Source organism: Lupinus angustifolius, chromosome LG18 (genome assembly GCF_001865875.1).
Source record: "Lupinus angustifolius cultivar Tanjil chromosome LG18, LupAngTanjil_v1.0, whole genome shotgun sequence".
Taxonomy (NCBI): Eukaryota; Viridiplantae; Streptophyta; class Magnoliopsida; order Fabales; family Fabaceae; genus Lupinus; species Lupinus angustifolius.
In genome coordinates, this window is record NC_032026.1 from 1,703,882 (window position 1) to 1,775,970 (window position 72,089).

The 72,089-nt window shown below is 31.8% G+C and overlaps 5 protein-coding genes and 1 long non-coding RNA gene across 7 annotated transcripts; all 6 read left to right on the forward strand.

Annotated features, from left to right (window-relative positions):
* On the forward strand, positions 7,093 to 10,538 carry LOC109332307. Its single transcript, XM_019567253.1, has 4 exons — positions 7,093 to 7,435; positions 8,853 to 9,011; positions 9,129 to 9,237; positions 10,310 to 10,538. The coding sequence occupies exons 1-4, from the start codon at positions 7,109 to 7,111 to the stop codon at positions 10,516 to 10,518; spliced, it is 804 nt and encodes a 267-aa protein (XP_019422798.1). The 5' UTR covers positions 7,093 to 7,108; the 3' UTR covers positions 10,519 to 10,538.
* LOC109332308 lies at positions 11,304 to 13,047 on the forward strand. Its single transcript, XR_002105888.1, has 3 exons — positions 11,304 to 11,705; positions 12,386 to 12,601; positions 12,774 to 13,047. It is a non-coding gene; the product is annotated as an uncharacterized LOC109332308 (long non-coding RNA).
* Positions 23,170 to 27,041, forward strand: LOC109333416 (serine/threonine-protein phosphatase PP1-like). Its single transcript, XM_019568896.1, has 4 exons — positions 23,170 to 23,590; positions 24,761 to 25,320; positions 25,790 to 26,002; positions 26,763 to 27,041. The coding sequence occupies exons 1-4, from the start codon at positions 23,413 to 23,415 to the stop codon at positions 26,775 to 26,777; spliced, it is 966 nt and encodes a 321-aa protein (XP_019424441.1). The 5' UTR covers positions 23,170 to 23,412; the 3' UTR covers positions 26,778 to 27,041.
* Positions 29,908 to 39,777, forward strand: LOC109333037. 2 transcript variants are annotated; one of them, XM_019568271.1, is made up of 9 exons: positions 29,915 to 30,162; positions 30,430 to 33,039; positions 33,122 to 33,225; positions 34,181 to 34,250; positions 35,190 to 35,972; positions 36,612 to 36,814; positions 37,579 to 37,702; positions 38,260 to 38,466; positions 38,943 to 39,777. In XM_019568271.1, exons 1-9 carry the CDS (start codon positions 30,025 to 30,027, stop codon positions 39,078 to 39,080), a joined length of 4,377 nt encoding a protein of 1,458 aa, XP_019423816.1. In that variant the 5' UTR covers positions 29,915 to 30,024; the 3' UTR covers positions 39,081 to 39,777. The 2 variants fall into 2 exon arrangements, 1 of the variants encoding a protein (XP_019423816.1); XR_002105967.1 differs by lacking the exons at positions 38,260 to 38,466; positions 38,943 to 39,777 and having other exon boundaries at positions 29,908 to 30,162; positions 36,596 to 36,814; positions 37,579 to 37,690.
* Positions 61,462 to 64,552, forward strand: LOC109332274 (1-aminocyclopropane-1-carboxylate synthase-like). Its single transcript, XM_019567202.1, has 4 exons — positions 61,462 to 61,797; positions 61,912 to 62,043; positions 62,218 to 62,378; positions 63,299 to 64,552. The coding sequence occupies exons 1-4, from the start codon at positions 61,627 to 61,629 to the stop codon at positions 64,287 to 64,289; spliced, it is 1,455 nt and encodes a 484-aa protein (XP_019422747.1). The 5' UTR covers positions 61,462 to 61,626; the 3' UTR covers positions 64,290 to 64,552.
* On the forward strand, positions 69,542 to 70,048 carry LOC109332460 (uncharacterized mitochondrial protein AtMg00240-like). Its single transcript, XM_019567441.1, has 2 exons — positions 69,542 to 69,693; positions 69,754 to 70,048. The coding sequence occupies exons 1-2, from the start codon at positions 69,542 to 69,544 to the stop codon at positions 70,046 to 70,048; spliced, it is 447 nt and encodes a 148-aa protein (XP_019422986.1).

A 72,089-nucleotide genomic window follows, 5' to 3' on the forward strand; every position in this document is an offset into this window, starting at 1 on the left:
TCAAATATTGAAATTTTATATATTTTATTTTGAAGATTTAAAATATATATTTTGTATTGAATGCATTTTATATTGTATTTTTATTGGGTGTACTATAATTAGAATTTTTTATTTTATTATAACTAGCGTGTTGACATGCACTGTCGTGCCTGTCAACCCGCTTTCCTATCGTTTATAATGTATAGTTTGTATTTTATAAATTCAAATATAATTTTTTGCGCTAAATTTATGGTTGAATTTATTCAATTGGTCTAATATTCAATTTTTAAATACACTTTTAAAATAAGAAGATAATAAAGATAAAATAAGAAAATAATATTATATGGTTTTTTTGGTAGAAATAAAAAGATATTGAGGGCAAAATAGGAAAACAAAAATTACACCATGATGGATGGTTATTTTGTGTTTTCCCTTTATTAATAGTATAGATGTTTAACTTATGGGAGAGAATGTTAATACGTTAGTGGTAGTTATATATGATTATATAGTTTATTTTATAGAAATTAAAAAGTGTTAAGGGCAAAATAGGGAAGTAAAATTACACATTGGTAGTAGTTGTTTCAAGTTTTGACTTTATATATAACTAGTGTGTACAGGCACTTCGTGCCTGCCGGTGAATATTGTGTGATACTACATATTCAATTTTTATATATTTCATTTTTTTGAATTAAAATGTATTTGTTGTGTTTGGTGTACTTTATATTATATTTTTTTGTGTGTTTATGATAATGTTTAATTTAAGGTGAGATATGTGGTTAATTAATGTATTGGTGGTAGTTGTTTAGGATTATATAGTTTTTTGTAAAAATTAAATAATATTAAGGGCAATATAGGAAATGAAAATTACATCATGAATGAAGTTATTTCAAGTTTTGACTTTATATATAGTATAGATATAGATATGGGTTATATATAGTATAAATATACTTTATTATTATTACATAATAAATTACACACATTTGACTATGATAAATAATTTGATCATATAAATATCATAATACTCACATAACAATTATTTTTACATATTGATTATTACAAATTATAAAAATATATAATTAAAATTAAAAATACATTGGGTACCGCAAATACACACTACGCGCACTCGGATACCCATAAATATTGCAAGTTTGGACACGAAAAATACTACTCGCGCCCGCCCACATCCAGTGCCATTCCTAATTGGCACGGAGTGCCGACCACCATACTAGTTAATTATAAACTTATAACTTAATCAAGTAACCATCAAAGCTTTGATTTAGGAATATAAAATCTTACTAACTAGTCAAATATTCAAATATAATATGATTGATTATATCATTTATTTTTATTTTTATTATTTATAGTTTAAAATTAATGATGATGAAATATGAATGTAATGGTAGATACATTTTTTCACTGACTCAAAAATTACTTTGAATGAGGACATGTGGCACGAAAAGGTGCATTGGTGTCTCAAAGTCACACGTGTAATTCAACTACTAAAATAATAAAAAATATGATGAACACGTAGGATATGGGACCACAATACTAAAATCTCGTTTTAATATATTCAATTTTTCTACCAAATCTAAATAAACTTGGCTCTTCAGGATTGTTTAGTGTGGCGGTGGTGCACACAAATTATTATTTTTGGGGACATGTTTCAGATTTAAGATAAGATAATTACAATGGAGCAACGGATGTTAGTTTAAGTGGTACATGCTTGATTGATTCCCCTTAAGTAAAGTTTTTGGTTTAAGTCTTGTGGATGAAAAAATATCAGCTGGTAGAGTTAGCTTCATGTACACGTACAACTCAGATAAGATTGCCTTTAGTGTAAGTATACTCGTGGGAAACTAAAAAAAGATAATTACAATGGGTGGGCTATAGCGACAGAGAATATTCTAGTAATTGGTTTCATGGGTTGCATGTTTTGGTTGATTAGTTGTGAACAGCAGAATCTTAGTGGCGAGTATGTGGGATTGGGTTTGAGTCAGTCTTAGTTAAACATATATGGTTGGTTTAATGAATTAGTCTAAATCAATATTTGTTATTTATGTGTGATAGTTGAATTGTATACAAAGTAACAAAACCTTGTAGAAATAGTTAATTCATATAAGTAATACATGTTGGGAGAATTAATAGTGTACTATCAAAGAGACTAATTCATTAAGCATAAAGTAAAGTAATGTCATTAGTTATATAAAAAAATAATAACACCATTTTGATTCCAAGAAATTTGTGCATTTGATTCCATCTAATATAATCTCATTTTTTTAAGTTTTTTTCCAATTGATTATATTAGTTATTTAGGACAATTCAATGCAAATGATTTACTTTCATATTTCATACATTATTTTATAGAGATGAGTTCTATTTACTCTTAAAAGCTTAATTATTCATTCTATAAAAATCATCATATGATTAAAGTTTATTAAACTATTATTCTATTTCTTAATGATATTCTAATTAAAAATTAGTCTAACCCACATTTAAGGTTAGAGTGTAAAATGGTATAAAATATTTAATATAACTTATGTTTCTCATATATATATATATACAAAAAAGATCAAAATTCATACTAAGTCACCACTACCCGTGAAGGATTCAAAGATATATGTTTTCAGGTGTATGTCTGTATCGGTCTTCTTGAATCATTATCTTGTTTTTATATATCAGAAGTAAGATAGTACCTGAAATACCTGAACTAAACTATAATTTACTCTAAAATAAACAACAAGAACAACAATTTAACATCATACGGAGAAGCTCTCTTCCTGTGATTTACAGAGTCAATGAATTAGAAGAAAGAATTTATAACATCCTTTGCCAAAGAAAGCTTTCAGTGAAGAATTTCAACTAAAAACAAAGATATGCAGAATTAGTTAGGAAGGCTTACTGGAAGTGCAGAATTACATTCTCCCCAAAGTATCTAAAGGGTTGATAGGGGTTGTTAAAGTATTGTTGAGATAGTTGGTTGTTAAATATTTGGTTATTAGTTTTTTCTGGTTTTCCATATATAAATCAATGTATCTTCTTCTAATTTAATCAATGAAAAATATTATTCAAATAAGAAAGCTTTGATTCTCATTTGTGAATGGTTCCTACCATTTTAAGAGGAGTTAGTTATTAGAATTAGAATACTCTTAAATGAATCACTTAAGGAAGAATAACATGAGCAACAATATACAGGAGAGGATTAGTTGTCTCCTCTTGATGATAGGTCAACTTCTGGAGCGGCTCCTCTTTGATCAAAAGCTACATGATAGAGCTTGTACCGAAATGAACGTTGGTGGGAATAGAATACAGTCGTATACTCACTATTGAAATAACTATACCACTCTGATACCATGTAGAAGTTTAGGATGATAAAGATTGGTCAAACTCAAATATTATGATTTGATAAGGAAAATTCTAATAATCATCCTCCTAGAGGAACAATTCAATGAGTTAAACTTAATGAACCATAAAACTAAAAGTTACTCGTTTTATATTATGACCATTAATTGGTACTTGTTCAAAAATTCTTCAGTGCAATCAGGTCCCAATAAGAAGCCAGTGTCTCTTGACAATTCTTTCAAGGGATAAATTATGGTATCAGAATTAAGGTTAATTTTCGGTACCTCTTTCAAACTTATGAAACTCACGGGTTAGTATTCCCCTAATTAGTAAAACAAATTATAGTTTACATGTAATTAAATTATCTACACATTAGACATTTTAAATGTGTCAAATTAGTATTATTTTTTTTGCTTGTAGGTTTTGTAACCAAGTTTGTTCGATCAGTTTCCAATTTGTAAAGAGATTTGAGTTGTGATAATTATTGTTGAGTGTAATATTGGAGTGCAAGAATGGACACAATCACATTCAAGTAACTTACCTTTATGGGTAAGAAAGAAACAATCGTACATGACCCATCAATCATTTTTGCCAACATAACTTTTATCTATCTCATGTGCATTTCATCTTCTAGGTGGTGAGGAAAAGAAAGAACTTATCTTTAGATTAATTTAATTTTAGATCCATAAACTTAATAGTCAAGTAAGTTTTTTCTTTTCAAGATGAGCATGCCCATGAAAGAGATAAAAGATATGTTAGCAAAAATGAATGATGACTTACATAGGAGTGTTTCTTCTATACTCTTAAAACTAAATCACTTAAAGGGAATGTGTCCATTCTTGCTCCTCAATATTACACTAAACTAAGTCACAACTTGAATCTTTTTTACAAGTGGAGACTAGTCAAATAAGCTTGGTTAGCAACAAAAAAATGAATTGTTGCTATGAAACTGATCAAATGTCCATTCTTACTTAGAACAAAAAATTAAATGGACAAAATAGTAATTATACTGGGTAATTCACTTATTTCAATTTTATCATTACTATTTATTCATTGAGAAAAAACATGTATGCACTGAAAGTATATAAGTTTTATACACTGTCATTGTATTATTATCATTGATTTTTTATTATTGTTGACTTTTTAGAAAAGGTAATCCAAATGAACGGTGGATGATGAAGTGCATGTGTATAAATCTTTACACTGTCAGTGTATACATTTTACACTCTTATTCATTTATTTAAGAGTGGGATATCACAATGTGAGTATGTCTATAATACCATGTAAGAGAATGAAGAAATTGTAGAAAGAAGAAGAAAAAACCATAACTGAATGTAAGAGAAAAAGAGAAACAGAAAGTGTAACTAACTTTTGAGTTAGTTATTAATTCATTAGAATTGTTAAAGTGAAGAGAACCTCACTTGTATTTAATCTATATAATGAGCCCTTTAAGCTTAGGAAGTTGTAATGTAATAAAGGATATGCATTGAATTATCTCTGAGCTAATAAAACATGCTTACAAATAAAAAGAGAAAGGTGTAAAGAAGATACTAATTAAATTCATATAAATAATGAGATATGAAGATATTGATGTTGTCGCTAATCCCCATTATAGAAAAGGGAAAAAGCAAAAAATCACAATCAGATGAGGAATAAGCAAATTTAACAACACACTTATGATTAACTTAGAAGAACTCGCAAGAGTTGGCATTGAAATTCCAAAAACAAAAGAAAATGAAATTTTACCTTCAACTCGAAGAAGAGGAAGAAAGTAGATAAATCGAAGATGAGAAGTGATTGTGGATCCAATCCATGCAGAGGTTCTTATCTTCTTTGCGGTTGGAAATGTGAAGGGTGAGGGTGAAACCGTTAGAGTAACTAACTAAAACTGGATATAGAAAAAAAAGATAAAAAGACTAACAGTGTCAAATTTTTTTTTATTTTGTTACTAGATCAACCCATTCATTTCTCATTATTATGTATTCTTTAGAAAAAGTAATCTAAATGAAGTGAAGATAATATAATGATTATATATAATTTTTTATTCTGCCAGTACACTCAATAATATACGTTAGATCAAAAATATAAGATTTTTATTTTATATATTCCTTTGTGATGAGAGGGATCAACTTACTTCAAGAGTAAATTTAAAAAAATTACTCCAAATCTTAACCATCAATTATAGGAAAATCCAATGTTTGAATTAGTGAGCAGATCTATCCAATTAGATTTTCATATAATTGATAACTAAGATATGCATGCAGTAAGTTTTAAAAGCTTACTCTACAATTAAGTAAATCTCCTCCCTATGTTATCGACTCTTGAAATAAAAAATAATATAAAAAATAGAAGATATCTAGTATATAGATATTACACTTATATTTTACTAGAAATATTACTATCGGATATTAGTTAGTTTTTATGGTTATAGCTTTGGGTGTATAAATATAATGATTGATACAATAACAGTGTAACAAACTCATATATTGTTAGTGTATATATTTTTTCTCATGTTTTTAATTCAATTAATGGTTTGTTTAAGATTTGGACTTTGGAGGGGAATGAAAGAAAATGGAAGACTTATAAGTCATCTCAGAAGTGTATTTTACTTACAACTTTTTTGTTTTGTTTCCTCTCCTCCAAAATCCTCTCAAATAAACCGAAGAGTTTGACGCATAAGTGAAAATGTGCCATCAGTGTAACAAACTCATATAATTGAAATAAGAATCTAACCTAAAATGAGAAAAGTATACAATCATTTTTTTTTATTCTTCACATGTATCCTCGCACTTGAGAGTTAGGAATGTTCACATATATGTGAGGCTAACTCTCCGAGCAGATATTTTTTATCCACAAGACTCGAACCCAAGACTTTGCTTAAGAAAAATCAAACATGTACCACTTGAACCAACATCCGTTAGCAAAGTATAAAATCATTTAGCACTTAATAACAATATGATCTCATAAGCTCAATTATCTAATAAGTAAAAATAATCCATCACAAAAACAAAATGTAACTTACCTTCTACAATTTGGTATATCTTATTCGAGAAATAATATATAACTAAATTATTTGATATATAATGAATGCTTATTTTTATTTTATTATTCTAATTTGTTTGAACTTTGAAGTTCTTAATTTTATTCAAACTTTATATAATTAAATTAGAGGCTTAAATTTTTCTCTCACATCCATCCTACAAAATGTTATGACTAACACTAACTAGGACTCCTCACGTGTATGCTTTAGAATAGGGAAATTTGCATAAAGCCTTGTAAAATTTATGTGTTTTTGTAAGTAGTTAAATTATTTTTTCTACCCTATGTAGGTGCAAAATTTTATGTATAATCAATAATATCATCAATCATACCATTGACTTATAAGATGAATATTGTGAATGAATTTAAAATCTATGCACTGATAGTGTAAAAATTTTATATTGTTAGTGTATTATTTATCATTAATTTATAATACTTTTATTTAAAATTCAATAATAACTAATATATGAATGGTGGAGATTTGCTGTCAGTGTAAAATACACTTATACTATCAGTGTATATATTAAATCCATTGTGTATTTGTTTTTATTTTATGTTTTGAGAAAAAAGATACACACTGACAATGTAAGAATTTTTTACACTTCACTACATTATTTACTATTTATTTTCAGTCATTATTGACTTAAAAAAAAAAGTAATTTAAATGAAGAGTAAATGAATCACTGATTGAGTATAAAACATAATAATCCACAAAACTTTATACACTACACTAGATCCACACACTCTGAGAATGGCTCAAAATGAAACTCCTGAGTTCTACCAAAACGTCGTCGTAATGAGGCACGCTGAACGCATCGACAAATTCGATCCTCTTTGGGTTTCCAAAGCAACCAGACCCTGGGACCCACCGCTTATCGAACACGGCCGAGTAAGGGCCTTCACCGCCGGTCGAAACTTCCGGCACAATCTCGAGTTCCGGTTCCACCGTGTTTTCATTTCACCCTTCCTCCGCTGCATCCAGACTGCCGTCGAAGTCATCGCCGCCATCTCCGCCGCCGTGGACGAGCCTACCGCCCTCACTGGCGATGGCATTGCCATTGATCCTTCAAAACTCAAGGTTAGAACGATTATTTCAGAATATTATATTTTAATTGAAACATGAATGTAGATTTATTTATTTTTTTGAAATCTTGTTGCACATACTTGATAGTATATTACAGAAACTAAAATATAAAGAGAAGATGTGTGCATAGTTAGTGTAAGAGTTTTTTATACTATCATCGCATCGCATTATGCGCCATTTATTTTTCAATTACTACTCTTAAATAAATAAAAGTATTGCAAATGAATGCTGAATGAATGATATACTTTAAATTGGTAGCACGTAGATATTATACTCAAATATAAATGTAGTTTTTATTTAATTAAAATATGATATTATTGGAGAATATTATATTTTAATTGAAATATGAATGTAGTTTTTGTTTAATTGCTGAGATAGATGTAATGGTAATGTGTATCCTGTTTTCTTTGTAAATCAACGTTGTCTTTTATGTCACTGATTTAATTCAATTAATTCAAGTGTGTATAGTCTTAGTGGTTGCAATCATGGTTCCGGAAATTGTAAAACCTTGATGTTTCGGACAATTATGGATAAAGGTCACTCATGTGGTCATAATTACGGTCACGATATGCTTTTGGTGATCCCAAATCCTTAACGTATCGGCTTATGTAATGGCCGCGAACCAAGATTTAAAACCTTGGTGGGAGTAATTTTTAATCTCAAATTTATATCTCAGTTCTAGTAGAGAACCTTAGTCCCTGTGTTGCAGCCACCTATGCAAAAGTCATATTGCTGGTTTACTCACTACCCACCATCACCAGAAACCTCCTTAGGTCTACTAAGACTCGTGTGAGTGACCTTCAGGGCTAAATAGGCGAAGATGATGCGTCATTTTTGGAATTTAAGTGAAGATGTTTGTTGATTTATGTTAAGAATTTTTGTTTGTCTCACATTGGTAATGGTAGAAAAATTATCTATACAGGGCTTTTTGATGATTTTTATATTGTACCCATTCTGCAGACATAATAGGTTTGATTGGGTTTTCGGTGTAAGTTTTGCATGCCATCATTTCAATTTATGCCTCTCATTAAATTTCCAGACAAATTTCTATTGCTTTTGTGCTTTTGATGGTGGTTGTTTAGTGTATACCAAGGACAAGCATTAACTCTTCTTAACTGATACTCTACTCAATAATTTTGTTCTCATAGGAATCAAGTTAGTTTTACTGGATAAATAAATATAGAAATTTCTGTTTCGAAGAAGAGTTTAATAGTGTGAAAACTGCTTGTATGCATGAATTGTAACAAAAGAGGTTCACTTTTCATTTGTAGAAGTAGAATTGTAGAGTTTTATGAGTGAAAGTCTACAGTGTTATTTCATTTCTCCTCTATGAACTTATAACTCACATACATAGATAGATATATCAGCCATTAAGTTGCTAAAATTCTTTCCACCACTTCTACAAATGCAGGTCTCTGTTGAATACGGATTATGTGAAATGATGAACACGCAGGCAATCAAACTCGATGTGGTTCCGAAAGATGGAAATTGGGGTTTTGATATATCAGCCTGTGAGGCCATGCTTCCAGCTGGGACAGTGGATAATAATGTAGAAAGGGTCTATAAAGAGGTATAATGAACTTCATCTGCATTTTCAATTGCCAACTCTTGGCACTTGGGGATTATATATAATATATGCAAACAAACATTGGTGTTGATGAAAACTTCATTGCTTGGGATAAATCAGTTGCCTCAATGGGAACAACCAGTTTTGCATGCATGGGCTAGATATGAGCAAATAGTTAAAGACCTTGCAGATAAATATCCTACTGAGAACTTGTTGCTTGTCACTCATGGTAATATTCAATTTCCTTTTTTCCCATATAAATGTCCTTCTTCGTTGCTTTTCTGTTTTACTATGAATCACCCTACACCTTTCTCTATCAAGGTGTCCCGGTGTCCAACATGCTTTTGATACCGAAACTTATCCGATGACCCTCCCACAATTGTTCAAACACCTTATCGTAGGCGCCCAATTTAAAATTAACATGTATCGACTGCAACACTTAGACGATACATTTCTGGCACTTAGCTGACACCCTAAGTTGGCTTGGACGTCTCTTAGACACGTCTCAATTTTTTAATTTATCTTTTAAGAAAACTTTAAAAAATCTTGGATAAATAGGATACTAAATTGTGGGATACAGCATACAGCATGAGATGAGTTCAAATCACTTGATTTCAAAGTTGCTAACTTGATGAGTTCGAGCTAGATGTTGTCTTTTTTAATGATGATGATCAAGAGGTGGGAGAAAGGTTTTAGGTATATTAAAAATGAAAGATGGCTTATCAGTTGTTTTGTGAATTTTTGTTGTAAAGAGACAAAATGATTATTTTCTCCACCTAACTTGATTAAGGCTTGATTATTGTTATAGACAAAATCCTTACTCTATAAAGTGGTGTCTTTTAATTTTTTTGTGAGGATCATCATCATCATCATCCTTGTTCATATTTACTTTAATTTTTATATTACATCTAGTGTCGTATCCTCTAGTCCTGTATATTGGACATTCTCCTGTGCTTCAGAGCTGTTTTATAATATTGGATTGTGTTTTTCATCTACAAAGACATTCCTTACTTTAAAGGATTTGTTTGCGAGTTGGTTTTTAAGGGCAATGAAGTGTATGAAAAGGCTTTGGAGTCTTAAAATACACTTATAAGATAACTCTTAAGCTTTCCCTTTCTATTCCTTCCTATCTAAAAATCAACCCGCAAACAGATCCTAAAACTACATTTCCCCTAAATTACATGAACAATCACCAAGAGTAAATTTTTCAAGAAAGCGATCAAACCTTTTGGTCAAATGTATGGACAAGGTGCCTATTATTTGAACATGTTGGAATTCTAATTGAATTCCATCTTTTGAAGGGGAGGGTGTTAGGGCAGCTCTTTCTTCATTCGAAGATGGTGCTACAGCAACTGAAATTGATTACTGTGCATATTTAGAACTTAGGCGCCCCATTTTCAAGAAAGATAAGTCATTTATTCCAGCAAAATTTGAAGTGCTCACTCAAACTGGACAATCTGGTTTAAGCTATTTCATGCCAAGTCCTTTGAGCAATGGCAATCTGGTTTAATCTATGTATTCAAGACTGGATGTTATTGATGCTTTTTTATTCATGATAAGTTGAACATATTCTTTGCTTTTGTAGCTGCTGCATATATATATATATATATATATATATATATCTTGTAGTTAATGATATTATTTTCTTTTTTTTTGTGTAATTGAGAGGAATGCATCTTGCTTGAAACCTGTTTCTTTCTTAATCATTGAAATCATGTAAAGGTTCTTTGTTAACCATTGATTGACATTAGACAAAACATCAAGAAATATAATGCATATAAATTTATATCTTTGAATCCTGAATCAAAGGGCATTTGTTATCACTCATCCATGTTAAATAGATTTTCTTGGAAGGTGATAGGAATTAAAATATTTTTGAAGAGAAAAATTATAAGAAAAAAGGTAAAACTATAAGTTATTGAAATTTATCATGTTCATTGATTATGCTATCATGTGGTTAAATACTAATAGTAGGAGCAGAATTAGGGCAAGATGGGCTTACAAGATTAGCCCAATTGATTTAAATATTTAATCAAATAAAAAGAAAGATTTAAATATTTAAATATCATTGCCTTGATCTGCAAGAATAACCTTGTCCTCAACACAAGGATTGGGTGGCTCACCTTGAACCTGTGTTACCTCTTTGTTTTGCACAGCCCTAAACACACTTTTACTGTTGTGGAACGTGTTGAAGTCCTTTTGTGCAAGCCATCCAATGGATTAGAGAAGCCATTTTCATCTAATGGTTTTGTTTGAACTAACTTTTTTGAGTGTTCAAGCAAAGTACTTGAGAAGTCATTAGTGGAATGAACGTCATTATTCACATTCCTTTTCTCATTCTCATCTATTCTCTCTATCTCCCTTTCTTTTTCGTTGAGCAAGATACCTTGTTTCACCACTGTTGTGGGTTTTATAAGGTCACCTTTATCCACAGACATGATTTGAAGGGCCACCTCCACTGGGATGTCTTCAAAATGAGCATAAGGGTTTCCAATTTTTTTTAAAAGAGAGGCATGAAACACTGGATGTATTCTTGAGCCAACCGACAAGGAGAGTTCATAGGCCATTTGACCAATACGATTCACCACCTGAAAGGGGCCATAGAAGCGGCGAGACAACTTCTAAGAGAGACGAGTCGCCACCAAGGTCTGGCGGTACGATTGAAGTCTCAATAGCACCCACTCTCCAACGTTAAAGGTAATATCTTGTCTTTTTGCATCGGCATGAGCTTTCATTCTTTGTTGAGCATGTCTAAGGTGTTGTTTAAGGTTAGATATTAGTGTGGCTCAGTTTTGAGTAGTTGTATGTTGTGGATGGTCAAGTGAGAGCTTTGGAAAATGGTCTCAGAGTATTGGTGGAGTGCGACCATACAAAGCTTCGAAAGGGGACAGTTTGGTAGATGAATGGTGGCATGTGTTGTACCAATACTCCACAAGGGAAAGGTGGGAAAACCATTACTTTGGGTGTTGGCCAATGAAACACCAAAGATAAGTCTGCAAGCAACGATTCATGACTTTTGTATGGCCGTTAGATTGTGGATGGTAAGCCGTACTATAACATAATTGAGTCCCCATTAGTTTAAAAAATTCCCGCAAGAATGAATTGAGAAAAACCTTATCTCTTTCTGAAACTATAGTTTTTGGAACACCTTGTAACTTGCATATTTCATTTAAGAAACGATGTGCCAATGATTCGGCTGTGAATTTGGTAGGCGATGCAATGAAAGGAGCCTATTTTATTAATCTGTCCACAATCATCCAAATAATTGTGTGTCCATGTGAGAAAGGCAATTGAATGATAAAATCCATCGATATATCATCCCAAACTATGTATGGAATCTTTAAAGGTTGCATTAACCCTTGTGTTTTCTTTAGTAGGTATTTGTTGAATTGGGAAGTGGAGCAGCGATGAATGAAGGATTTGACATCCTTAGCCAGTCCCAGCCATAAACAAGAAGCGATGATGCAACTTAATGTAACTTGTAGAAATTCCTCAACTTTTCCAGAATGTGTGGAACTAGAGATGGGATAGTAGTGAAAACCATAGTCTCCTTACCATGGCATCGAGAGAGTCCATCAGTGACTCGATTCGAGGTACCCGTATGATACTTAATCTCGTACTGAAATCCGATTAATTTTGTCACCCACTTTTGTTGTTCTCGGGTGTGAAAACCTTGAGTCATTAGATGTTTAAGACTCTACTGATATGCAAATATGTTGAATTTTCTCTCAATCAAATACTGATGCCATTGTTTTACAAATTCAGTGATGGCTGCCACCGGGTGACCTTCCTGGGATAAAACTGATCTGAATGCCAGTGTCGAAGCATCTGTCTCGACTTCAAAAACTTGAGAGAATTTGGAAGACGCAACATCGGAGTAGTAGCCATAGCTTCTTTTAATGATGTGAAAGCTGATTCGGCTAATGTACCCCATGTAAAACTCTAATTGTTTAGTAAATCGTTAAGAGGAGTGGTGAGTGTGGCGTAGTTCTGAACAAACTTTTTGTAGAAGCCGGTGGGTCCTGAAAAACATGGAGTTCATGAGTGAGCGTGGCGGTAGCCAATTAACCACTGCTATAATTTTATCCATGTTCGGTTGAACACCATTTTAGTGATAATATGACCTAAGTAACTCAGCGATGAAACACCAAAAACACATTTGCATAAAATTTATTAGAAAGCAATAGGCTCAATACAGTCAATAAGTGAATAATGTGGTCTTCCAAGCAAGAACTAAAAATTAGTATATCGTCAAAGAACAATGGAACAAACTTACGTAAATGAGGCCATAAGAGTTCGTTCATTGTTGCCTGAAAGGTAGAGGGAACATTAGTGAGCCCAAACGACATCACTAGAAATTCATAGTGCCCATCAAATATGTGGAAGACAGTTTTGTGAGTGTCCATTGGGTGGACACGAATTTGATGGTAGCCCGATCTCAAATCAATCTTTGAATAAATGGATGTCACACTGAGTTTATCAAGTAATTCATCGATGGTTGGAATAGAAAAACAGTCTCGCACAGTGATGGAATTACGTGTGCGATAATCCACACAAAATTGCCAACTTCCATCCTTCTTTTTAACTAATAAAACCAGGGAAGATAAAGGGCATGTGCTGGGTGTAACAATGCCCTCATTTAACATTTCTTGTAATATTTTTTTTTACATTTCCTCCTTTTATGAATGGAGGTATCTATAAGGTTTGACACGGATGGGTGTAGAATTGGGTAATAACGGGATATTATGGTTATGTATGTGTTTAGGGGGAAAGCCTTTGGGGGGTTGAAAAACTTGGTTGAATTTGGTGAGGATATTATGTATGGAGGGTTCAATAGGGTTTTGGTTAGTAGGATTTAGGTTGTCTGTGGGAATAATGTCTAATGGTAGAAATTAGATTGTGTGGAATGAGGCTATGACATATGTGTGTATGAGTCTAGATGATTAATGGAAGGTAAAGGGTTGGAGGGTCAAGGAGGCATCCCCTTTTAGTGTAATAGTGTTGTCACCCACTATGAATGTCATGAAGGGAATAACAAAGTCAGAAATCACTAGACTTAGAGTGTGCAATCATTCAATGTCCAGCACAACGGTCACCCCCTTAATAAGTAGAAGGTAAAATGTGATATGAAATAACTAATTCTATAGTAGGATATGGGTATCCACACATAATCCATAACACTAAATGTGAGCCCCATTACTGACCATAATTGGGAATTTGGGGGTTATAGAGATGACCAACTACGAGTAATGTGTCAAGTGTGGTTGAATCACATTGTGAGAGCTTCCTGTGTCAACCAATACTATTACCGCATGTCCAACAATAGAACCAGGGAACCATAAGGTTTTGGGGATGGTTATCCTTCTAAAGCTTGTTCTAATAGTTGGAAATGGATTGGTTCTGAAGGTACAAGTGTTGGGTCCTCCTCACTAGAATTAGAGAAGTCAAGTGTCTCCAAATGAGATGTAGAAAAGTCATCCACTAGAAGTAATAAGAATTGTCGATTCTGCATTTATGACTAACATGAAATTTTTCATCAGAGTTATAACATAAACATTGAGCTCTCCTCTCTTGCATCTAAGCCACTGTGAGGCGTTTAATGGGAAGTGGGTTGGGATGTGTTTGGGGTGGAATGGTGGGTTGTTGGTTAGTTGTTGGGTAGTGAGTGGGATAAAAATGGTTAGGTTTAGAGTATGTGGGTTTGTATCATTGATTTTAGCCTCTACCAAGTTTGCAAGACCTAAGGCTTCATCAATGTGGGTGAGTCTAAGAATAGCTAATTCCCTCATAATTTCATAATTTTAGCAAGATAAGAAACAATTGATGATTACCTCAAGGGAAAGACCCCAAATTCTGTTGCAAATCTTTTCGAATTGTGTCTGGTAATCCGCAACAGATCCTGTTTGGCGGAGTTTGAACAACTATGTCTAATGGTTTTGGTAACATGAAGGGCCAAAACAGGTTTCCAAGGATCTGGTGAAGCTGTCCCAGTCTGGAATGCATGCATTGTGCATTGCCCATCTGAACCAACTTAGGGCTTCACTCTTCATATAAAAGGAAATTATGTGCATGCGTTGGTTCGGTGGGACTTGGTAAAGTTGGAAAAACTGTCCTGCCTAGAATAACCAGTATAGCGGTTCCGAGCCATCAAAAGTTGTGAGTTGCAATTTTGGGGGTCTAGGTTGTTGGGGTGGTTGTAGTGGGAGATTGAGAACTTGCCGTAGGTATTGGTTTTGGGCATTAAAGAAAGGAGGAATAAGGGTTTGTGTACATGGTAGAAGTTGAATAAGGATCTGGGTTGTGGTGGGAATTGGGGAGGTCGTGTGAGGATTAAAGTGAGGGGAGGTAGGATTAGGGTTTGGTAGAGGGTTGGAAATATTGGAGGACGAAGCAAGGTTTGGTGGGTCTGGTGTAGGGATGACAATGGGTTTGGTTGAGTTCGGGTAGTGCATTACTCAAATCTGCCCCATTGCTTCATTTTTGGACCTAGACCCGTGTTGATATCCGATGGGTTTGCTACATACGGGTCCTTGGGTACCTAGCGGATCCGTGAGTACCCACAAATTCAAAAACATTAAAAACAATTGCAAGTAATTTATATAATTGTGTGTTTACTTCCTACAATCTTATATGTTATTTAGATAATTAACAAGAGTAAAAATTATAAAACATAATTTAAAGTTTTAAATATATTTTAAATTGATTATTTCAACATTATGAAGTGAAATTGATTTAATAAGAATTGTTCAATCAATATAATATTAGATTATACATATCAATTAACAACATAACTTTACATCACTATTTAACAATGTAACATCACTATTTAACAACATATCAATCATATTTATGAATTAATATAACATTATGGATTAATAATTTATATATATTTAGGAATGAATAGCAGGTCTGGGTACGCGTGGGTCTGGGTACCTCATTACCTGGACCCAGACTCATCCAACAACATATCTTAAAATCTCGGGTCTCAATTATCCACATATCCAAAAACATGGACTCAGATCCGACCCATCGTGGGTACCCACGAATCTAGGTACCCATTGTCATCCCTAGTTTGGTGGTAGAGTTGGGACCACCGTGAGTCCAACCAGCTCATTCGTGATGGATCAGAGCGTTTCAATAATGACATCATGCCTCGTATATTGCTACTCCTTATGTTCTTGAAGTTTGTCTGCAAAAATTCGCAACATGTCTCATCAATTTCTTTGTTTGAACTTTTGGGAGGTATGATTCAAAGATGAAAGCACCATTGATAGGAATCAACAATATTTTTCAAGAGAAAATCTATAAAACTACAAGTTACTGAAATTCATCATGTTCATTCATATATCGTTAAATACTAATGTTAGGAGTAGAATTAGGGCAACAATGGTTTTAAGATGGGCTTACAAGACTGGTCCAATTGATTTAAGTATTTAATCAAATAAAAAGAAAGATTTTTAGTTCTCAACATAATTAGATAGCCTAAGGGTCTTATGTGTAACTCTTTTGAGCCTCTTGGCCTAGTCTTCCATTGAGTGAGTCATTGAACTCCTATCAGAAGGTTGATTATTTCATAAGCAAATCTGGGTCCAAGTATCTTATTTGTTTCAGATGAATATTATTAACACATTCATGTCTAATCAGCTACCTTTGTGTTTGTAGGTGCTTTTTCGAACCTAATAGTGAGTCACTTTTTAGCATATCAATAATGGAAAGGCAACTTTGAGAGCAAGAGAATTGACTAATCACAATATTGTAAAAATATCACAATTATTTTTAATACTTTTTTTTACTTTATGCACCATAAAATATATATTTAAATATTATGCGAAAGATAAAGTAAGGTCTTAGTATGAATCTTAATCATATGATTATTAATTAACTTTTAACCATAATCATCTATGTATGGATGTATGGTCGAAATTTATTGTTTTCATATTTGTTATATGAAAATTGTTCTCATTTGAGATACTCTACAATATATATATATATATATATATATAGTTACTCACGTGAGAACAATGCGCTATTGTGAGAAATAAGAATAATTAATATATATCATTGATCTTAATTGAACGGTTAAGATTAAAAGATACATGCACATGACTATCATGTGACCGATAACTAACTATTAATTCTAACCATCCATGATTGGTTGTAAAACTCAGGTTTATTGTTCTCACAATTTTTATATGAGAACTGTTCTCACTTGAGTGTGTGAGCAATTGTTATTTTGAGAAATAAGAAAAATTAATATGAACTATTGGATCTCATTGAAAAGGTCAAGATTAAAATAAATTATCATAGAACTAATATCTAATTTTTAATCATAATCATTCATGTGCTGTAAGGCCTAGAGTTATTGTTATCTCAATTTTTATATGAGAAAAAACTCCATATTAGAACCTCTCATGTCTGGATTTCAAAATGAGAAAAGTATAGACTCTCATGATATAATTTTTTAATTATAAAGTTGGAAAAAAAATTGATTAGTTGTTTAAGGAATTCAAAAGTTTTAAGAGGAAAGGAAAAATATCACATCGATTACATTCAAATATTTAAAATTATGACCTTAATTTCACCAAATGTTACCGTATAAAATAGTAATGTTTTATATTAAAAAATTCATATAAATCTGTCATTTTTATTTATTAGTATTCATAATTTTTTTGTTAAATGAACTCACAATATCTCACTGATATTGATAGAATAAAATGTTCAAAATTAATAATTTAATATTAATTGCATTAGCTTGAATCCTTATTTTTAAATCATGAGACATTCATAATTGGATGAATAAAGAAATTATACTTTAATTGAGTCAACTAACTACACAAATGTAATCAATTAAAGTCGAAATGTGTTAAAAAATGTTGAATATAAGAACATGGTTTAATTTGGTTAATGTTGAATTTATATTTTAGAACTGAACATGAACGGTTCGATTCGATTTTTGGTACTATTTAAGAATTGAACCGAATATAAGGAAATGATTTGGTTTGATTTCTATAATGTTGAATTTCTATGTTGGAAGTGAACTAATCATGGATGGCTCGATTCCATGATTTGTATGTTTTTTAGAAGAAAAAAAATCTATAACACGACAAACTATATTCCATAAAGCATCAAATGTCTATTTCAATTATCATATTAGAAAAATTCAGAAAATCTCCCTAAACTTTTTATGTTTTACAAGTAGGCACCGTAAACTATTTTTTTTCTTCTAATTACTCCTTAAACTTAAACTATTGGTAAAATTAGTCCTACATATATATACTTTTAAATTACTAATAATAAAATTGGAATTGGCCCATTATATGACTTTGTCTAATATTAAATGTATTACCACATTTTTAATATGTCTAATGCTACCGACTATTTTTTGTGCTCAATAATTTGTTATCTCGATCATAACAGAATCAGCAATTCAATTGAATATTTTATGGTAAATAAGTTTAATAGAAACAAGGTTGCATAATTCATTAAGGTGCATTGTAATAATTTCATTGATAGAGATATTTAGCTTCTAATTTTGCTTATGTATATTTTGATGGAACTTTAATTGATTATTTACTATGACATTTTTTCAAACTTTACTATCTTTGTTCAACCATGCTAATTCATTTGCTTTCATTGTTGAGTTCTTCATTATTAAGATTGGAACTAACACATTGTTCAGAAAATATACAAAAGAATAAACAGAAAAGAAAAGGAACATTGATATGCATATAATGCCAATAACTACAATTATTTATGTTCTGACTTCACAATGGCTTGTGAAAGTGATTGAACAACGGAAAACAATAATCGACAACATATTTATTTTATCTTTTCACCATAAATACACAAATCATTAGTAATTCAAAATTATATATATATATATATATATATATGAAAGGACCAATATCACCATAAGTAAAAGTTTAAGGAGTGATTATAAAAAAAATAGTTTAAGATTGCTACTTGCAAAATACATAAAATTTAAAGGAATTTTCTGAACTTTTCCCTTATCATTTTAGCTGACAAAATAACATTCACACTTCAAGATTTAAAATATATCTATATCTATATCTACATAAAATATGATGGAACTACCACCATTGTGTAATTTTATTTTCCTATTTTGCCCTTAAACTTTTTAATTTTTACAAAAAAAACAATGTATAATCACATGTAAGCACCACTAACATATTAATCACCTCTCTCACTTTAAGTTAAACATTTATACTATATATAAATGAAAAACATAGTGTAACTATCACTATGGTGTAATTTTACTTTTCTATTTTGCCCTTAACATTTTTTAGTTTCAACAAAAAAATTATATAATCATATATAACTACCACTAACATATTAACATTCTCTCCTACGTTAAGTTGAACATTATAATAAAATAAAAATTATAATTATAATACACCCAACGAAAAATACAATATAAAATACATTCAATACAAAATAGATATTTTAATTCTCCAAAATAAAATATATAAAACTTGAATACTTGACATTATAAAGTTAGAATATGGGCCGGCAGTTTTGTGCCTGTTATCACTAGTTATAATAAACAAAAAGTTAAAATATATTGTATCCCCAATAAAAAAATGCAATACAAAGTATATTCAATAAAAAAAAAATATTCTAATCCTCCAAAATAAAATATATAAAACTTGAATACTTGACATCATAAAAATATGAATGTGGGTTGGCCGACACAAAGTGCGTGTCACCACTAGTACTATTTTTGGTTTCCCATAAGTATCATCGTACCGGAGACAATCTTGTCTGAGCCAGGAACATCCAAGTGAGACGAACCCGAGATTTTGCTTAAGGAGAATCAAACATGTAACACTTGAACCAACACCCGTTGGTACCACTAGTACTATAAATAAAGGCAAAACATGGTGTGACTATCATTGACAATTTGGGCAAAGCCCATGGGGCCCGCCCACCCGCCCGCACGTTTTGGGCGGGCAAGGCATGAAAATTGTGTCCATCTGTCCTAAAATGCCCGCCCAACATGCTATTTTCGCCCATGGGCATTTCAAATAGGCGGACAGGGCGACCCATGGGCATCAATGAACACTAAAATAAGAAATTTGATATGTCAAGTATGTCAAAAGTAATTCATGTTCTAACCACTTGAGTGCATGTAACAATTTTCCAAAATATAATATCTTACCAAATAAATGCACGTCCGGTTTATACAAAACAAGATGTTATGTTTTATGTTTTTAATCTTACTGTCGCATTATGTATCCATGTAATCTAAAGTACTATATCATTTTTAGCTTTTTTTTTAAATTTAGGGCGGCCCACAAGCCCGCCCTTAGGGGTGTCAAAACGGGCCGCCCGACCCATTTAGCCCGCGCCCGCAAATGCCCACAATAATTTAAGCGGGTCGGGCATGCCCGCAATTGGTTAACGGACAAAACGTCATGCCCTGCCCGTTTTAAAACGGGCTAACGAGCGGCCCGCGGGCATTTTCTTGTTTACATTAAAAAAGCAACTATGGTGAATGCTAAGTTATCAAGTACATTATGCAGTAAATCAATAGATTTTACATAACCACATTACATAATAATTCAAAGTTTCTATAATAATAATTCAAAACATGTCTCTCTAACCATATTAGATAATAATTTTCTCTAACAAGTATGTAATAATAATTATAAAATAACCAAACAATAATAAATTCTTGGGATTAAAATTTTAAAAGTGTAGAATGTAATGCCCGCGGGCCGCCCGCGGAGCCCGTTTAAAATGCCCGCTAATAAAGCGAGCAAACGGGTCGGGCAATATGGGCTAACAGGCAAAAATATCATGCCCTGCCCGCATTTTTTTGCGGGCTGGCCCACGGGCATAGCCTGTTTTGACACCCCTACCCGCCCTGCCCATGTTTAAGGCGGGCAGGGCCGCCCTAATTACCAATGCTAGGTGTGACTATCACCATAGAGTAATTTCCATTTCCTATTTTGCCCTTAATATTTTTCAATTTCTACAAAAAAATCAATATAATCATAAGTAACTCACCACCAGCATATTAACCAAATATCTCACATTAAATTAAACATTATAACAAAGTCAAACAATGAAATTATAAAGTACACTCAATATAAAAATTATAATATAAACTGCACACTATATTTATACTATCATCATGGGATGATTTCCGTTTTTCTATTTTGTCATTAACATTTTTTAATTTCTACAAAAATACTACATAATCCAAGGTAACCACCACCAACATATTAACCACATACCTTAAATTAGGCATTATATTAAAGACAATATAAAAATTATAATATAAAGTACATACATTACAAAAAATTATAATATAAAGTACACACATTACAAAAATTATAATATAAAGTACACACAATATAAAAAATATAATATAAAGTACACTTAATATTAAAAAAAGACATTCTAATTCTTCAAAATAAAATATATAAAAATTGAATATTTACAAAATAAGAATTTGGGTGGGCAGACACAAAACGTCTGTCACATCCTAGTATATATTTCTATACAATATACAAGAGTAAAATATGGTGTAACTATCACCATGAAATAATTTTTGTTTATTCCCCTTAACATTTTTTAATTTCTAAAAAAAACATATAATCCTATGTAATCACTACCAACATACTAATCATCTTCTTCATCTTAATATGTTAGTGGTATAAAATATAAAGTACAACTAATATAAAAATATACATTCTAAAATGTATATTTAAATAACATAAACCAAAATGAGTTATATTAAAGAATTTGAAAAAAACTAGTATAATAAAAATGATGAAATATTGAAAAAAATTCAGCAGTGAAACAATTCAATATGACTTTTCTTTTAGTCTTATATGCAACTAGTGTGTTGTCTGTGTCTGTCGACCCACATTCTTATTTTATGATATTAAGTATTAAATTTGTAATTTTTATTTTAGAGAATTAATATGTTTTTTATTGGATATACTTCATGTTATAATTTTTGTATTTATTATAATATTCCACTTAAAGTAAGATGTATTAATTATAGTTATCTATGATTACATGATTTTACTTTAGAAATAAAAAATATTAAGAATAAAATAGAAAATAAAATTACGGTAGTAGTTATTTCAAGTTTTGACTTTATATATAATTAGTGTGTACAGGCACTTCGTGTCTGCCGGCGAATATTGTAAAAATTAAATAATGTGAAGTGCAAAATAGAAAATAAAAATTACACCATGAAGGAAGTTATTTCAAGTTTTGGCTTTATATATACTAGTGTGTAGAGGCACTTCGTGCCTGCCGGCGAATATTGTAAAAATTAAATAATGGGAAGTGCAAAATAGAAAATAAAAATTACACCATGAAGGAAGTTATTTCAAGTTTTGGCTTTATATATACTAGTGTGTAGAGGCACTTCGTGCCTGCCGGCGAATATTGTAAAAATTAAATAATGGGAAGTGCAAAATAGAAAATAAAAATTACACCATGAAGGAAGTTATTTCAAGTTTTGGCTTTATATATAAGTAGCGTGTTGACATGCACTGTCGTGCCTGTTAACCCGCTTTCCTATCGCTTGTAATGTATAGTTTGTATTTTGTAAATTCAAATATATTTTTTTTGCACTAAATTTACGGTTGAATTTATTCAATTGGTCTAATATTCAATTTTTTTAAATACACTTTTAAAATAAGAAGATAATAAGGATAAAATAAGAAAATAATATTATATGATTTTTTGATAGAAATAAAAAGATATTGAGGGCAAAATAGGAAAACACAAATTACACCATGATGGGTGGTTATTTTGTGTTTTCCCTTTACTAATAGTATAGATATAGCTAGCTCAAATGAAATTTATATATATAGATATAGATATAGATATATAGTATAGATAATGAAAATATATTTTTTAATTACTTAGGAAAATGGAGATGAGTTAACGGTTGACCTAAGAGGCATTCCACGTTTTGATGCAACGTTCCATCCCATTAAATTTTCAAATCATGATCCATCAATAAAAGGAAAGTAGTATAACTAAGGTATCATTTTTAATACCAAGATTCTCTATAACTAATTATTTCTCTTTTCCAATTTTTCATACTACTCATATAAATACACAACATTATAAATCGAAAATGTATCTTCCTTTTGTCACCAACCTTATTTTCTAGGGCATGTTCCCTCTATAAGGGTTACCCTAAACTCCACTAACCCTTACCATCACTCTCTTCCACCGGAAAACGGTTATCATAACTAAGCAACACACTTGTTTTTTTCTATACTCGTCGTTTTACTCTTTCCGCTTTGCGTTTTGAATCTATTCTTATATCTTTCAACCTTTGTTTTTTTAGTGAAACGTTTCACTTTGAATTATATCGTTAGGGTTTTTATTTTTCAATTTCTCGCGCGAGATGGACGATAACGTTCTCGACGATATTATACGGAGGCTCGTGGCGGCGAAGAATGGAAGAACGGTGAGGCAGGTTCAGATTACAGAGGCGGAAATTCGACAACTTTGTACTTCGTCTAAGGAGATTTTTCTCAGTCAACCTAATCTTCTTGAGCTTGAAGCTCCTATCAAGATTTGTGGTAAAAATTTAATTCTGAGTAGTTGTTAATTGTAATTGATTCGAATTAATTGTTTATGTGCTTGTGCGGGTGATAAATCATGTGAAACAGTGCTTTGATTATGTTTTTAGGGTTTTGGATATCGTTTGTTGTAATTGCTTGGTTTGAATAGTGATGTGTGGGTATGTGATTGAATTGAAATATTGAATGGTAAACCTAAGAGATCTTATTTGTGATTCTGTTAATTTAATTTTACTTATGGTGCTTATTTACGTCGACTATTATCGATGATTATAGGAATTATGAATTTTTGAACTATTTATTTTATTGAATGACTAGGTCTTTGTAAGAAAGTTGAGCTTTTGGTTATGCCTCTCTCAAAATTTCTTTGGTACTTGGAATTCCTTGTTTAGGTTGGTCCTTTCAAAGTTAGGATTGTTGAATCCTTGTTTGGTTTGCTTGGAACACTTCAATGAACTTAAGTCACTTAACGCCGTTAACTGTTTCAACTCGACTACTCCAGTAGGTACATTACTGGTTGCACAAAACAATTTGCTATTAAGTTTATTGCTTATCCATTTGTGTATCTAAAAGTGCCAAAAGGGAATAAGGAACTGAGGCTAGACAACAGTAGGGGTCAGTGCTTTTTGGTATTTTAGATTTTTAGGAAAGGCCCTTTCGGCAAGACACATGCACCTCAGTAAAGGTAACATATGACTTTTTCGGTTCAGTTGAACACTTGTGTTTGTGAAATATCTACGATAACATAAAGGGCCAATAATTATAAAAACCGCAAAAACCAACTAATCTTGTAAGTGCTAACTCTATCATTAATTTTAATTTTTAGGGCTGTGGTGGTGGCTGACACATTTATTTTGTTTGTGAAATTTTGAGTGCAAAGATTGTTGCCAATGTATGATCAGTTTATCATGCTTTTACACTTAAACGATTTGCTTTTAAATTTTTTTACCAAGTAATGCTTGAGTAGTTGATTACATGGAAATTCATGTAAAATAGTTAAACTTTTTAATGTCTTCCTTTTTAATTCTAACGCCTTACTTCAGTCGGTGTGTACTTTTTGGCGCTTCTTGCTTCGAGGCATTAAAAGACCCAGAGCCTTAAAGTTTACCCCTGCTGCTTTTGTAATTGTTAAATAATGGTTGACTTATGTTTTGAAAAATTCATTTGCAGGAGATGTCCATGGTCAGTATTCAGATCTTCTAAGGTTGTTTGAGTATGGTGGATACCCACCTGAAGCAAATTATTTATTTCTCGGAGATTATGTTGATCGTGGTAAGCAGAGTATAGAGACAATATGTTTGCTCCTTGCATACAAGATCAAATACAAGGAAAACTTCTTTCTTCTCAGGGGAAATCATGAATGTGCCTCCATCAATCGTATCTATGGTTTCTATGATGAGTGCAAGAGGAGGTTTAATGTTCGGCTCTGGAAGGCATTTACTGATTGCTTTAATTGTCTGCCTGTTGCTGCTCTTATAGATGAGAAGATCCTTTGCATGCATGGTGGACTGTCTCCTGATCTTAAAAACTTGGATCAGATAAGGAATATTGCTCGCCCTATTGATGTACCTGATCAAGGCCTTCTCTGTGACCTGCTATGGGCTGACCCAGATAAAGACCTTGATGGCTGGGGAGAAAATGACCGAGGTGTGTCATTTACATTTGGGGCTGACAAGGTTGCTGAATTTCTTGAACACCTTGATCTCGATCTGGTTTGCAGAGCCCACCAGGTAACCAAAACTGAGGTTTTTTTTGGAGTTCTTCGATTTTATAGCACTCTTCTGGATTACCATCCATTGCTATAGGTTGTAGCCTTTGCTAGTTATTTGCACTTCTATTTCTACACATGCATATGCAACACTATGTGTTTGCCATTTAAGAATTATTACTCAAAATTGCTTTACTAGAAATGAGCACATGAGTTAATAATCAAAGCAAAAAGAGAGTCAGGATGACAGAATATTTAACAAAAATTGGGCTTTGACCATACATATTGATTACTTTTGTTAGTCTGGATAACTTATTATAATGTTATCCAGAATGACCGGCTCGTTGATCTTCTTGTATTTATGCATTGTGTCTTTATCTGTGTATGCTTATGTGCTGGACTTCTGCATGGCTTATGCCTCACAAGTCTTAGTTTTTTTCCTTAAAAAATAGCGAATACTTCCTTTTAAAATTTTGGTCTTTGCATTTCAGGTTGTAGAAGATGGATATGAGTTTTTTGCCAAGCGTCAGCTTGTGACTATATTCTCTGCACCAAATTATTGTGGAGAGTTTGATAATGCTGGTGCTATGATGAGTGTGGATGAAACCTTGACATGCTCTTTCCAGATACTAAAATCTTCCGAAAAGAAAGGAAAAATTGGATTTGGCAACAATACATCTAGACCAGGAACTCCACCCCATAAGGTAAAAAGATGTGGGAGCTATTTTTATGCGTACATGCACTTGTTCCATTAACACTTATGCATGAGTATTTGTGTGTTCAAATGCAAATACAACATCTTACAGTGATAACCAAGACAGGAAAAATTATTGGTAATTTATTGTTCTATTTATATCATTTTAAGTTGGTTGTTGCACAATGATATTAATGAACTTATATGGACCTTTGTGTATCGTTTTCGACATTGACATTAAATCAGTAGTTTTTAAGGTAACTTTGGATACTACATTATCAGACAGATCTTGTTATTGTCGTGTCAATGGTTTCAAGCCAACAATAAAACTCATTTAGATTCATTATTCCTTCCTTACTTTACCCCATAGACACAATTTACAACTATCTTAGTCTCCTGAACCAAATATCGTACTTTTACCTTGGCTATCCAAGTCTGAGAGTTTAGAGCAGCATCTACAGTGCAGAGCCTGTCTTGGTAAGGTCAAGTAAGAAAATGCTATATTCTCTTTACGAAGCTTACGCTTTCGCAGTTGTCAGCCAATGATGATTTCTATTTTTTTGTGAAAGCATATTCATGGTGAGCATTGATTCAAGGAGACAGAAATAAATAGAGAAGAGTTATACCTTTGTATAATGGTTGACTCATTTTTTATATGTGATATTAATTTGAACATCTAAATTAATTTTGTAGCTTGAAAAACTTTACAAAACTTGCTTGCTTCATTTTCTTAAACTTAATTTGTGCTGACTCTTGCATTTTCTGTTCAGGGTGGGAAAGCTTAATCACCATTCCCAAGCTATCTATTACTTTCATTCTCCATAACAAGTCAAAAGCTTATATACCTTTTGGCATGATTCACAAGAAGATATAATGTATTAGCAACGATTTAACTGAAGACACTGAAAAGGGATCAGGCCTTTTTTTCTTCTTCTTTCTGATAGCCTTTTTCTTTACTTATTGTACAATGGAAATTCAAACTTGATAAAAGAGAATCCAGAATATTTTGTTGTGTTGGGAAAATTTAATGTTATAATTACATCAAATTTTACTTGGTGTAACTATTTTTATAATTTTCTTTTGGTGTTTTTCCCTTACTTATGACTTGAAAGTTAATAACTAGTCTGTGACACCGGTACAAGTAATTATGCAACTTCTTTTGCATGTGCTTAAAACCAGTGTTATAAAAACTGGTTCGTGTCAGCTGGTTCAACCGGTAAACTAGTCTCAATACTAATATGATATAATAATTATATTGGTCAAAATTGGTCATATCAATTGGTTTTCAATTGAACCATATCGGTCATATTGATCGGTTAACTTTATTGTTATGCGATTTAATTAGTAAATCATTAGTTGAACCGTTATACCAATACTTAGATTGGTACAATATTAATAACACTACTTAAAATGCTTAAAACTCGTGTTTGATTTCTTTCCTCTTTGGATGCCAATAAGAAGAAAACATATATTATGCTCAAACATTATATGACTCTATATATCTTGACTTTATATTTTCTAACTAATGAAAAACAAATAATACATGAAATGAAATAATAGTGATATACTATATGGAATATGAGATGTGTGCCTCTTATAAAGGAGGGGTTGGAATGTTAGAGGTGGTAGCAATGGAGATTGGAAATGGTGGGAATGTTATGTTAAGAAAATGTGGGTAAAGTCAGAGACGTAGCAGTTATATACAAATTAGTAAACATGTTTTTGAGATGATTCTCATTTAACAATTGTTTGTATTGCCTTCATTTTCTAGAAAAAATAAACCTAATTAAACTCTTTAATTTATTTTGGTTCGATTTGATCGAGTTTGTGGTTTAATCCAGAATTAATTACAATCCTAACTTAGTCATATGTAAAAAAATGACCAAGAGTATCCTTTGAAATTTAAATTTATAAATTAAGAGAAAATGTATATACTAATAGTATAACAATTTTATATACGTTAATCTATTATTTATCATTCATTTTCAATTATTCTTTTCAAAAAGTGATATATAATAAATAATGGATGATATATCAAATGTGTATAAATTTTTATAATAAAAATATATAAATATTACGGTAATAAATTAATACTTCTAATCTATGAAGCACAGATACTGATACGTGTGTTGGGTACGATACGTATCCGATACGTCGACACGCATTTTTTCCAAAATACAGGATATGATACGTTCAGGGATACGCGTATAAAATAATAAAAACACATAAAATATGATAAAATTAGAAGTGTAAATCTATCTTATCTTATTGAAATCATTGTCCTCCATAACAAATTATCTTATCCTACTTTAATGAAAACGAATTTATCTTATCATGTTTTATTGGAAACGAATATATTTTATTCTATTTTATTGGAAACGAATCTATCTTATCATGTTTTATTGGAAATTAATATATATATCCTATACTTTACTAAAAACGAATCCATATATCCTATATTTTATTGAAAACGAATCGGATACGTGTCTTAATATTTATTTTATTTTATATTTTTAATTTTTGGATACTTTATGGATACGTATCCTTCGCGAATCTGAGCGTATCCGTGTCGGACACCGACACATGAAGTGTTTGATGAATCCGTGCTTCATAGCTTCTAATCATTATTGTTTTGCTTAACTATATTTTTTTGTTGATAAACCTAAGGTCTTATTCTTATTTTACTATGGCCCCTAGATATGTAAGAACGAGTTTACCTAATGCAAAACCTATATTTGATATTGTAAGGCTTGATGTTAAAACTAGGCTAATTTTTTTAAAAGGTCGTTAAATTAAATAGATCAAGTCACATGCCACTAAAAAAACATTTTAACCTTGACAAGCCAATCTATTAAATAAATGTATCACATACATATTCAATAAATATTCTAAAAATATATTCTCATTATAATTCATAGTTATTTAATCTATACTACTTAATAAAGGAAAAATACAAAATAATCGTACACCTTACCATAGTATAATTTGTGATTTCCTATTTTGCCCTAATTATCTTCTTATTTTTGCAAAAAACTATATAACATTATCTTCTTATTTTACCCTTATTATATTCTTATTTTGGAAGTATATTTAAAAAAGTTGAACATTACACCAATCAAATAAATTCAACTGTAAATTATAAATATTTAATATAAAATACTATATTTGTCATTTATAACATACAAACTACTTATTACAAACAATATGAAAATGAATTGACAGATACAACAATAACTGTCAACATGCTAGTATCTATTACGACCTATTTATAAGTAAAGACTACTAACTTACTTAAGTGATATATACGTGTTAGTATAAGGTATCTTTTTTTTTAAGAAGTAGATAGTTTTAATTCTTATGCATATAAAAATATTTTGTATATATGTAAAGTTTGAAATACCTTCTTCTAGTCTCAAAGGTTAAATTTCTTCTTATTTGTGTTCATAATTTATAGTATGAGTTTCACATTCAATTCAATTTACAAAATGCAAAACAATTCAAAGAAACTTAAGATCAATTAAAATCAGTTTTTTTATAGGTCATTTTGAAATATTTCTAAAATCAAACTTCATATATTAGATTTTGTGTATCTATTCTCTATAACGACTCATTACTTTGTTTTATTTTTTGTTTTATGTGGATTGGTTTTTTTTTTGTCATTCCTTCCATTTTGTAAAATTTATTCATCACATTATCTATTGCTATTTAAAATAAACATTTAATATATATATAACTACATCATTAAACTATCAACCGTTATTCAATGCTCGGATAAGGTTACATCCGATACGAGGATGCATGTGATAAACAAAAAAAAACATTATTAAACTTATATTCTAAATAGAAAAACTTAATCAAACCAAAAGTGACAAATAACATATTGATTTTTTTGTTCAAATCAGATGATAGTTATGATTTAATGCGAAAAATCAAAATTGACTAGAACTATAAGTGAAGTGTTTTATTCATTTTATTTTTTTATGAAGTATTGAAGAAATGAAGAAGAAGCATTGTTAGAAATTTTGATAATCAATGAAGTGCCGATCCGTGACGTGTATATTATCAGGCACTCCTTTTCCTCACCGTGTAACCGCCGTCGCCACCTTCTCCCCCGCCACTTTCTTCACCGCCGGATCCGATGGCTCCATCATCTGGTGGTCCCTCTCCCCGGTATCATTTTTTCTTTCTAATTTCTCTTTAATTTCAATCACAATCTATTTTTTTCTATTATTTCAATATAAATAATTAATCGGATGAGTTCGGCACAATAGTAAGGTTGTCTGTTATTTGGTAGGTCTGTCTGAGTTTAAATTTTGGAAACAGTCTATTTACTTGCAGGAATAAGACTGTATATATTTACCAATCCGGTAGGAGTATCGTGTAGTGGGCCGTCCTTTTTAAGTAATATTACGCTTATGTGTTAACTTGATTTTGCAGCAAGTTAAAGCTGTGGGGATGTTGTGTGGTCATGCAGCACCTATCACTGATCTTGCTATTTGTAGTCCAATTCCAGCAGAGGAAAATTCTGATGGTCCGAGTAATTTAGGGACAGATTCTATTTCGAGTAATTTTACTGCATTGATAAGTGCAAGTTCTGATGGGTTCTTATGTGTGTGGAGTAAAAACAGTGGACATTGTCGTTGTCGGAGGAAATTGCCGCCTTGGGTTGGCACTCCGCGGTTCATTCGAACCTTGCCTTCGAGGCCAAGATATGTGTGTATTGCTTGTTCTTTTATGGAAGGTAATGAGGGTTTGATGGATAGGGAAACTCATATAAGGAAGCCTCCTAAGTGCACTATTGTTATTGTTGACACGTATTCGCTTTCAATTACTCAAACTGTTTTTCATGGAAATCTGTCTATTGGTCCTATGAAGTTTATGGCAGTTGTTTTAGATGATAATGATGAGAATGGGTATTCTGTGTTTGTGGCTGATTCAGCTGGTAAGCAGCAGATGGTTTCGATGTCGGAGGACCATCGTGATCGAGGGGAAAGCTTGACAAGTTCTCACAAAGATGCAACTCAGCTGGGAAGTTCTTGTTTTGAGGGTTTGATTGATGCGGATCAAATTGTTTCAATTTTAACTTATGGGAACATTATTGCATTTATATTGAAAAATCGCTGTGTATTTAGGTTATCATCTAGTGATACTGTAATCGGGGAGGTCTCTTTTGTGGACAATCTGTTCTATTCAGATGAGCATTCTACTCAAGCACATGTTGTGGGCGGCCTTTTTCTTGAAAGTGATGATGTGGTTAATATGCTCGATACCCACGAATGTAGTGACTCGATTCCCGTATATCTTGTTGTGTGGAATAATAGAGGTTCTGCAATTATCTATAAAATATCATATCAGAATGAAGTTATCCAATGTAAACCTCATTTTGAGATTTCTGCTACTCATTATCAGCCTGACATGAGATTATCTATTTTCTTTCAACAAGTAAATCATTATCTTATCTGCATCAAATCTGTTTGCTTTCATTATGAGGAACCTTTACTATGGAGACCGCATATCACAATCTGGTCACTGAATCATTTTGATGATAAACCTGGTAAATTGTATCCTCAATGCAGAATGATAAGTGATGGTGTATCTTTCACCAATTGGTTTGAGGAGTCTAGTACTCAGTTCAAGGGACTGGATTCTCCAGAGATCAAATCAATTTCTGGTGCAAGTCCAAGTTCAGAAGATATAGATGACATAAATGTAGATAGAATAAGTAATTACTATGCTTACAAGGGAGAGATAGTTTCTTCTTCCATGATTATCTCTGAGAACCTCTTTACACCATATGCTGTTGTATATGGTTTTCTAAGCGGAGAAATAGAGGTTGTAAGATTTGATCTGTTTCAAGGTAATTGCTTTGATGGTGCGAATGCCAACCCTCATGATAAGTCAACTGTTTGCAAACAGTACTTCTCAGGACACACCGGTGCTGTACTTTGTTTGGCAGCACATCCTATGACGGGTAGTGCCAAAGACGGGGATTTTAAAAGGGTTTTGCTGTCTGGAAGTATGGATTGCACACTTCGTTTGTGGGATCTTGACACCGGCTGTCTTATTATGGTAATGCGTCATCATGTGGCTCCAGTGCAACAAATTATTCTTGCCCCATCTTTGACGAGACATCCTTGGAGTGACTGCTTCCTTTCAGTTGGAGAGGATGCATGTGTTGCTCTTGTTTCTCTGGAGACCCACCGGGTGGAGAGAATGTTTCCTGGTCACTTGAACTATCCTTCAAAAGTTGTATGGGATGAGGCAAGAGGTTATATTGCCTGTCTCTGTCAAACACATCATGGAACGTCTGATGCTGCTGATTTATTATACATTTGGGATGTAAAGACAGGTTCCCGTGAGCGAGTCCTACGTGGGACTGCTGCACATTCTATGTTTGATCATTTTTGTAGAAGTATCAGCATGAATTCCATATCTGGGACATTGCTGAATGGAAATACTTCAGTCTCTTCATTACTTCTTCCAATAGTTGATGATGCAAGGCTCTCTAACCCCGCCTTAAGTCTGTCAGAGAACTCCCTTACCTCATCAAGGTCATCACCAAGTCTTTCAAATATGACCGAGCCGAACTCGTCCAAATTAAATGCAGTGAAACAAAATTCACTGAAGCAAAATCCTTGGAGTAACAAGCTACCTATCAAATGCTCTTGCCCACTCCCTGGGATTGTGTCACTGAGTTTTGATCTTGCATCATTGATGTTCTCATATCAAAAGGATGAGTCCGTGGAAAATGGTGGCAGCAAGCCAGTGAAGGTCGATTCAAAGCAGCAGGGTGTTCAGGAGCAAAATCCGAGCTACGAAACTGCAGAAACTGTAGAGGGGCATGAGTGGGTTAGCCTATTTGAAGAATACTTAATTCGGTTTAGCTTGTCATTTTTACATTTGTGGAATTTTGACAATGAGCTCGATAATTTGCTGATAAGTGACATGAAGCTGAGGAGACCCAACAATTTTGTGCTTGCTTCAGGTCTTCAGGGGGATAAAGGATCATTGACATTGACATTTCCTGGTCTGGCTGCTACTCTTGAGGTAACTAAGATTGTATGTTGGGACCAATTATCTTTTAAGTTTCCCATCAATAGTACCTAAGACATTAAAAATCACATTTCAGATTTGGAAATCATCATCTGAATTTTGTGCAATGAGGTCATTGACGATGGTATCCCTTGCCCAACGTTTAATTAGCTTGTCTCACTCTGGTTCAGCAGCCAGCAGGTACAGTACAGTAGAAGTAAGAAAATATGTTTATATACTTCTGTATTTTCTTTGCTTTTAGATGAAAACCTTCTAATAACTGATTTAAATTTTTTCAATGGAAGAAGCCAAAAGTACTTCTTCTTTACTTAATTTTCTGGGAAATATACTTTACATTGAAGCTTTAGAAACCAGATGTGAGAATTTGGAAAACGACCAGGTCTAAAATTGTATTTGAGGTTCTTCACAAACTGGAAAAATAATTGTTTTTTCTTATCTAGTTTTAGATGTTGAGGGTGAGCCTCATCGCAACGGTAAGGTTACTTGTCTTGTGACCTAAAGGTCATAGGTTCAAATCTTGGAAACAACTTCTTCGCTTGTGAGGGTAAGGATGCGCTCATCTACCCTCTCCAAACCCCACTAGGTGGGTGGGAGCCTCACACACTAGGCCGCTCTATCTAGTTTTAGATGTCGTGCCTTTAGTGCTCAGTTTCTTTTATGTTCTGCTAGTTCTTGTTATTATTTCAAGCCTAGATGACTCTTGAAGTTCTTGAAACATATAATTATTCTTAAATAGGAAAAATATGAAAAGACGAAATTAATGTAGAGTAAAAAGCGCAAATTACACTTTGATATTTTGTTTCTTACATTCACCCACCAGTTTGAGGGAGACAACTAAGTTTGATGTTTTAATAATTCCGCTGAATAGAAATATTTAGAAAACACACACCAAAGCAATGGAGTAGGTCTTCCATGTCTGGTTCTCGTGATGATTGCAAAGATTCTCTCCTGTTGCTTACTGTTATCTTGTGCATTTTTTCTTCTGCTAGTGGTGTTTCGTTGTGGTTTCTCAATGTGTAACTCTGTTTTCCCCCTTTATTTCCGAAATTTTTGTAAATTAGTTCTTCTTAATCTCTTTTCACAATATGGACTGCATCAGAAAAGATGTGCTGATAATTTCTTGTATCATGTGCAGTGCTTTAGCAGCATTCTATACCCGGAATTTCATGGAAAACTTTCCTGATATGAAGCCACCTTCATTGCAGGTCATAATCTTAAAAAATGCTTATGTACTTTGTAATTTTAATCCAATTTGACTTTATAAATGCCCTTATGTTGTTTGCAAGAGGATAATAGATGATGAATATGGACGCATCACACTGTTTCTGTCTTCCATTGTTTTATAGAATTTTTTGTTGATGTCATGTTCCCCACTTATACAATTTTACTAAGAAAAACTGGTTCTGGTCAGTGTGACTAGTCTAGTCAATGATCTTATTTATGATGTTTTTCTCATGATAATTCTGGATTATTTTCTGTAATTTGATATAATAGCTGCTATTTAGTCTGATTGTGCCGTGCTGCTAGTTACATAATTGCTCTTATTTGGAGTAGTTGTTTTGTGATTTAACCTTAGTGTCAGTGTAGTAGCCTCTTTGCTGTGTCTTAAAATATAATAACTAATTTCTACTTGATATCTGTTCATTAGTCTTGTTTTTTATATTTATTCAGATTGTATTTGTTACAAGACATTTTCTGGTGCAGTGTTGCACAGCTTAGGATCCTTATCATTTGATTTCTTTTCTCTAAAAGGATAACAGCCGCCAATCCAAAATCTTTAGAGTTTTGAATATGTTGAAAGGAAAAAAGTTATTTTCGGCGAAGATATGATTGCAGTAATTCAATGACAACAGTTATTAAGCATGATTATTCCAGAAATAATTAGTTGTTTGAAACTGCTTCATCATGTGTTTCTTGAATGTCTGAGATAGTTTAAATTCTGCCAGTGTAATTCATTCTCTTTGCTGCGGCTTAACATTTGATTAAAGCATTTTTTGTTTATTTTTCAATAAGATGATATTACCAGAATTATCGCTTCCAATGCTGGACTAGTGTCATATTATGAGTGGTTGGCAATGTTCGAGTTATCAAAATACTAGCTATTTACTTGATACCAAGTGCTGAAGGCTCTCCTCTTTTTACAGCTTTTGGTGGCTTTTTGGCAAGATGAAAGTGAACATGTACGTATGGCAGCACGCTCTATATTTCATTGTGCTGCCTCTCATGCTATTCCACTTCCTTTACGTAATTTCAAACCTACTGAGCCATCTAATATAAGCTCCCTAACTGGAATTAGAGGCAAACAACTGGGAGATACCATGGCAGAAAGTAGATTTCCTCACGCAAAAAGTCAACGATCTTCCCAAGATGAGGAATCTAAGATACTTTCTTGGCTAGAATCATTTGAAGTGCAAGACTGGATTTCTTGTGTTGGTGGAACAAGTCCAGATGCAATGACATCTCACATTATTGTTGCAGCTGCATTGACTATTTGGTACCCTAGTCTTGTAAAGCCGAGTGTTGCCTCGTTGGTTGTTCATCCATTGTTGAAGTTGGCTATGGCCATGAATGAGAAATACAGTTCCACTGCTGCTGAGCTCCTTGCAGAGGGCATGGAGTGTACATGGAAAGAACTCATTGTCTCTGAGATGCCTCGTCTGATTGGGGATATATTTTTCCAAGTAGAGTTGAGTGGCCCATCTAACTCAATGAAAGAAATTCCAGTTGCATACTTTTCTATTCAAAAGACTTTGGTTGAAGTTCTTCTTCCACATTTAGCTATGGCTGATATACCAGGGTTTTTATCTGTGATAGAAAGCCAAATTTGGTCCACTGCATCTGATTCACCTGTCCACTTGGTGTCCCTCTTGACTCTTATAAGGATTATGCGTGGTTCCCCAATAAATTTGGCTCAATATCTTGACAAGGTTCGTAAAGCCACTTATTACTACGAACTTGATTTTCATCTATGTTTGAGATAGATTTATTGTACTACTTCAATGTGTCCATTTTATATCTTTATTTTCTTCGATTTTTATTTCAATCACCATTTGTTAGATGTGAATCCTTGATCTTAAACATATTTTCTTTTCATATTCTGCAGTAGTTCCTTTAGGCAATTTTTGTTTGGAGAGAACTATACGAATGGAGAGTCAAACAATAATAGGTTATTATTTGAACTGTGATTCTTTTTTATTGTTCAATCTATGAGATCTTTTTAAACCCCTAAGGCCCTAACTAAGATGTGTATTTGTAATATACTAATTTTGTCAGGAAGAACTATTTAGTATTTATGCCTTGAACACGGAATCTTTCTTTATCTCTTTTCCAATTCTTCATTTTAAATCTAATCGTGTTTTGGTGTGGGTTTGAATACTTTCTTATAAAGGAATTCCTATTCTTTGTTACTGTTTCATTCCTGGTGGTTGGGAGCGGAGTGATTCTCTATTTTGAAGGGCTATCTTGTTTTTGTCCCATATCATCCCCTTATATTTTAAACACCATGCTACTTAGGTGTTTTGAAACACAAAAGCATGAATTTTTGTGACAGTGGGTTAGATCTGCAGGTGGTCAACTTCATTTTACAGACTATAGATCCGAGCAACTCAGTCTTGCGGAAAACATGCTACCAGAGTTCAATGACGACTTTGAAGGAGGTTGTACGTGTATATCCTATGGTTGCTGTTAATGATTCATGGACCAGACTGGCAGTAGGGGACGTGATTGGAGAAACTAATAATGCAAGCATTAGGGTTTATGATATGCAAAGGTATTAAGAGATTGACTGTATATTTAAAATTCATAATGAATTTAGGCCGACACTGTGTAACTACCCTTCCATTATTAGTTGTCTTGCAGGTGTACTTGAGAGTAGTGCACTCAACTTTTGCTTTTGTTTCACTTATGTGTTATATGCAGAACCAACAACCAAATGAAATAAAATTCATGGGACGGAGCTGGAATGAGGGGTAAAATACTGAGGATATTTAAGTTATAAACATTAAAACTGAGGAATCGGTGTTCATATACTTATTGCTCAGTTTTAGCTATGTTTCTGTCTTATATAGCCGAGTGGTCTATCTCTTTCTTCAGGATTGTATTCTTTTTTCTTTAAGGCCATGTGTCCAGAAAGAAAGAATTTCGTTTTTACCAGACTAAATACATCCAGTGGCATTTGTAAATCATTACTCTCTTAAATTCCATTTCCAAATGCTTTGTGACTTAATATAGGTTTGTAGGAACATGGAATATAGTTATGCTTCACCTGAAAATGAATTTTGAATACCATGGTTTTAAAGGCCATGGATGATGTAGATCAATTATTTTGTAGTAGTGAAGGATCGGATGAATTCAGTTTAAGAATTTATTGTGGACCTGGCCTACTTTCCCTGTTCATATGATAATGGCATTTATATAGTTTCCACTCTTCTCTCTATCCTCCTTTATATGCACCCCTTTAAGTTTTTTGGTTTAACTGTTGTCTGCATATATTTTTCTCCTCTCTGGGATAACTGAAGCAATAATTAAATGCAGTGTGACAATGGTTAAAGTTTTGGATGCAAGTTGGCCTCCTGGACTTCCCAGTTTGCTCACAGCAGCTTCAGGAACAATGTTAACAATTGCAATTTCAGCTTTGAGTTTTTCGCCCGATGGAGAGGTACTGATTTATCGTTGATAAAATTATTGACTATGTAGTGTTTCTTGATATGATCCTATCCTTTTGTCAGCATATGTGTGTTTTAATTCATAACAATCTTAATTACATTAGGCAAACTAAAAGCTGAGGTACCTGTGACCTAAATAATTGAGTGTTTCTGGCTTCAACCCGTGTTACTTATGCTGATTAATGTGCTTTTATGACAATGATAATGTGAGTACAAAATCAGTCTTGAGTTACTTACTTGAATACTTGCAACATATTAACTCACAACATTCGGAGAAATGGGGTAATGCTCTTCCCATCAGTCTATTGTCTCCCTACTTCTTTTGTTCACTATATTTGTAGGAACATGGACTAAAAAGGTAATTTTCGTCTAGGACACTGTCAGGGACCAAAGTGACTATTTATTCCAAATGAATCCCCTTTAGTTTTGTGCATCTCCCCATTTTTTGCCAAATAATTGTTTCTCTTTTTCATAGAATTTATATGCATTCGGGTTGGTGTCTCAATCTAACAATCCTTTCCTCGTATACCTTAAACATTTCCGATGACAGGGGCTGATTGCTTTTTCTGAACATGGGCTAATGATTAGATGGTGGTCACTGGGATCTGTTTGGTGGGAGAAACTAAACCGGAACTATGTACCGGTCCAGTGCACTAAACTAATCTTCGTTCCTCCTTGGGAGGGATTCTCACCTAATTCATCCAGGTCAAGCATAATGGCCAACATTTTTGAAAATGATAAGTCCTTGGACCTTCAGGTAATTTCCTTTTAATATCTTCTTTAGCTTCTTTTTTTAAGACAACTATTTATTGATCATTTAAGCTCTAGTCAGTATATATTATCATAAGAGCGACTGAAACTATGAATAGAAATCTTCTATACCTACTATTCTATGTCACCAATAAGAAACAGTCACTTTGTTAAAAAAGTAAATTAAAAAACAAGTCATTAAAATCTTTAATGAAGTGTATGTTTTTATTGGTAGCAAAGATAATAGAATATAATAGTGGGTATAAAAGATTTCTATTCCTGAACACTTTGGTCTTCAGCAGAAATCGGGGGGATTATGCAACGAGTGATATGAATTGGTTTAAAGTCAGCACATGATGAAACACTAACAGAAAGTTGGTTGATAGCATGCAAAAACCACATTTAAATTAGTTTAAATGCATCTATTGATACCATAAATCTAGTTCTCCTTATCCTTAACATCACCTATATTTCTTTTTGTAGGACAATGTGAGGGATCATGGGGAAAGTTTGAAGCAATTACTTCATAATTTGGACCTCTCTTATCAACTAGAATGGGTTGGTGAACGGAAAGTACTTCTTACAAGGCATGGCCATGATTTGGGCACTTTTCAGCTATAAACATCAACAAGTGCTGATTCTCTGAAATTATAGCTGGAAAATCCAATGATTTCACAATTTTAGTTGAGGCTATATCACGAATTATGCAGCTCGTACTCGCAACCGAAGATTCTTTTTATCTGCTCATGCAACAGGGCTCCGGTTGTTCGTTGTGTTGAGGTACTACTGTTTGGATAGCTTCCCATTACCGATTATGGTCGGATTTAGAGTTTAAGGTTTAGGGTAGTACCCAAAGCTAAATGGGATGTTCTTACTTCTTAATGCAACTTGAATTATATTTGGCTATCTTTTTGGTAAAACACTGAGGAAAAGAAGAATGAGAGAGCTTTACAGTGTAGGAACTGTTAGCAACTTATTTACAGTTAGGGACCAAATATTCAAAAAAAATGGTTTAGTTCAAAATGAATAACTTAGTGATTGAATATTTAGTCACTATCTAGAGATTAAATAGTTTCTAGAAGTTCCTAAAGAATAAGGGGGGAAAGGGTTCAGTCTTTTTTTGTTGTTAATGTATCATTTTAGAAAATTACACACCTCTCCAGAATTATTCATGATAAAGTATTCTTCAATTTTGTAAATGATTTTGGTTTCTGATTTGGTGCTTATAATATAACAGTGAGTTATTCTCTGTTTTTCTGATGATCAAATTGAGATCATGCATAGTTTAATATTGCGGCTTCCTTATGATTAGTCTTTATTGGGTGTGTGGATTAGTGTTTTTTGTGTTAAACTGTTAATCAAGGGTTATTGTTGTTGAATGTGTAAGAAACAACCCTCGTTTTAGTAGTTGAATATTTGAGTCTTACATTTAACAATGTTCATTAAAGCAAACATTGTTCAATACATATTTACATATCAAATTAATAGCACTTGATTCACTGAATATTGTTGATTCTATTTCATCTACCATTAAAATTCCACATATTGGAAAATAGTGAATAAGTTCAAATAGATATATAAGTGGTGAGATCATACATTCAATATTTTAGAATCATTTTATAAGTATGAATTTCATGGCTACTAAACTTTTATATTTAAATAATTACACTCTAAAAATCAACTTGCTGTAAACAAACTATGAAGATATATATGGAAAATATGAAAGATATGCATGTGTGGTGGAGACTTGTTCTTTTTTTAGTGATAAAGTTATTTTCCCATGCAGTTGAGATGGAAAATTCTCTCTTTAGGTTCAAATGCTTTCAGTGTAGGAGCATAAATGTTACTTGTAGCCTTAGAATGGAATTAAAGATGAGAAAAAAAGAGGATGAGAGGGTTTAGAGAGAATTATAGTTTTTTTTTGTATGGTTGTAAATAGTAAAAGAGATGAGAGAATTAAAATTGTGTGGACCCATTATATATTCCTTTTCTTCAACTTTGGTGATAAAGTGGAGAGAAAATAATAATTTTATATAGAGTGTAAAAATTGCCCTTCATTTTTTATCCACTTTTGGTTTCAATTACTATTAACACACATAAGTTTAGTTTAAATATATAAATATTAATTGAAATTATAATAAAAATATTTAATAAAATTAAAGTTTTATTTTTAATTAATAATAAAAGGAAAAATTCTGTATTTTCTTTATTTTTGTAGGTGTTATTGTCATTTGAAGCATAACGTCATTTTTCTCTTCTCACTTCCTATTCAACCAAACAAAAGAGTGAAAGAGAAAATCATCTCTTTCTCTCTATTTTCTTTTCTTCTTCTTTTATATCAAACAATACAAAAATTTACCATATTTCTCTTCTTTCTCTCCGGTCTCTTACTCACCCTTTCTCTTTTCTTATTTTCTTCTAATCAACCAAATACATTTAAAAGACATAAATTATTAGTGAGTGCATGTTATGGACTATGGTGTACGCTCCATCATTTTCCCATTTTTTTCTTTTTTTCTTGCTAAGATCTCCTATAAACCTATGCTTAGGGAAAATAGTATATATATATATATATATATATATATATCATAGTTTGTAATATGGCTATTTCTTTTTTATCAGCAATAGATTGTAACATAGAGTGGCACAAGTGTGTCTGAAAGTAGATTTTCTACCCTCTTTACAACGTTTTATATTTTAGCCTCCGTCAACCAATAATTTTTTAGAGAATGTTAATAAGTACTTTTAAATATATGCTACTCCCATTTGTATTTGTATTTCTTAAGCAAATGATTATGACGCACAAATCTTACTTTTCTTTATTCATAAATAACTAATTCAAATAGTGAGTGAGTGCCTCATTATCTAAGTTTCAAATACTCAGCCATTAAAATTGGATTACGATGATAAAGGTTTATATATTAATATTTATTGTACCACTAGTTATATAAAATTGCACTCATCTTATTTTATTTGTCTTATTTTAATATATTTTGAATCGTTCAATATAATTGATTTCATATTATAGGATTTAATGAAGACCGAAATATTCACTAATCACTACATACAAAGCATAATATTTGAAAGCATGAAAAGAAGGGTGGACACCAATGTGTAGAAAATTTCTTGTTTTAAAGACTTATGATTGATCAAAAAATTATAAATTATTAAATTTTAATATAAACTTATTATGTTTTGAATAATCACAAAATTTTGACACAAATGTGTTATAACAAAATATAAATCCTAAATTACATAGAGGAAAGTCTCACCAAAACTTTGATCCACAAAACTGCAAGAAATTCTGACAAGTTTCTATAGCACAATTAATGCATATTCTAAGAAGGATATTAATTAAATATCAATTTTAACAAACTTAGAAAAATTCTAAATCACTAATTTCACATTAACAATAGAAATTAAAACCTAGGTGCATTAATAATGTTCTGTAATCATACAGCCATATATCTAACTCAAATTGCTATCCAACCATAACCTAATTCAGCCTCATCCAACAACTCAACAAAATCTTCTTCTTTCTTCAAGCCCTTACTTTGTTCCACACTTTTCACCATCTCAACTTCATCAAAAGCTATCCTTGGAGATAGAATCACTAGTGTAGAGTAATTACTTTCTCTGATGCTTTAAGTACTTTGAATTCTTTGGGTTCTTTGGGGATAGGTGATGAACTTGTGAGGGTAGAAAGAGGGTGCAAAACTGGGTAGAAAGGTTTGTAAAGGTGTTCCAATTCATCAAGGAAAAGAGGGTTTTGGTTAGATGTCAACTAAGGGTGCCTTATATATATTTTGAATGGAATTCATCTTCAGTACTCGACTCTCCAATATTTGAATGGAAGGATGATATAATTTTACAATGTTTTACTTTTTTTAATTTAAAAATAAAGAAAAATCTATACCTTAAATTTATTTTGGTGCCATATATTATCATCCTTGTTCGGTACTCGAGAGAATATGCAATTATATATTTTATTGATGAGATAAAATGTGAATGGTGGTTGGTTATAATAGAGAGGAAGTTTATATTATGAGATAATGATTTCAAATCAGTAGAAGATTATTTTGGTAAGATTTTATTTACTCCAATTTGAGATCAATGTGTGAAGGGAAAAATAAAAAAATTCTATTATTATAAAACATGTTACTCTGATGACAATCTCACTTATCAAGAAAATAAAATGTAAAATTATCTAATTTAATCATTGAATAAATTTACATTTTTCAATCATTCAAGTGAAAACTATATAGAGTAATACACATTATCACTACATATTATCTCAATGCTTATAGGCTATGAATATCCACTTTTCTTCAAAGTTTTAACCTCAAACTAGTAGTTGCATTTCAAATAATTGAGTTGACTAACTATAAAGTCAAAATGGAATGGCAAGTGGGGAAATGGGAAACAAAAAAATTTCAACAATTCAATGCTAATAATTCCTTTTATATATTGTTCATCTTTTCCTTTTGCTAAGTTTATAGGAGACTATATATGAAAGCTAATAAGACAATTGATTCAATCATGCAGTTATGCAAATACACTATAATTGGTTGGAGAATCTCACACTTAAGGGGCCAATAATTTGGAATTTAGTATTATACAAAGTTAAGTCTTTGTACCATCATTGTGAGGACATGCATGAGATTGAGTTGGAATCTTATCTTATCCAAATTAATCATTCCAAAAAAACATTTTTTTAATCGTTCCTCTCACATTTATAATTTCTTCTACCTACTGATTTTTTTTGTTGTAATTTTCGAGATTGTATTACATTTATTATGTAATTGATTTTTTTTTAATATTAAAGGATTCTGTATAAATATTTGTTGTAAAAAACAATTTAATCAAAATCACTGATTTCAGATACCGGGGTATATATATAGCATATTCAACCAATTTTTCGTGTTTATATATATATATATATATATATATATATGTTTACAATAAAGTATCATTACTTTGTATTATAAGCTATTGCAAAGTTCTCGTATAGAAATATACAAATAATTTTTATCGCATTTTAGTTTGAGTTTTGAGGTGAGGTCCGGTCTGGTTGGGTGGAAAGTCTTCCTGAATGCTACCTGAGATCTTTCTCATGGAAAAGTTAATATATGAGGAAGATGAGATAATAGAGAATGCAATAGTAAAAAGTGAGAGAAAGTTAAGATCTTGATTAACTTCCTTATGGTAGAGAATCCCTTATTTATAGCGGAGAGGTACATGGAATAATCCCTAGCAAATGTTGTTGGTTTGACCAACCAACTGGCCTTGTCGAGCTTGTTCCAAACAAGTAGAGGTTGTTTTACCCGTGTTGTACGACTATGATAGGTCCGTACTCCACGAATAGTTGACTTACAACATGTGATAGACTAAGTAGCCGTTTTCTACGTATGTCCTTGTTGCCTAGCAGAAAGTGATGCAGCTTGTGGGAAATGTTTGTTCTCATCAAGTAATATGATAGTCTTGTATAGGCGACATGACTACTGATAGATGGCAAAAGTGGTCCTTGTACTTAGGGACATGGTATGTGGTTAACCACACAGCCTAGACTTATTTGAAAAAAATATATGTTACATATAGAGAAAAATGTGTATACTAATGATATATGAGTTTTATACAATGTTATTGCATTATTCACCATCCATATTTAATCATTATCGACTCTTCAAAAAAAGTTATTCAGATGAATGGTGAATCATATATAAATTGTGTATAAATGTTTACACTAATATATATATTTCACTCTTATTTATAACTCCACAAACCCAAAATTTATTCTTTTGTAAATGACATGACATGCTTCAATTTTATAATATTATGAATATGCAACTTAAGAAACTTCATTTTTGTTTCTCCGAGACAAATACTCATTTGCTTCTTTGTATGTCTTGTTTGAGTCTAGCCGATTTCTTTTCTATTTTTGATTTGACAAATATGATTGAATTTGTAAAACTTTATCCACATAATTTTTTCCAATTAATGTGTTGATGTTTGATAATCAACTTGAGACTACATCATTAATATGAATAACAATGTTGGACTTACTTCTTTGAAAGGAATCAGTAATTTATAAGATAAGTTGGTTGAAAGTGAAAAACACAGTGTTTATCCATTAATTTATTTTCTTTTGAAGTTAGCAATATAAGTATAAAAAGAGTTTTTCAACTATGAAAATTGTAAAAAATAGATTACATAATCGAATGAAAGATATGATGAATGACTATATTGTGATTTATATGGTTCAACAACATTAACAATAATGGATCATTCAACGATTTCAAATTATGAAATCACATAGAAATTAATTATAAAATATATAATTTATTTGACTAAATATATTTACATTTCGCAATTCTAAATTAATATTTTCATTGTTTTATAATTAATAATATTTGTTATTTTCATTTTTATCACATATTATACATCTTGCCTCTGCATCCGAGATACTTCAATATCTGCCTACATTACTTATATAGGTACTTTCGTGAAACAATTGTGTCAATTTAAATTAGAACCAGGTGCTGCCATAGATTCATATCTGATTTTTTATTCTAAATATTGAAGAATGAAACCAGAATAGTCTACTAAAGTATAGTGTGATAGGGGTTTAACTTAACCTATCTTGGGCTTTATCCACCTAATGCATATCAAACTGAACTGAAGTAATGTAATATGATTAGTGGAATAATCACTAGAATATAAACCAATTGGGATTGTAGGCGGGTTGGAAACTAAAATTGAATCGAATCAGATCTCAATTTGGTTCAACTTGATAAAGATTTGTTTAACTTAAAACACGACTAGAGTTTGAAACAAGTATGTTTCCATTTTGAATTTGGTTTGATTAAAACTTGCAAATTATTCGATTTGACTTGTCACTCGAATTGATTTGGTATGTCAAGACCTTGCAAACTTTGTAGTTCAACTCATCAATTCGAATAATGATTATCTATTTGGTATATATAAAATTAAATATATCATCATACACATTATATTATATTATATTATATCCTTATTAACATATTAAATATAATTCTTTTTGAAATCATTTAATTTGATAAGTGAAATATATTTTTGTTGATGAATCTATTTCAACATTTGATATATCAATGCAAATACTATTTTTTTCATACATGTATTTTTCAATGGAGACTAGTGGCAGATTTAAGGATAATAAGAAGTAAGTTACATCGAACAATCTAATTGAGTGGGATGAGTAAATTTTTTATACAATTGGTAGTGCAAAATATTAAATATAATATCAACGTGGTTCCGCCATTGCCAGACACGTGTTTGTCTTTTCTTTGCAGCATGTTTTCCATTAAGCAAACACTATTTTGAACATCTGCTATCACATAAAAGTGTATCACTTCATATACCATTATTTATGATCGGTCAGAAAAATACTTAATCATTACTTTTTAAACTTCAATACATTTTTTACAACCAATCACAAGCAGTATCACATAAAATGACACACTTTATAGTTCAACAATGTACTCCCCTATTTTCCTAGAGACATAGGTTGATTTTTTTGTGTGAAACCAAATATCACTATATTTTATGAGTAAAAAAAAAATATTTTTTAAAGTATATGACTATAAGCTCTCAATAAATATCGTTTTCATAAATTAAACATTTAACTTGATATAGTACCTAATAATCAATTAAAATCTTATATTACTAGTTCAATCCTTAGTACATGAGTTCAAAAATTGACATAACAATCATATTCCAGGCCCTCGATTAATTAAAAACATCGAAAACAAATGCTTTCAACTGAAATATTAAGATTTCAATTTCAAACTATCTAAAGTAGTATTAATAATGTTTGACTCAATAAAACACCACGTGGCCTATAAATTTTCAACCCAAGACTTCATGACTAAACCCTTTTTGGTGAATGAAGGGGACAATAAAGCCATCATCATGAAAGAAAGAAGGGAGGTTACGTAATTAATCAAAGCCTTGGACAAGAAGAGTTTGGCCATTTAGCAATTAGCAAAGGTTGGCTGAAAAAAAAACCCAAATACATACACAAACTATGAAGGCTTTACGGACAACACAATAATCTAGTTATATAAGATTTCATTATATCCTCAGAATAATCAAATTGTCAAAAATTTGATTTATGTGAGTACACTTATTGAAAGAGAAAATCACGAACTCCAAAATAAATTAGTTCATTTCCTAAAAGAATTAAATAATTCTCATAGGAGAGGCATACCCTTCTCAGTTAGGGCCACCCATGTGCAAATACTATCTCATTATAAGATTTATTGGGGATACTAGTATTAGTTCCTGAAAGCAAGTATTTATATGATATGATTTCACTTTTTTTAAATTCCACTCTTGCATTTAAACTCAAATAGATGTTCATAATGCAATTTGTTGTACATTTATATAAATATATTTGCCCATCCATATGTTATGTTTTATTAAATTAAAATTTGTCTATTAACATTCGTTTGTATTCAACCAACATATGTTATATTTTCAATAATTTCACTCTTATTTGTGGATTACTTTTTGTCCTTTGAAGTATATTATTTTAAATTCAACCAAAATGTCAAGAGTTAGATTTCTGATAACAATATTTATTGAGAGAAGCAACCACACATCTCAAAAAATTAGTTTCTTACAAAAAAGATGAAAAAATATACTTGATAATACAAAAAAAAACTAAACAAATGAGTAAAGAGAATACATATTTCTCTTGGTTTTATCAAACGTTAGGAAAAATATACTTTATTTCTGACATTTCAGTTTCTCCCAATATCTTACTTAACTAATTCTTCCTTCTCATTTTCTTCTATAAATCCAAATGAAAAAAAAGATAATTGTAATACAATTAAAATACCTAAAACGTTTAATCTATGTGTCATATGCACCATGCATGTACCAGAGGGGACCATAATTAATATGGGAAGTCTGCTTACATATATGACCAAATAGGGACATTATTTGTTATTTTAGGATTTTTCTTATTTCAAAATTAGTATTGTCTTATAATTTTTATTAAATTAAAATTTGGATATTTATTTATATTAAAAAATAGTTATTTTTAATTTTGCCTAACGTGTATTAGATTTCCACCCCTTATTCATTTTTATGCTTCGATCCCTGATATATATACTATGAGTAATATCTTTAAATTATTTATTAATGGATTTTTTAAAGTGTCCATCAGATCATGTATTAAGAATACTTAAGAAAGTAAGCTTACAAAGGAAAAGTGTTTGTTTTATGATTTGGAATGTAATCATATTTTTAGTTTTCCAATAAATATTTACTGTCGTTGGTAACCTTTTTGTGTCATGCGGACACAATAAATAACCTCATTTATGAATTAGATAGTATTAAATATATTTTGTTCTTATATTTTATTCATCAGTTGTATTAACAAGTATCATTTTCACATTGTTTAAGAATATCATTATCAATTTGAGTCATGTCTATGGGCTTGTCCATCCACATACATTTTAAACAGTTGGGCATGACGACCCATGAACATTGATGAATACTACAATAAAAAATTTGATGGAGTAAGTGTGATAAGAGTAATTCATGTTCTCACCACTTGAATATAATATGGTAATTTTCCAAAATATAATATCTTATCAATTAATTGCATATCCAGTTTATGCAAATAAAGTGTTATGTTTTGTGTTTTGAATCTTACTATCACTGTACCTATGTAATCTCAAGTACGATAATATGAATATTATAATGTTTAAGCAGTGAAATACAAAATAAACGACAATATATAATATCTTGCAATGTTCCATGTATTAAATAATTTTTAGTTTTTTTTTTAATTTAGGGCGACTCGCAAGCCCTGCTCATGTTTATAATATCTTGCAATGATATTTCATACCCTATTTAAATACGAATATGCCCTTACCCACCCTAATTTTGGTGGACATGAGAAGTATTTGCCAATACTATTTAAGAATTATAAAATGAACAAGTAAATATTTGAAAATCAAGTTCAGAAAACTAATATTATTAAACCAAATCGAAAATTATGAAAAAAAGAAAAGAAAAATCGTTCAGCAAATAAAAGAGCAAAGTAAAACTGATAAATAATATAATAATAACAATTAAGCAATTAGAATATACATTCCCAATATATATTTTTTCTTCACATTTATAATCACTACGGACCTAGTCATACATTGAATGATACAAGATCTTTTTATTATTTCATATAAAGGATATAAGACTGATTGATATTCTAATTACTTTTACTTTGACCATGTTTATCAAAATAAAAATATCAAATTTACAATAATTATACTATACATGAAAATTAAACTAAAAAATTACAGCCAAAATACATATATACTCACAAACATGTTTTATATTTAATAATAAGACTCTTTCTATTTGATATTTTTGATGTTCTCATTTATCTTTTTCAAGCTTTCCAATATTCATCTTTCTTATAAGACATTAGTATAGTAATATAAGATCTTGTTAAATTCCTAAAATGACCAAAATATTAAATTCATTAGAATGACATTTGTTGGAAGGGGGTAATCATATACCCATGAATAGATTAATTTCTTAACAAAATGTTAGAGGATAATTTTGCTAGTATAAATGAAAATAGGTTACTATAGTTAAATTATGTTAAATTTTTATATGGTTAATAATAATTATTTGCATAACCTTAAAGCTAAATTTGAAGGAGACATGTTGTAATTGTATGAGTCATTGGCATTTCCTTTATTTTGCTTATATCACGTTTTCAACATGGTCACGGTTATAGGTTTGGTGGCACCCAAGTAAATGCAGTCAAATCCAGGAATATGCATAAATGGTTAAGCACAACAAATTTAGTTTTAGGGTTATGGAAAGAGCTGAAAATCACCAACAATTAAGCCACATCTTAAATTAAACTCTTAAGGATCAATTAAGCCACATCTTAAATTAAACTCTTAAGGATCGGTTTGTGAGTTAAATTTTAAAGAAAAATAGAAAAAAATGAAGGCTTAAGAACTATAAAATACATTTGTAAGATAACTCTTCTTCTCCTTCAAAGCTTTAGAGTTTGTATGCGAGAGAATAAAAAGAAATAAAGAATTGAGAGTCATGAAATATATTGGTGAGATGAATCTGAAGTCTTCCATTCATCTCCAAAACTTATCTTAAAAGTTTTGTTGCTTATAAGCCCCAACCCTAATTTAAACTTTTTAATGTGAGAGTTTCCATTATCGGTCACATTTGACTATACTTAACAATGTTATAGTAATTGTTCAAACTTGCTATCTGCGTCTTACCTTGTGAAAGTTGACTGAAAAACATTTATTGCTGGAATCGAATATTATAGATATGTAGAATGAGAAAGATTATCCATATTTTGAACGTGAGAAAAAATATAGGCAATAATAATATAAAAGGTAAAAAATATATTAAATAAATATAAATTTTTATATTAATAGTGTGTAGATATTATCACATTTTAACGAATACATTTCTTATTTTAAGTTCGTTAGTGAAAATTGGTATTTCCCCTAGCATGATTTTGATCATATATCATTTTAATAACAAAATACACCAATTCAAACATATACACAGTCTAGAATCATGAATCCTGCAATAATCACATGTTTATATGCATTTTATATATATATTTTTTTTGTTGGTTGTTTGAACTATGAAGTTCATGAACCACACTCATTTGATTTGAAAGTTTCAAAAGTTAACAAAATTTCCAGTGGTTCAACTATTCCCTTTTTCTTATGGGTAATTTTTTTATCAGCTCCTTATGGGTATTATTAGGATAAAATATTCATTTCTTATATTTTAATTTGCATTCACTTGTACCTACAATATGTATACTTTTTGGTGACATAAAAATTTGAGTTTTAATTCATATAAAATACTTGTATGTGCATAATATTTTGACATATAAATATAGTTTTTAATTCATAAAATTATATATAGTACTCTTACAATTGAATCACAAAAATACTGAAACTATTCCTAGCTATCACCCTCCTGTGTTTTTATTTTTTATTTTTTATTGAAAACACACACATATAGTCTAAATTATATGTATCTTCCACTAAGAAGAGGAAGTCCTGCTTGAATCAGAATGAACTATCATGTTGGGCAAAATTATTTCTGCCATTATATATTTATTGGAGGAGTAATAATATACTAAACATTTTTTAAAATTAATATACATCTATTTAAAATAATTAGTTTATCATTCACCATATAAGTATATAATTTAATTTCTTGAGTGTAGTTTCTATGAAATGTAAGCATAGAAATTTATACACATTCGGTGCATAATTCATTATTCATTTTTATTACTTTTTTGAAGAATCAATAGTGATAAACATGAATAGTGAATGATACAGTAACAATGTATAGAATTCATATATTGTCCGTACATACATTTAATAATGCATTCACAATGAAAAAAAAAATTCTATTTTTTCTTTATTTTGTATATTTATAAGAAAAAAACTTATTGAAATGTACATTTTCCTTATTGGAGTGGTCCTCTCAACGCCTTCCCTTGCCGACCAAAGAAGTGTCACTCGAAGACAACACGTTTGTTCCACACTAACAAGTCATATTGCAACAAATTTGGTAGCATTATTCCATAGATGTATCAAAAAGTTTGGTTATTTGATTAGGTATATACTTTATAAATAAAATAAAATAAAACATGATGTAAAATAAAAAAGAGTAGAACATGTAATCATTGAGAATATAGAATAAAATCTGTTGATGATTATTCTAACTTAATACCTTGTATCCCATAGAGAAATACATGTGTTTTTAATTTATTAATATAAAGAAAATAGAACTTTTATTTGAGTGGTCCTTAGTCTTCACTCCTCACTCATTTCCCTTGAAGATCAAAGCTATCTCGCCCAACGACAACGTGTTTGTTCCACACTAACAAGTGTGATGAAATTGCAGCAATTATAGTAGAGCATGTGATAGGTATTCTAGAAAAGGGTGAATTTTGTTTTATATTTGATATACTTTAAAAATAAAATAGAATAGGATATAAAATAAGAAAAGTATAACATTTTATTTCACTGAAAAAGATGGAACAAAAATTAACATAATAAAACTTATTTTTTTATACTATTAAGGGTATTTCATCACCTTTTTAAGTAAAGAATTAACCTCTTTTAGAGTTCGTGACTGTCACTCTTAACAAGTGTCAGCTCCTAGGAATCGTACTAATAGATCTTACTTTAATCATGTAGTACCCCCTAATAATTTTTTGATGTTTAAAATTATGCATATAGTTTAAGAAATCACTAAATGATATGGAAATGTGATATAACTTTACTACAATAACCCCATTTAAGTCAATATTAAAAACTAAATTAAAAATCAAAGAAATAAGGGTTAAAACGGAATAATAAATTAGGATATAAAAAAAATATATTGAAAAATAAAAATTAAAAAAACATATGTACCGAAACATTTTGTAAATACCTCAAACTAGGGATGACAAAAATGTCTGTCCCATAGGTACCAGCTAAAATACCTGCAACGAATACTCGTAAAAGTAACTTATTATGTTAATTAAATTTATTATGTCTACCCGCATATTTATAAATTTATTTTTTAATTAAATAATTTATATATATAACATTATTAATATTATTTTATAATCATATATTATCTGTTTTTGTATTATGTTATAATGAAATTTAGTGATTGAAATATATGATAAATTTAATAAGTATATAAAATTTATTATTTAGGTAATAATTATTTTATATGTATAAATTATTATAAAATATATAAATATATATTGAAACTTAAAAACTTATGGGGTACTTGCAAGTACCCGCTATCCATGCGAATACCCATAACATAGATAGTGTGAGTATGAGTATGGAAAATCACTACTTGTATCCGTTCTACCCTATTCTCTTCCTACCTCAAACTCAAACGTTAGTACGTTACCAAACTTCTCATTTCGCAAGTTTGGATTTAATGGTAACAGAAAATGTAGGTAAAGGGGACCAAAGAGTAAAGACTTGATACATTGATAGTTACTACTTACTAACGTTGATACTCACTTACCGTGTTAATGGTATAATTTATTTCTCTTAATAACTTTTTTTGTTCAATTAATACCCTTAATACAATCTTAGTCCTAGTTTCTATTTTAATGGAGAGATTAATGATGAGAAATTCAACACAATAACAATGTAAACTCTAACAAAGTATATGCAGTGGATAATAATTTCCACAACTTGCTAGAATCTATGATGAGCAATATCAAATAATGAGTAACACACAAAGGACACTGAAATTTTAACGTGGAAAACCTTTCGAAAGTGAGAAGTAAAAACCACGGGCACAAGCCAGTCAATCAAGCTCCACTATAACCAAAATAGGAATACAAGAGTGTCTCCAAAATACAGCACAAAATGTGCTCAACAATACAGCTTACAACAGAGCAACAAGTTTGAAAATGAGAACAAGAAAAACCAAACAAAAACCAAGAACACAGCTGCTATAACAACTCAATTTCTACCACCTCAGACATCGTTTCACCGATCCAACTGTTCCAAATGAAGTACTATAAGTTGTGAACCTGCTTTCCAAATTGCAGCTCGATCCAACGGTGAACGAAGACGCAGTCGCAAGTTTCCCAAGGCTGCTCGAAGTTCCTACATGTTGAGTTTTCTTATCTTCTTTCACACTTCTCAATTGCCTCTTTTTACATAAATTGCCTTCACCCTCTTGCCATATTTGACCCCTATCTATTAGATTAAGTGGGAGAAGTGGGCTTTGCCCAAATAGGTCTTTCTCCACATAGGAAGGGAGCCCAAACCCAACATATCTCCCCCTCACAACTATGTGGAGAGAATCGTCAAACCGACGATCTCACAACAAGTTTCAAACTTCAACCTTGATAAGGCTTTAGTCATCATATCAGCACCATTATCATCTGTATGAACCTTAACAAATTTCAAAAATCTAGCATCCAAAACATCACGTATCCAATGATACCTCACATCAATGTGTTTGGACCTAGAATGAAAAGTTGAATTCTTCCCAAGATGAATGACACTTTGACTATCATAAAATAACAAGTATTTGTCTTGGACAAAACCGAGCTCCTACAAGAATTTTTTCACCCAAAGCAACTCTTTGCATGCTTCTATAATGTCAATAAACTCTACCTCAGTAGTGGACAACGCAACACACTTTTGCAACATGGATTGCCAGGCTACGACTCCCCTTGCAAACTTAATCAAGTAACCTAAAGTAGACTTTCTGGAATCAATGTCTCCATCCATATTAGAATCAGTATAACCCACAAGAGTAGGTTTATCACCTCCAAAACAAAGCCTCAGACTAGCAGTACCATAAAGATACATCAAAATCTATTTCACAGCATTCCAATGCTCTCTACCTGGATTTGACAGAAATCTACTAATTGTACCAACAACATATGCAATATCTGGTCTTGTACACACCATTGCATACATCAAACTTCCCACAGTAGATGCATAAGGAACTCATTGCATATTTGATTTTTCAGCTTTATTTGAAGGACACTGTTTAGCACTCAACTTAAAATGAGTAGCAAGAGGAGTGCTTACCGCCTTAGCATTTTCCATCTGGAACTTCTGTGCACTCTCTTAATATAGTGTTCTTGTGACAGCCAAAGTTTATTTTCTTGCCTATCTCGCATGATTCTTATACAAAGAATCTGCTTAGCAGCTCCCATGTCTTTCATGGCAAATGACTTGCCTAGTTGCTTCTTTAATCTGTCAATCATGGAAATATTTTTCCCAACAATAAGCATGTCAATAACAGGATGATAAAATCACCATCAACAAACTTTCTAATGAAGACACAATGATCAGAAATAGTCTTCTTGTAGCCTCGCTCACACATAACAGACTCAAACTTCTTGTACCATTGTTGTGGAGCCTACTTCAAACCATATAGACTCTTTCTCAGCCTACACACATAGTCTTCTTTCGCTTCTACAAGAAAACCATCAGGTTATTACATATAAATCTCTTCTTTCAAATCACCATGAACGAAAGCAGTTTTTACATGCATTTGTTCTACCTCCAAATCAAGAGTAGCAGCCAAACTCAATACAATTCTAATGGATGACATCTTCACCACAAGAGAAAAAATCTCACTAAAATCAACACCTTTCTCTGTCTAAAACCTTTAACCACCAATCTTCTAAATTTACACCTTGGAGATGTAGAATTACTTTCTTACTTTACCCTATAAATCCACCTGCTTTCCAAAACCTTATTCCCTTTTGGCAGTTTGACCAAATCAAAAGTGTGATTATCATGCAAGGACTTCATTTCCTCTTACATTGCATCCAACCACTTCTTATTTTCTTCATTCTCTATGGCATCATGATAATATTCAGGTTCTCATCCGTTTGTCACAACAACATAATCATAAGAAGGGTATATGGTAGATGGTTTCCTCTACCTATTAGACATCCGAAGTTGAACTTGAGGTGGTTCAGAAGCATCACCAAGATTCTCATCTTGTGACATCTTATGTTCATCTTCACCAATATCAATGGGAAAATATAAATCATCTCAAAGCTGTTGATCACCAACATAATCATGTTGCTCACCATTTTGAACGTTATTCTTAAATGTATCCAAATCATGTATATGCGTCCAAAATGGATCAATATCAGACAATCTACTATCTTCCTCGGGTGTAGTCTTCTTCATCTTATCAATGTCTTCAATGGTTTGATCTTCCATGAACTTCACATCACGGCTTCTAACAACCTTTTTTCTCAACAGGATTATATAACCTGTAGCCACATTCATCTTCACCATAACCGATAAAGATGCATTGTCGTGTCTTCGCATCCAACTTGGACCTTTCATCCTTTGGAACATGCACAAATGTCTTGCAACCGAAGACTCGTAAATGATCACACCTGACATTCTTGCCAAACCAAATCTTGTCTGACACCTCAACATTTAGAGCAACTGCATGACTAAGATTAATAACATGCACTGTCGTGTACAAAGCCTCACCCCAGAAATGTTTAGGTAATTTTGCTTCAGAAAGAATACATCTAACTCTTTCAACCAAAGTCTTGTTCATCCTCTCCGCTAAGCCATTAAGCTGAGGAGTCTTAGGAGGAACTTTTTCATGTCTAATACCTTGCTGCTTGCAGTAAATGTCAAACAGTCCACAATACTCACCATCGTTATCAGTACGAATGCATTTCAGCTTCTTGCTAGAATGTCTCTTAACCAAAACATGAAATTGTTTGAAATTTTCAAGCACTTGGTCCTTTGTCTTCAAAGCCTAGACCCAAAGCTTTCTTGAACAATCATCAATAAAAGTAACAAAGTAAAGTGCACCGCCAAATGACTTTACCTTCAATGGACCACAAACATCTGTATGCACCAATTCAAGCAACTCTGACTTCCTTGAAGGGGGATGCTTCTTAAAGGATACTCTGGTCTGCTTACCAGTCATGCAATGAGAACATTTCTCCAACTCTGCACTCTTCAATCCTGGAAGTACATCTTTTTTGGCTAGACAATTCAACCCTTTTCACTGATATGGCTGAGTCTGCGGTGTCACAAAGAAGCTTCCATATCCATGGCATTCATACTTTCTTTAGAAACCAAAGCTTGTGTCCAATACAATTTAGAAATTTTCTCCCCTCTGGCCACAACCAAGTTACCTATAGTGAGTTTCCATTTTCCAGAACCGAAGTGATTTTCATAACCACCATCATCAAGCATATGCACAAAGATCAAATTGAAACGAACATCTGGAGCATGTTTAACTCCTCTCAAAAACAACTGCACTCCCATGTTGGTATGCAAACAAATATCACCAATAGCAACTGCCTTTGACACACCATCATTACCCATCTTCAACACTCCAAAATCACTAGAAATGTAAGATGTGAAGAACTACTTCCTTGGTGTAACATGCAGTGTAGCACCACTATCAATTATCCACATACTCTCATATGATATAATATTAACCAAATCATGGTCACGAAGAATAATAAGATCATCACAAGTAGCAGTAGTAACACGATCATCATCACCGTGATTCTTCTCGTTCTGTTTGCCCTTCTTGTCTTTGTTCTCCATTTTCCATTGAAAACAATTCTTTTGTATGTGACCTGCTTTGTGACAATAGTGACATTCCATATTCTTGTATCTGGACTTGGACTTACTTCTGCCCTTTTCTCTATCACCTTTCGGTTCCTTTCTATGACTTCTCCCCCTATTTTCAATGACAAACACCTTAGAATGAGATGAAGTACCATGTGTCTTCCTTCTCATCTCCTCATTAAGAATACTTCCTTTTATACTCTCCAAAGAGACAATACCATCAGGGGATGAATTTGTAACTGAAACTCGAAATGTTTCCCAAGAATCTGGTAGAGTATTCAGTAGCCATAGTCCCAACACTTCATCATCAAACTTGATACCCATTCCTGATAATTGATCAAGGACCCCTTGAAAATCATTCAAGTGATATGAAATAGAAGTTCTCTCATTGTACCTCAAATTCATCAAGGAATTCAACAAGTATAATTTATTATTCCCCGATTTAGAAGCATACAAGGATTCAATTTTGTTCCATAAAGATTTTGCATTTTTCTCATTAGCAATGTGATTGTAGACATTGTCTTCTACATATTGCCGTATGAAACCATAAACTTGTTGATGTTGAAAACTCCAATCTTCATCAGACTTGGACTCTGGCTTCTCAGTAGCAAACATAGGAATATGCAAATTCTTCACAAAGAATAAATCTTTCATTTTTCCTTTCCACAAGTGAGAGTTAGTGTCATTCAAACATATCATTCTATGTGTATTTGCCTCCATCATTCAAACAAATCAAATAACCTCAAATCCCAAAGAGCTCTGATGCCACTCTGATGGGAAATTTAACACAATAACAATGTAAACTCTAACAGAGTATATGCATCGGATAATAATTTCCCCAACTTGCTAGAATCTATGAGGAGCAATATCAAACAATGCAGTAACACACAAGGGACACCAGAATTTTAACGTGGAAAACTTCCCAAAGTGAGAAGTAAAAACCACGGGCACAAGCCAGTCAATCAAGCTCCATTACAATAAAAATAGGAATACAATAGTGTCTCTAAAATACAGCACAAAACGTGCTCAACAATACAACATACAACAGAGCAACAAACTTGAAAATGAGAACAAGAAAAACTAGAAACACAGCTGCTGTAACAACTCGATTTCTACCACCCGGACGTCGTCTCACCGATCCAACCGTGAAGAATGAAGTACTATAATTTGTGAACCCACTGTCCAAATTTTAGCCTTATCCAACGATGAATGAAATCGCAGTCGCGAGTTTCCCATGGCTGCTCGGAGTTCCTGCGGGTTGAGTTTTCTTATCTTATGTCACACTTTTCAATTGCCTCTTTTTGCATAAATTGCCTTCACACTCTTGCCACATCTTACCCCTATCTATTAGATTAAGTGAGACAAGTTGGATTTGTCCAACTGGATCTTCTTTCTCCATATAGGAAAGGAGCTCAAACCCAACAATTAAATCAACACAGTCCCCTCAGATCTTACTTGCCAAAACTAGTATGCACTTCTACAAAAAAAAAATGAATTTTTGAAAACTTCTAATTAAATAAAGTATGGTGATTTGTTATGAAAATAAATCTCATTCTTATTGAAGTGTCGTGGATATGTATTTATACAAGATGAAGTGGTTACCCAACTTTACTTGCTTCATAAGTAAGCATAAGTCACCTTTCTAAATTTGAAAAATTAGCTAGAAATACCCAACAAACTTAACCAACTTTGTCCAAGGAATCATTCTAGAACATCCTAGACTGTAAGCACATTCTATTTATTTAGAACAATCACTAAAGATGCCATAATAGTTTCTAATGTGCCAAGTACTCTAGCCAGTCCTCGTGCCTTATGTGTCTCGATCAGAACTCTTACGCCATAGTCAAAACTGATATGCCACGGTCAAGACTCATGTACCACGACCATGGTCAGGACTCATGTACCATGGTCACGTCTCATGTGCCATGGTCAGGACTCATGTGCCAAGACGCCTTGGTGATATGCCAAGACTATGCGCCAAGGTGATGTGCCTCTGCTATACCTCTTGTTGATCCTAGATTATTTTTGAACCTTGATCTTTGTCTATCTTTAATATAAACAGTAAAATTTACTTAGTTGTGATGTTATTTTATTTATATGCATTTATTTCTTGGTTTTAATTTTTGTTATTACAATTGTGAATTCTGAATTAAGACATTTATACTTTAATTCTCATAGTTTAATGAGTCAACTTGGATACTCTCCAATTAATAAATTATTCTTTAATTGCTCAATCTTGTGTTAAATATGTTAGTTCATATAATAACCAATGTTTTTTCTATATCACTAAAAGTATCATTTTACTCTATAGGTAAGGAATTAATCATTTCGAAATGTATAACTGTTGTTTCTAGTACTCCTAGAAATCTATAATAACTAGACTTCATTGCAAGACCAAGAATGCCACTCTCCAACAATCTTGATCAATCTTCATTTTGACCAATCTTATATTTAAGGTCAAATGTGATAGGAGTTGACCAATTTCATATGACTAATCTAGAGAGAGCAATTGACAAAAGAGGGATAGAGAGGAAAATTTATCGGACAAGATTCAAAGGAATTAAATTGGAATTGAATGAACTACATTTCAATTGTATTATAAAAGCCTTCCATTATATAAAATATAGAACCCTCTTCACAGTTCTTTTAGATCCCTTAATTTTCTTGCAAAATCATATTGAAAATTCATTTTACTAGAAAGATTTCAAAAGAAACATAAGTATAGAAAAATTTAATTAATATCTATATACTTTCAATAGAAACTTATATATCATCCACTATTTTTATCCATTAATCTTATTTAAAAGTCAATAGTAATGGAGCTATAAATAATAAATAATAACTTCACAGTATACGCATAAATATTGAACTCAATATGGAATCAACAATAAATTAATTGTTGTATAGATTATTCTTTCATCACCCGGTGATGAATAATCTTACAAAATATAGATTACTCCTAAATCAATGTGGGAGAAGTTAATTCATTTTTAATTGCCTATTAACGTTCGTTTCTAGGCAATCATGATTAGATTGTTAATTTTTTAAAATCATGATTGCTTAATAAAAAGTATAGATAAAGAAATAATTTTTTTAACAATTTCACCCTTATTTTAGGATTATTTTTACCCTTTTGAAGAATTAATAATTTGTTTTTATCACTTCATATCAAACTAAATAAAAAAGTATCAGTGGACGTTAGTTCAAGTGGTACATGCTTGATTTCCCTTAAGCAAAGTCTTGAGTTTAAGTCTTGTGGATGGAAAAAATATCTGCTGGGAGAGTTAACTCCACATACCTATGGATATTCCTGACTCGGATAGGATTACCTCCAGTGCGAGGATACTTGTAGGAAACTAAATAAAAAAGTAAGAGAAAAAAACATTTTTATCTTCTTTTCTTTCCTACTTCTCTTCTTTCACATAGAAAAAATGTACTTTATTTCACACAATTCTCTTTTAATTCTCCTCATTTCTGTTTCTCCCTACTTTTTTATTCACCTTTTTTCTCTCCTCATTTTCTTCTATAAACCAACCAAAACATAATTGTGATACAATTAGAATACTCAAAACGTTTAATCTCCGTGTCATAATCGTCATGCATATACCCGAGGGACCATAATTAATATGGTGAGTCTGCTCCGAATATACAGATATGGCCAAAATTGAGAAATTATTTGTTATTTTGGGATTTTTCCTAATTTCAAAAGAGAAAAAGATGTATACTGATATACACTATCATTGTATCATTCACCATTAATGTTTAATTATTGTTGACTTTTAAAAAAAAATAATTCAAATGAAGGATGAGTGATATAATATGCATGTGTATAAATCTTTACACGGTTAGTATATAGATTTTATACTCATTTCAAAATTGTTATTGTTTTAAAATTTTAAGACTTGGTGTAACTTTTTCTCTCTCTCTCAATTCTATATCCATTCAATAACTCTATCTACCATATAAATTAATTATATTCTACCTTTTTCTTCTTAATCTTAAGAAATGAATATGAATGTTTTATCCAAAATACTCATTAATAATCTCTTAATATGTCTATATTAATAAGTTGTCAGATGTGACATAGAAATATGTTATTTGTCATTATTAATAGTATTAGATTATATTAGCAAGAACAAAATATTTCAAAACTAAATTCTATCAACTAACTAATTGTTAATATTATTTATTAATATAAAAGTATAAATAGATTAATATAATAGTATAAATAAATTCTATTACCAATACCTTTTTCGTGTATAAGGATCGCAAGAGGTATAAAAAATTAATGTTTAATATATGAGTAATTATTTAACACAAATATCTATCTTTTTATTTAATATGAATGCATATTTTATACCAAAAAAAATATGTCATTTCTTTTAATCAGTTCGAAAAAGTATATTTAAGTTAAAAAATTTATTAATGAAGTATTTTATGTCTAATCACACTAAATATACATATGAAATGACACTATTTTGGATAGAAGATATTCTAGCACATTTCTTATTTACAATATGTGTTACCCCATGTGTTAGCAGCAATGATTATGATAGTAGACTAACACAGAACAAAATTACAAGTGGCATCTTGCTAGGCACCAATTACGACGATTATTATTTTGTCGGTATTTACTTGCCTATGATGTCTTGCCTAATTTCAATTTTCAACAAAGAGTGCATTATGACTCATGGCTTATGTGGTAAACTCACCTATAACTTTCTTCGTTGGAACCTTCATTTTATATTTGGACCATTATTATTTTCCTATTTGAAGTGAAAATCAAATCAAATCAAATCAAATTTGTACTTAACACACCTATAAATAAGTACCACTCTTGTGGTTGTATTTCACAGCAACACAACATAATCTCTCTGAATTATTCCTAGTACAAACATTTAATATTTCAACATTTTCTATTACCCATTAAGCTTGACTCATCCCTAGATTCTTTCTCTGACTTAGAATTCACCAATTATTTCATTACATTAAGCATATACCATATGGGTTTTATGACCATGGACCAACCTCAATTATTATCTAAGATAGCTATGGGTAATGGACATGGTGAAGATTCACCATATTTTGATGGATGGAAAGCTTATGATGAAAACCCATATCACCCTACCATGAATCCTAATGGGGTTATCCAAATGGGTCTAGCAGAAAATCAGGTATATAATGTTGTTTATTAAAGCTTCTAATCACACTTCTCATAGTTGCATACATGTTAATTTTTTATTTTGATGTTGGTTCTAACTTGTAATTTAAATATCTTAAATTTGCAGCTTACTTCTGATTTAGTACAAGATTGGATAATGAGTAACCCAGAAGCATCCATTTGCACTATAGAAGGAGTACATGATTTCAAGGCCATGGCTAACTTTCAGGATTATCATGGTCTTTCTGAGTTTAGAAATGTGAGTAGCAATTGCCAAATCCTGTTTTGTACCAATAAAATCATGTTATGTCAATTAAAAAAATTAAATATTTATGAAATTTTTGCTTCATTATCATTGGTCCGAAACATGATTTGAGACAATAGATCTGTATTCCATGCATTAACTAATATAGATTAAATTTAATTTGCACAGGCTGTGGCTAAGTTCATGTCAAGAACTAGAGGAAATAGAGTCACCTTTGACCCTGACCGTATTGTGATGAGTGGTGGAGCAACTGGAGCACATGAAGTCACTGCTTTTTGTTTGGCAGATCCTGGTGATGCATTTTTGGTGCCTACTCCTTATTATGCAGGGTATATGCTTTTTTCATTCTTGTTTAAAAAACTATATCATATCATTAATTGATATTTTGAGATATTAGTTTAGAAGAAAAAAAAACTAAAGATAAAGATAAAGAGTAGCATATTATAGAATAGTTACTTAATTTATAAAGATATTTTCTTTAAGACCATCTGAAAAAAATTGTGTGACCAATTACTCCAATACCAAAAATAAAGACAAGCTTATGTGTACCATGATGTTGTTTAATTACAATATATTGACCTATCTAAATAGACTTCATATTGAATTAACATTGGAACCTAGTCAAGTAAAAAATGATGGCACTACTTTTTTATAATAAGGAAATTATATTGAGGTTTCAAACATTCAAGTAGTCATCGATTAGATCAAGAAAAACACTTAAATATGAAAGTCAAACCCCACAATGACTACATAATTAAGTAACATTTTGTCCATCATAAACATTATTTTATTTACTAAAGTGGTTGTCATAATAATTAACCCCGTAGGCTGGTTGGATCATGATGATGTAACAATGACCAAGTTTTTAAACTGTGACATTATGCTCAGATCTATAATATTTCTAAGTTTTTTATGTGTAATCTATATAGAAAGATATGAATTTTTAAGGGTGTATTATATTAATTAAAATAATTAAATATTCATTAATTTTTTATTTTTGCTTCAATATTATTAATGCGAAATATGATTTAAAATATATTTTGACAAGACATATTCATTTTTAAGATTATCATAAATTGAAAATCTTTTACTTATGTGACTATGCCATATTCTTACCATGTACATCAAAGAATAATAAAACAACAAAAATTGGGTTATCCATATGATATTCAATTCATAAAACACATTAATTTTATTAACATCTACATCATAATTATTTTCTAATAAGCATTTGGTTTTCCTAATGCAGATTTGATAGAGATTTGAGGTGGAGAACAGGAGTTAAACTTGTTCCAGTTATATGTGAAAGTTCCAACAATTTCAAGTTAACAATGCAAGCATTGGAAGAAGCTTATGAGAAAGCCAAAAATGATAACATTAGAATAAAGGGTTTACTCATCACAAATCCATCAAATCCATTAGGCACTACAATGGATAGAACCACATTAAGAACATTGTTGACTTTCATCAATGAAAAAAGAATCCACCTAGTATGTGATGAAATATATGCTGCCACAGTTTTCACTCATCCTAGTTTCATAAGCATAGCTGAGATAATAGAACATGACAAAGATATCGAATGCGACCGCGATTTAATTCACATAGTTTATTCTCTTTCAAAGGACATGGGCTTCCCTGGCTTCAGAGTTGGCATCATTTACTCCTACAATGATGAGGTAGTCGATTGCGCGCGCAAAATGTCGAGCTTTGGATTAGTCTCTACACAAACTCAGTATCTGATAGCATCAATGCTATCAGATGATGAGTTTGTTGGGAGATTCCTCGCGGAAAGCGCGAAGAGGTTAGCACAAAGGCATAGAGTTTTCACAATGGGGCTAGCAAGGGTTGGCATAAAGTGCTTGCAAAGCAATGGTGGCCTATTTGTGTGGATGGATTTGCACCATCTTATGAAAACTCCAAGTTTTGAAGGTGAAATGGAACTATGGAAAATGATTATTCATGAAGTTAAGATAAATGTTTCACCCGGGTCATCTTTTCATTGCTCCGAGCCAGGGTGGTTTAGGGTATGCTATGCTAACATGGATGATAAAGCAGTGCAAGTTTCATTGCAAAGGATTCATGCATTTGTGCTTCAGAATAAGGAAATTATGGTGTCTGAGAAGAAACGTTGTTGGCAGAATAATTTGAGGCTAAGCTTCAAATCAAGAAGGTTTGATGATATCATGATGTCACCTCACTCTCCAATACCTCACTCACCTCTAGTTAAAGCCTCCACTTGAAGTGCCATATATTTCTCTTCGAGATTTATGATAGAACATTATGGTATCATTCAATTCATATAAATTCATATAGCTGACCTCACCTAATGAAATAAAGACTTGGTTGTTGCTGTTGTTCAGAACAAATATGCGTTGTGTCATGTAACTTGTACTGCTTGATGATGATGTTTTCCCCTTTAATCTTAGGGGAACATTTCTTTTATTTTTCACTTGCATGCATTCACGGTGAAAGAAGTTATAGAGTTTGTGAGCTTATTTTGGTTTACAAGATTCCCCAACATGTATTCTTGTTCTAATGGTATAGTCAATTATTAATGATTCGTTAATAATACAAGTTTTCAATTTTGATTCTCTAACAATAATATTAGTCATTGAGATTTTGTGTATAAAATCTTAGCAGATATATACACAAAATCTCAACCACTAATCTTATCTCTAACCACTAATATTATTAGCATATTATCTCGACTTTAAGACAAATGTAATGTTTCCACTTTGTACAAAAATTCTCCAAGATGCTTTCGTGCTTCTTGAATCGTAATTTTTTAATGTTGCATTACTAGAAAAAATTAATACTGAAGAAAAAGTGGTTGGAATCTTACCAAATAAAATTACCAAAAGAAATAAATCATATCTCTAGTCTCCTTTTGCTTTGTCCACTACGCATAAGGTCTTCTAAGGTTGGACCCTATTCTTTTAGATATTATTATTACTATTTCATTTTAGAATTCGGTCATAGGTATATCTCTTTTTTTGAACTAAATACTAATATGTAGCATAGAGTAAACAAAAGGCATACGCAACTTGTATAGAGAAAAGGAAAAAAAAGACATATTACTACAAAATTTAAGAGTGAAATAACTATCCTTACGTTTATGTTCAATTATAGGGGTGGTTGTGGGGGTTTCTCACATCATCTTCAATACTCACAACACGTTATGAGAAATATGTGTGTGAAATAAGGTATAAAGATTTTTTAAACGGTCTATTGTTAAAGTGTCATCGACTTAAAAATAAATTCACACATGAATAATAAATCATATCTATATAATATGAGTGTAATTTTTCACTTTTTCTATTTTACCATTAACAATAATATAATCATGTGTAACCGTTATTAATATATTAATCACCTCTCTCACCTAAAATTGAATATTATAATAAATAAAAAATTATAATATAAAATACATTTAATATCAAAATGTATCTAATAATCTAAAATAAAATGTATAAAACTTGAATACTTAATATTATATAATAGTATATGCTGACAAACATGATGTACCCGTGAGCACACTAATATAAATAGTATAGAAAACTTTACAATATTACACACTATTAAACTCATATTATATACTTTAAGACAAATATTTAGATTGTGAGGCTATCAAATATTCTCTTAATTAACTAAGATCATGTTACTACTTAGTGTATATCATGTATGGGCCACACCATTTAGTTAGCATATTTCCTTAGCTAACTCAACACTCCATTCCTTAACATATTTTACCCCATCTTAAGATCGACCCATGTTAAAAGATGATTCTTCAGTCAAGAATGATTCAGATAGAAGCCTAACAAAAGGCTCAAACTGATTAACCTGAACCTCTCTTATTTTTCCACCTTTTCTTTTTTAGCATTTTTCAGTTTTCAGTTTTCTATTATGTTTCCAGTTTTAGTTTTTCCCTCTTTTTCTTCTTATCTTTCAATGTATAAAGTAGGGCTGTGTATCTCGAAATCAATCAATGAAATTAGCACTGAAGTATTATTCATACACTTGCATCATCATTGCATTCTTGCTATTTAGGTGAAGGCATTACTTTGTGTTGAAGATTTGTCCACTATTCATCATCTTCACAAGATGAGTTATACCATTTTACATGGTATCAGAGCACCCTTTTAAAGGGTGACTCTACTGTTCCTCTAATTTAGATTTCTTCTTTTCACGGTAAAAGAATTTCATTCATATATCTTTTCTTCTCTATGTGTTCTTCTTCCTACCTTTTTTAAAGAAAATGAATATTGCCATCATCAACCCTTACATGGATCCAACAGGTGCATATTACATAAATCTGAATGAAAATCCAGGTACTGTGCGTGTCTCATCCCGATTAAATGGTGAGAATTATCACCCCTGGTCTCGAGCCATGACAATGGCTCTTGAAACCATAACAAATTAGAGTTCATCGATGGAACTCTACCAAGCCATATCCATGATCAAAGCTTTGCAATCTGGAAAATATGCAACAATTTAGTTGTATCTTGGTTAACTCAATCCATAGATCCCTCTATTGTTCAATTTGTGTTATGGATGGAAAATGCAGAAGAAATTTGGGATGATTTGCATGAAAGGTATCATCAAGGAGACATGTTTAGGATCTCTGAGTTAATAAGCAAAATTCATTCAATCAAACAAGGAAGTAACTCCATTAGTGCCTATTATAACCAAATCAAGGGATTATGGCAACAGTTAGATAATTATAGACTCATCCCTCATTGCACTTGTGATATAAAGTGTTCTTGTTCCACCATCCCTACAGTACAGAATCACAGAGAAAACGAGTATGTGATATGTTTCTTGACGGGATTGAATGATCAATTATCCATTGTCAGATCATAAATTATGATGATTGAGCATTTTCCATCCATAAACAAAGTATTCAACATGTTGATCTAACAAGAGAGACAAATGCAGTTTAAAGAACCTAGAGTTTCTGCAAATGCATTTGGTAACAACACCGAGTCAAGAATAAGGGGCATGAGAAAGAGTTATAGAGGTATTGGTAGGTCAAATAGGTCAAGTGGTAGATCTTCTACTTCTGGGAGAGGCATGGGTGAAAAATCATGCTCTTACTGCCAAAGAACTGGACACATTGTTAATTCCTGCTACAAGAAACATGGTTTTCCATCAAGCTCATACAACACTGTCAATACTGTTTTAGTAGAAGATTCAAATGACACTAATGATCATGCAAAGAGAGACTATACATCTTTGGAATTGCCTTTCACCTCAGCTCAACAAGATGCTCTGAAGGCCCTAATCAAACAATCTATTAGACAAGACAATCACAACACCAACCAGATAAGCTCAATTCAGACTTCCACTAATCCTCAAGAACCCCCTATTATAAAGGTAATTCTACCTCCTTTCCAGGTAATTCATCCACTTGGATCATTGATACAGGAACAACAGACCATGTCTCCTACTCCTTGCTACACTATCACATATATAGGCAGATAAAACCCATCTCCATAACCTTGCCTAATGGAAATCAAGTAACTGCTCAATACTCAGGATCTATGATTTTTTCAAATACATTCTATCTTACAAATGTATTGTATGTACTTGTTTTTATATTCAATCTCATGTTAGTGCCTAAACTAACATCTTCATTGGCTTGTACCGTAGTCTTTTTTGCTGACAAATGCTTAATCCAAGAAATGAACTCCTTGAGGATGACTAGTGCAGCTGAGCTCAAATGAGGCCTATAAACAATGAATCAGCCCGCCAAGCAAGAACTACCTTAGGCCACATCATGTTAATACTTACTCTAGCTATGATGATTCCAATGTTTGGCACTCTAGACTTGGACATTTGTTCCATAATAAAATTATACATATGCAGACTTTATTTCCTTTCATCAAATGCAATAAAACCATTAATCCATGTGACATTTTCCACCTAGCTAAACAAAAGAAATTACCTTATTCTATTAGCATCGCTAGAGCTTGTCATGCCTTTGATTTAGTACATATGGACGTTTGGGGACCTTTATCCACCCCTTCAACTTTAGGACATACGTATTTCTTGACTATGGTTGATGACAAGACCAGATTTACTTGCGCCTTCTTCATGAAGGCTAAATCAGAAACATGTCAATTGATCAAAGCCTTTGTATGTTATGTAGAAACTCAGTTTTACTTTAAACTGAAAGCCATTAGAAATGATAATGGCAAAGAATTTAGTCTTAAGGAATTTTACCTTTCAAGAAGTATTGAGCACCAAACCACTTGTGTGGAAACTCCACAACAAAATAACATAGTTGAGAGGAAGCATCAACATATACTTGCTGCTGCAAGAGCTCTTATTTTCCAGTCCAATCTTCCTTTGTTTTTTGGAACTATAGCATAACACATTTTTTCCATCTAATCAATAGGCAGTCTATCAAAATTTTGTCTAACAAGTCACTCTATGAGGAGCTCTATAATACTCTGCCCAATATTAAACACTTAAGGATCTTTGGCAGCTTATGTTACTCCTCTACCCTTGTCTCACAAAGAAGAAAACTTGACCCTAGATTAAGAAAATGCATCTTTCTAGGTTATCAAAAAGGAACAAAAGGATATATACTCTTAGACAACAATGAGATTTTCATATCAAGGAATGTTCAATTCTTTGAGCATATCCTCCCATTCACCATGACTGATTCTCATAATTTGGGCCAACTTATCCTTCCTATTCATGGAAATGATCCCTTCAAATATTAAATTGATCCTCCTTACACAATAGATGTTGCCACATCAAATAATCCAACTACCACAGATGTTACCACATCAAATACCCCTGCTACATCAGATATTGACACCACTGATAACCCTCCAGAAACTCAGGTTAAACAATCTCAAAGAATTCGAAACCCCCCTCCCCAACTATTTGGCTGATTATCATTGCACTTTGGCCTTTGACTCACAACCATGTTCCTCAACACAGGTTAAATATCCAATTTTGTCTCTTATAACAATTTGTCCTCAACTCATAAGCATTATTCATTAACCATTTCTCTTAGTTCTACTCCTGCTAACTATAATGAAGTTGTCCAGCATGATTGCTAGAGAAGGGCTATTGATGCTAAATTATTAGCCTTACAAAACAACAATACTTGGTACCTCACTACCTTGCCTCCTAGAAAAAGAGAAATAGGTGGCAAATGGGTTTTTAAACTCAAACACCATGCTGATGGATCAATAGAGAGGCATAAGGCAAGATTAGTTGCAAAAAGGTTTAACCAAACACAAGGAATTGACTACTTGGAGACATTCAGCCCTATTGTGAAGATGACAACTATTAGAGTCCTAGTGGCCCTTGCAGCTATCAACAACCGACACTTATATTAACTTGTCATTAACACAACTTTTCTACATGGTGATCTCAAGGAAGAGGAAATGACTTAAATCAAATACATTTCACCAAAGGAGTTTTGCACAAAGAGTTCAGTATCAAGGATCTTGGAAAGTTGAAGTTCTTCTTAGGAATGGAGGTTGCTAGATGCAAAGAAGGAATCACCTTATACCAAAGGAAGTACACCTTAGATTTGTTACAACAATCGAGACATTTTGCTTGCAAATCCACCTCAACTCCAATGGAGTATAACACAAAACTTCAAGCAGATTCAGGAGAACCTCTGTAGGATCCAACTGCCTGTAGAAGATTATTGGGAAAGCTGTTGTATCTCACTTACACCAGGCCAGCCATATCCTATGCAGTTGACTGCCTTAGCCAATTCCGCACAACCCCTACTAAACCTCACCAACAAGCAGCTTTCAAAATCCTAAGATATCTCAAAACATCACCAACACAAGGATTGTTCTTTCCCAGCAACAACACAACAGTTCTTAAAGGCTACTCAAATTCAGATTGGGGAGCTTTCCTTGACACTAGAAGATCCATCACAAGTTGGTGCTTCTTCTTGGGATCAGCCTTGATTTCTTGGAAGAGCAAGAAACATATCACAGTATCTAGATCATCAACAGAAGCATAATACATGGCCTTTGCAATGGCATCATGTGAAGCTCAGTGGTTATTCCATCTTTACAGAGATTTAGGCATCCAACACATTATTCCAATCAATCTATTTTGTGACAACAAATCAGCTCTATACATAGCCGCAAACCCAGTCTTTCACGAACGAACAAAGAACATTGAGATAAATTGTCATGTAGTTCGTGAAAGGGTTCAAAATGGTACTCTTAATCTCCTGTCTGTCCTTTCCACACTTCAAATTGTAGATTTCTTCACCAAATCCCTCACACCTATGTCTTTCAAAGTCTTAATAACTAAGCTTGGTATGATTTACATCCATATACCAGCTTATGGGGGACTGTTAAAAGATGATTCTTCAATCAAGAATGATGCAGATAGAAGCCCAACAAAAAGCCTAAACTGATTAACCTGAACCTCTCTTATTTTTCCACCTTTCCTTTTTGGCATTTTTCAGTTTTCAGTTATTTCTATTATGTTTCCAGTTTTAGCTTTTCCTTCCTTTTCTTCTTATCTTTTAATGTATAAAGTAGGACTGTGTATGTCGAAATCAATCAATGAAATTAGCACTAAAGTATTATTCATACACTTGCATTATCCTTACTGTTTAGTTGAAGGCATTACTTTGTGTTGAAGATTCTGTCCACTATTCATCATCTTCACAAGATGTGTTATACCATTTTACAACCCACATATTCAATTTTAATATTTCCAATGACACGAGCATCAGAGGGCAATTTTATTTTCTTCAAGCATCTCTGATAAACTGTTACTTTTGCCCGTTGGCTCATATGCTTCATTTAGAATATAGGAGTTCTATTTCTTTAGTGCTATACAAAATATAATAGAACACATGACAAAACATAAAAATATTTGCTTGTAGGGGAGACAACTCATATTTTTAATTGATCATAATATCATACTAGATCCTAACTTCATTATAAAAACCAGCTTATAAGAAAAGGAATATCCAAATGAATATAAATATTTTGTTGAGTAAATTTCAACCAATATGGAATTCCACACTTTAATAAAAAGAAAAACATTGTATTATGTTATCCGTTTACCATACTATCATCTTTCTTTTCTTATTTTAAGCAAATTTGAATACTATCATCTTTCTAAAAGCAACCTTAAAGAAATGAAGGTTGTTCCAGCTAATCTTGTATCAAAGATATAAAACAATTTGGTAGATGGAGAACCAAATCTAATTTATGTTTAATCATCCCCACTAAGAGTCATCTGACTTGGTAAATTTTATGGCCTAAGTTAATTTAACTCCCTTATTTTATTTTGATTTTAATTTTTTTATTATATTTATGAGACTAAGGGAATACCACCTTATCAAATACAAACAAAAACTTATTTTTTGTCAAATAAATAATTGATTTCCTTGCAAGGTTTCGGGTTCGAGCCTTGTGGATGAAAAAATGTTCGCGGGGAGAGTTAGTCTCACATACTTGTAGATATTTCTGGCTCAGACAAGATTACCTTTAATGCAATAATACATATGAGAAACCAAAATAAAATCACTACTATTTATAATAGAGTTAATTACACTGACACTCCCTGAGTTTTAGTGAAATTATACAAACCACCCATCACTTTTCTACATCTACACAAACCTTCTCTAGTTTTTATACTTTCATTACAATGACCACCCTTACATGAGAAATAAATGTAATCTTTTAAACAAAAAATGTGATAAATGCAATTAAGTTAAACAAAACATGATATATTGTGAGGAAAAATCCAAATAATATACAAATCAATGTATCTTTATTATTTTTTGTTACAAAATGCATCGACAATTCTAAAGAAATATTGTTTAAATCGCTCTTATAATATAACAAACCAAAAATAATAAAAAAATATTGACTCATATATTATTTGGACTCACCTCCACAATAAATCATGTTTTGTTTAACTTAATTGCGTTTATCTCATTCTTTGTTTAAAATATTACACTTATTTCTTATGCATGAGTGGTTAGTGTAATGAAAAAAAATTACACTTATTTCTCATGCAGAGGTGATCAATGT

Bases quoted from the DNA above. Each gene is read 5' to 3' on its own strand.
- LOC109332307 (XM_019567253.1), top strand. From the start codon at position 7,109: ATGGCTCAAAATGAAACTCCTGAGTTCTACCAAAACGTCGTCGTAATG. The intron at 9,012-9,128 runs GTATAATGAACT...GGGATAAATCAG, and splicing joins TAGAAAGGGTCTATAAAGAG to TTGCCTCAATGGGAACAACC. The intron at 9,238-10,309 runs GTAATATTCAAT...CATCTTTTGAAG, and splicing joins CTTGTTGCTTGTCACTCATG to GGGAGGGTGTTAGGGCAGCT.
- LOC109333416 (XM_019568896.1), top strand. From the start codon at position 23,413: ATGGACGATAACGTTCTCGACGATATTATACGGAGGCTCGTGGCGGCG. The intron at 23,591-24,760 runs GTAAAAATTTAA...ATTCATTTGCAG, and splicing joins AGCTCCTATCAAGATTTGTG to GAGATGTCCATGGTCAGTAT. The intron at 25,321-25,789 runs GTAACCAAAACT...TTTGCATTTCAG, and splicing joins TGGTTTGCAGAGCCCACCAG to GTTGTAGAAGATGGATATGA.
- LOC109333037 (XM_019568271.1), top strand. From the start codon at position 30,025: ATGAAGTGCCGATCCGTGACGTGTATATTATCAGGCACTCCTTTTCCT. The intron at 30,163-30,429 runs GTATCATTTTTT...TTGATTTTGCAG, and splicing joins TCTGGTGGTCCCTCTCCCCG to CAAGTTAAAGCTGTGGGGAT. The intron at 36,815-37,578 runs GTATTAAGAGAT...AATTAAATGCAG, and splicing joins AGGGTTTATGATATGCAAAG to TGTGACAATGGTTAAAGTTT.
- LOC109332274 (XM_019567202.1), top strand. From the start codon at position 61,627: ATGGGTTTTATGACCATGGACCAACCTCAATTATTATCTAAGATAGCT. The intron at 61,798-61,911 runs GTATATAATGTT...TTAAATTTGCAG, and splicing joins TGGGTCTAGCAGAAAATCAG to CTTACTTCTGATTTAGTACA. The intron at 62,379-63,298 runs GTATATGCTTTT...TTCCTAATGCAG, and splicing joins CCTACTCCTTATTATGCAGG to ATTTGATAGAGATTTGAGGT.
- LOC109332460 (XM_019567441.1), top strand. From the start codon at position 69,542: ATGGAGGTTGCTAGATGCAAAGAAGGAATCACCTTATACCAAAGGAAG. The intron at 69,694-69,753 runs GTAGGATCCAAC...CACTTACACCAG, and splicing joins GCAGATTCAGGAGAACCTCT to GCCAGCCATATCCTATGCAG.